The sequence below is a fragment of the Somniosus microcephalus genome, chromosome 5 (genome assembly GCF_052327205.1).
Source record: "Somniosus microcephalus isolate GS21.2 chromosome 5, FLI_Smic_1.0, whole genome shotgun sequence".
In the NCBI taxonomy this organism is placed as follows: Eukaryota; Metazoa; Chordata; class Chondrichthyes; order Squaliformes; family Somniosidae; genus Somniosus; species Somniosus microcephalus.
The window spans coordinates 3,664,819-3,733,712 of record NC_140991.1 but is presented as its reverse complement, the minus strand read 5'-3'; the positions used below and the strand labels follow the sequence as shown (position 1 = coordinate 3,733,712).

The following is a 68,894-nucleotide window of genomic DNA, read 5'->3' as shown; positions in this document are numbered from 1 at the left end:
TGTTAACCAATTCTCAATCCATGCTAGTATATTACCCCCAATTCCATGTGCCCTAATTTTGTTCACCAACCTCTTGTGTGGGACCTTTATCGAAGGCCTTCTGAAAATCCAGATACACCACATCTACCGGTTCCCCTTTGTCTGCTCCACTAGTTACATCCTCAAAGAACTCCAATAGGTTTGTCAAACAGGATTTCCCTTTCATAAATTCATGTTGACTCGGCCCAATCTTACTATTAGTTTCTAAGTGCCCAGTTATTGCATCCTTTATAATAGATTCCAGCATTTTCCCAACTACTGATGTGAGGCTAACAGGTCTGTAGTTCCCCGTTTTCTCTCTCCCTCCTTTCTTAAATAGCGGGGTTACATTTGCTATCCTCCAATCTGCAGGAACCGTTCCAGAATCTGTAGAATTTTGGAAGATGCCAATCAATGCGTCCACTATCCCAATGGCCACCTCTTTCAAAACCCTAGGATGTAGGTCATCCGGTCCTTGGGATTTATCAACTTTTAGTCCCATTAATTTGGCGAGTACTATTTTTTTACTAATAATTTCTTTAAGTTCCTCATTCTTGTCACACCCTTGGTTTTCTCGTATTTCTGGGAGATTTTTTGTGTCTTCCTCCGTGAAGACAGAAACAAAGGCCTAGAAATTCAGTTGCGTTCGCCAGCCGTTAACACCATAAGAGGGGTATATTTCCAGCGCTAGGCACTTAGCGCCCGGACGCAGGTCGATCTGTGCCTACGCCCAAATTCAGTAGACATTTAGCGCCGGCGCAAAGTGTTTGCGCCCGCTCAGCTGCGCGCGCAGCTTATGACGTCATTTCGTCGTGCAACGCTGTTTGTGCGCCCCAAACCGGAAATTCAGTGGTGCCCGCCCAATGTGGGTGTGGCGCTGTTAAGAACTGTGAAGTGGAACGCAACAGAGGCCCTGTGGGCCTCGGGGAGCGCTAATTAAAGGGCACTTACACTGACCTATAAAGCCCAGCCATTTTGCTGCAATGACTTTACTGCTTTGGATTTCTGGACAGAGACCAAGGAACAGAGCTTACTGATTTGGGACAACATAGGAGAGGTATTTTTGGCTTCTGGCCAGAGCTTTGACATTTGAATCATTGTGATTTCACTGTTTGCAAGTATATTATGGGGGCTGCATGGGGTTCCAACCCTCAGTTCCAGCATTATGTGCGAAGGGCTCGCAGACGCTGTGTGAGAGGGCCAGCCATGCCTAGACGCAGAGGGGCCATCAGGCGTCGGCAACGTAGGCCTTACCCACTCAGGCAATACCGGCAGCAGGTGTCCTATCTCACCATGACTGCGGCGCATTGTGTTAAGAGGCTGCGCTTCAGAAGGGAGGTGGTTGCAGAGATCTGCCAGCTGCTTCACAGAGATCTGCGTCCACAGCTGATGTGCAGGACGTCTCTGTTGGTGGAAGTGAAGGTCACGGTGGCTCTGAACTTTTATGCAAGCGGCTCCTTCCAAGCCGCTGCTGGGGACATAGCGAACATCTCCCAGTTCGCCGCGCATCGCTGCATCCGGCAGGTCACCGATGCACTTTTCACGAGGAGACACCAATTCATCTCCTTCCCCATGACCCTAGAGAGGCAGGAGCAGCGTGCAGTCGGATTTGGCAGGATCGTGGACTTCCCCATGGTGCAGGGCGCCATTGACTGCACGCATGTGGCTATGCGGGCACCTATCGACAATGCCGAGGACTACCGCAACCAGAAGGGCTACCATTCCCTCAATGTACAGCTGGTGTGTGACCACAGGCAGCGCATCCTAGCTGTCAATGCCCGCTTTCCAGGAAGCAGCCACGATGCATTTATCCTGCGCCAGACTACTGTGGCTGACATGTTCGAGGCACAGGCTCCACCAAGGGGATGGCTTATTGGGGACAAGGGCTACCCTTTGTGTACATGGCTCATGACCCCGCTCCGCGCGCCCAGGACCCCAGCGGAGGAGGCATACAACGAAAGCCATCAAGCCACAAGGAACATCATAGAGCAAACGATTGGCGTCCTCAAGCAACGGTTCCGCTGCCTGGATCGTTCCGGCGGATCTCTACAGTATTCGCCGGATAGAGTCTCCCAGTTCGTCGTCGTGTGCTGCATGCTGCACAACCTGGCTATCCACAGGACTCAGGCACTGCCACCTGACGTTGCACCACCACCTCAGGAGGACGAGCAGGAGGACCATGAGGAGGAGGAGGAGGAGGAGTACCAGCCCAGGAGGGAGCCACAAGGTCCAAGGGCCGTCCGCCGGCGGCTTATTGAACGACACTTCTAGGCCCCCTGTCAGGGAATGGCCTGTGGCAATGAACGCACCTGAATGCAGCCGCTCCGCAAGCCCTCAGCCGGTTAACGCAACAACCACTTGAAACATGACACCTGGACATGCTGAATAAATAAAAAGCTTTATTTTACAAACTCAGGGCCCTTCCCACATGAAACAGAAAAACAGACGAGACCCCCAAAAAAGCAGTCAAAAACATCTGTCACTCCCACAACCTGGGGAGGAATAACAAAACTTGCCCATCCAATTGGCCTTCATCATCGGCCTTACAAAAATAAGCCCCCCCCTCCACAACACAAACACCCCCATAAATACAAAAAATGCCTTCATCTTCGGCCTTACCAAAATAAGCCCCCCCCAGAACACAAACACCCCCATATTAAAAAAACCGCTATCACCACACTCTACTGGGTGTGCCGAGAGGGCGAGTCCTTATGCAGGCTTTTCTGGCCCCTGCCCGACCTGCTGCTCCGCCTCAACCTGGGCCCTGTGGGTGTGGCAAGGCTGGGGGAAGGCTCATGAGGGCCACAATGCGTGACGGCAGATGCCCTTGGGGGTCGGCCTAGACGAGGCCCGGCCCGGGAGGGGCCGGCTGCTGACTGCTGCAGCTGTGGCTGGCCAGTATCAGTCTCAGCAGCAGCTCGTCGCACCTTGGCTGGGGGAGTGGCAGTGTCGGCTGCACCAATGGGGGCAAGCTGGCTGGTGCCAGGCGCGCGCTGTTCGCCAGAGACACTGGCACTCGGCCGGGCTGGCAGTGCAGCAAGCGCAGCAATCTGGTGGAGGCCAGACCGCTGTGCTGCAGCAGGGCGGCGGGTGCCCTGGCGATGCTTCCGCGCCACAGCGAGTGTGGCAGAAGTGAGTGCCCGAACTGCCCTGGTATGTGCCCGCATCAGATCTGCCAGTGTCTGGACGGCACCACTCATGGACTCGCGACTCGCGTCCTGCGCTGCCGCGAGTTGCTGGACACCCCTGTCCTGCGCTGCCGCGAGTTGCTGGACACCCCTGTCCTGCGCTGCCGCGAGGTGGTGGACACCCCTGTCGTGTGCTGCCGCGAGTTGCTCGACCCCCCTGGCCTGTGATTCCCCAAAAGCGACCACACTATGAGCCAGGGACTCAATGGCCTGAGGCAACTGTCCCACAACCCCCATGAACTCCTTGTGGCGCCGCTCCGACGCCGCGGACATCTCATCAAGGAGGCGCACCTCCTGGGCGAGGACCGTCTCCGGACTGGAGGGCGGACTCTCCCTCTGGGGAGAAGGCCGCCGAGCTGCCCGACCCTTCCCGCGTGCCTCGACCCCACTGGGCCCAGGAACTGCCCTCCCCTGCAACACTTCCCCCCTCTGGGGAGAAGGCCGCCGTGCTGCCCGACCCTTCCCGCATGCCTCGACCCCACTGGGCCCAGGAGCTACAACCCCCTGCAACACTTTCCCCTGCCTCTCCTCCAGGCCAGACGTCTCCCCTCCATTGCCATCCCCTGGCGCGGAAGAGGGTTCCCCCGATGTTCCGCCTTCCTCCTGGTCCTCGTCGTCCTCCTCCTCCAAGGGCCTGGCACTCTGAGCTTCAGGGACCACCTCCTCCTCACCAGCTGAAAGCAGGAAGGCACAAGAGTAGCTTTAGAGTGAGGACAGGGCGTCAGCGAGGGAGGCATGAGTGGTGGCATTATGCGCATTGGTCGGACAGTGGGAAAGGATGTAGATCTGAAGCGCGAGGGCAACGAGAGAGGTCCACCGGTCATGTCCTTACCAGTGGGTCCCAGTACAGGGTCCGCATCTCCAATGGCAACAGGGCCAGTCACCCGGCCACGCATGAGTCGAGCCTCGCTCTCCTCCAGCTCACTGAGCACCTGGTACTGGGGACGGCCTCCCCCGGTGGCAGACTGGCTCCTCAAATTCCGCGCCAGCTTGGCCTGCAAGAGAAAGGACGGCCTCTAAGTACAGTGTGGTGCCCTGTTGCTGTGTGCACTGCCTCCCATGGTCGAATAGCTTGGCCAGTGTGGTGCCCTGTTGCTGTGTGCACTGCCTCCCATGGTCGAATAGCTTGGCCAGTGTGTTAAGTGCAGAAAGTGCTATTGATGATCATGCCAGTGCCATAGCTGCGGGAGGAGGGCTGGCCATTCGGCCTTTGAGGTCCCTTTGCCCATAATGTGAGGTGCACATGCAAGGATGAGGAGGACACTGGAAAGGGTACTCACCTTCACCATCCGAGTGAGGTCGTTGTACTTCTTGCGGCATTGGTCCGCACTCCTGGGGACATCGCTGGTGGATGACACCCTGTGGGCGATTTTCTTCCAGGCTCTCCTGTACTGCCTCCTGGGAGCCTTCTTGCCACTGTCTGGGCACAAGATCTCTCTTTTCTTTTCCACACCATTAACCAGCACCCTTGAAGCATGCTCTGAGAAGCGCTGCGCTTGTTCACGGGCCTTCTCCATGGCTTCAGGCGCTATTTGGGTCCACCAGCAGTGTTGAGGCCTAGCTGCAGGGCTCCACTATGCAGGGCGTGGCAGCAGTCAAAGTCGACCCTTCCCCCTTTAAGAGCTGGCCGGCGTCAGGGTGTCTGCTGTCAATCAAAACATGACCGCACCTGCGCTGCGCCCGGCCTCGGCATTATCAGTCCGCATCGCCGGCTTAGCGCCTGAAGATAGCAGTGCAACGCCAGTTTCAGCGCTCGCCCAAACTCTTGGCCAAGTCTACTGAATTTCGGCGACGTGGCCTACACTTTCCGGCGGGCGCTAACTTTAGCGCCCGCCCGACTTTACCGCCCCAAAAGTGGCCAGACTGAATTTCTAGGCCAAAGTATTTATTTAATTTCTCTGCCATTATCTCATTCCCCATTATAAATTCTCCTGTTTCTGACTGTAAAGGACCTACATTTACCTTCGCCAGTCTTTTCCTTTTCACATACCTATAGAAACTTTTACAATCTGTTTTTATATTTTTGCTCATATTCCATTTTCCCTTTCTTTATCAATTTCTTGGTCCCCCTTTGCTGATTTCTAAAAAGATCCCAATCCTCAGGCTGACCGCTTTTTCTGGCAACTTTATAAGCTTCCTCCTTTGACTTAATACTAGCTTTAATTTCTTTTGTTAGCCATGGTTGGATCACTTTTCCTTTTGGGTTTTTATGCCCTAGAGGAATATAAAACTGCCATGAAGTGTATATTGCCTCTCTCTATTCCTTCTGCCAAAATGCACCGCATCACCTCACACTTCTCTGTATTAAATTCCATCTGCCACCTGTCTGCCCATTCTGCTAGTCTTTCTATGTCCTGTTGCAGTCGATTTGTATCATCCTCACTGTCTGCCACACCCCCAAGTTTGGTGTCATCGGCAAATTTAGAAATTCTACTCTGTATTCCAATATCCAGGTCATTTATATATATCAAAAAAAGCGGTGTCCCAGCACTGACCCTTGGGGAACACCACTGTCTACCATCCTCCAGTCTGAAAAACAGCCATTTACCACAACTCGCTGTTTTCTGTCCTTAAGCCAATTATACAGCAATTAATCAGGAAGGCAAATGGAATGTTGGCCTCTATTGCAAAGGGAATGGAGTATAAAAGTAGGGAAGTCCTGTTACAACTGTACAGGGTGTTGGTAAGACCACACCTGGAGTACTGCGTACAGTTTTGGTCTCCTTATTTAAGGAAGGATATACTTGCATTGGAGGCAGTTCAGAGAAGGTTCACGAGGTTGATTCCAGAGATGAAGGGCTTGTCTTATGAAGAAAGGTTCAGCAGGTTGGGCCGATACTCATTAGAGTTTAGAAGAATGAGAGGGGATCTTATTGAAATATATAAGATTCTGAGGGGGCTCGACAGGGTAGATGCAGAGAGGATGTTCCCCCTCGTGGGGGAATCTAGAACTAGGGGGCATAATTTCAGAATAAGGGGGCATCCATTTAAAATGGAAATGAGGAGGAATTTCTTCTCTCAGGGGGTCGTGAATCTTTGGAATTCTCTTCCCCAGAGAGCTGTGGAGGCGGAGTCAGTGAATATATTTAAGGTGGAGATGGACAGATTTTTGAAAGATAAGGGAGTCAAGGGTTATGGAGAGCGGGCAGGGGAGTGGAGATGAGGCCAAGATCAGATCAGCCTTGATCTTATTGAATGGCGGAGCAGGCTCGAGGAGTCAAATGACCGACTCCTGCTCCCACGTCTTATGTTCTTAGACCAATTATAAATGGGAGAACGATCTTAGCTTCGTTTAGTGTCTTATCACGTCCCAAAGCGCTTCACAGTCAATAAAGTATGAAGTGGAGGCACTGTTGTAATGTAGGAAACGTGGCAGCCAATTTGTGCTCAGCAAGATCGCACAAGCAACGATGAGATAATGAGGAAATAAAGTTCTGGTGATGCTAACTGAGCCAAGCTGCCAATAGGAGACTCGTGTCAAAACGAAAAGAAATGGCAGAGTGAGGCCGAATGAATGAGGATCTGGGTGGTAATGTCAGAATGGCTGACAAATATGATCTATGGATAGGACAAAGGCGGGGGAGGGATGGAGCCTGGTGGGGGAGAGCCCGGGGGGTAGGGACGGAGCCTGGTGGGAGAGAGCCCGGGGGGTAGGGACGGAGCCTGGTGGGGGAGAGCCCGGGGGGGAGGGACGGAGCCTGGTGGGAGAGAGCCCGGGGGGTAGGGACGGAGCCTGGTGGGGGAGAGCCCGGGGGGGAGGGACGGAGCCTGGTGGGGGAGAGAGGCCGGGGGGGGGGATGGAGCCTGGTGGGGGAGAGAGCCCCGGGGGGAGGGGCGGAGCCTGGTGGGGGAAAGAGCCCGGGGGGAGGGACGGAGCCTGGTGGGGGAGAGAGCCCCGGGGGGAGGGACGGAGCCTGGTGGGGGAGAGAGCCCGGGGGGGGGAGGGACGGAGCCTGGTGGGAGAGAGCCCGGGGGGAGGGGCGGAGCCTGGTGGGGGAAAGAGCCCGGGGGGAGGGGCGGAGCCTGGTGGGAGAGAGCCCGGGGGGAGGGATGGAGCCTGGTGGGGGAGAGAGCCCGGGGGGGAGGGACGGAGCCTGGTGGGAGAGAGCCCGGGGGGGGGGATGGAGCCTGGTGGGGGAGAGAGGCCGGGGGGGAGGGACGGAGCCTGGTGGGGGAGAGAGCCCGGGGGGAGGGGCGGAGCCTGGTGGGGGAGAGAGCCCGGGGGGGAGGGACGGAGCCTGGTGGGAGAGAGCCCGGGGGGGGGGATGGAGCCTGGTGGGGGAGAGAGCCCGGGGGGGAGGGACGGAGCCTGGTGGGGGAGAGAGCCCCGGGGGGAGGGGCGGAGCCTGGTGGGGGAGAGAGCCCGGGGGGGGAGGGATGGAACCTGGTGGGGGAAAGAGCCCGGGGGGGAGGGGGGGAGCCTGGTGGGGGAGAGAGCCCGGGGGGGAGGGACGGAGCCTGGTGGGGGAGAGAGCCCGGGGGGAGGGGCGGAGCCTGGTGGGGGAGAGAGCCCGGGGGGGGAGGGATGGAACCTGGTGGGAGAGAGCCCGGGGGGGGGGACGGAGCCTGGTGGGGGAGAGAGCCCCGGGGGGGAGGGATGGAACCTGGTGGGGGAAAGAGCCCGGGGGGAGGGACGGAGCCTGGTGGGGGAGAGAGCCCCGGGGGGAGGGACGGAGCCTGGTGGGGGAGAGAGCCCGGGGGGAGGGATGGAGCCTGGTGGGGGAGAGAGCCCGGGGGGGGGACGGAGCCTGGTGGGGGAGAGAGGCCGGGGGGGGGAGGGACGGAGCCTGGTGGGGGAGAGAGCCCCGGGGGGAGGGGCGGAGCCTGGTGGGGGAGAGAGCCCGGGGGGGGGAGGGATGGAACCTGGTGGGGGAGAGAGCCCGGGGGGGGGACAGAGCCTGGTGGGGGAGAGAGCCCCGGGGGGAGGGGCGGAGCCTGGTGGGGGAGAGAGCCCGGGGGGGGAGGGATGGAACCTGGTGGGGGAGAGAGCCCGGGGGGGGGGGACGGAGCCTGGTGGGGGAGAGAGCCCCGGGGGGGAGGGATGGAACCTGGTGGGGGAGAGAGCCCGGGGGGGAGGGACGGAGCCTGGTGGGGGAGAGAGCCCGGGGGGAGGGACGGAGCCTGGTGGGGGAGAGAGCCCGGGGGGGGAGGGACGGAACCTGGTGGGGGAGAGAGCCCGGGGGGGAGGGACGGAGCCTGGTGGGGGAGAGATCCCGGGGGGAGGGACGGAGCCTGGTGGGGGAGAGAGCCCGGGGGGGGGGGGATGGAACCTGGTGGGGGAGAGAGCCCGGGGGGGAGGGGCGGAGCTGGGGGGAGGGGCAGATCCCGGGGGGAGGGGCAGATCCCGGGGGAGATGGTTTCTGTGTACAATGGGGAAATGGGAATGTGAAAAGGTGAGAAATATTCCTTCAAGGGGAGGGAGATTGTGTGGAACGAGTCTCTGAGCATCCAGTGGGTCTCTGTTTTAGTGAACAGAATGGACACAGCAACAAGGACCTGCAGTCAGCTATTTTATTGATTTATTCAGACAGAAATGGCAGGAAGGTTACAGATCACACGCACATCCTCACAGAACAGTAACTCTCCAGTGCAGACAGTGAATGGGGAGTAAGTACAGGGCCCTTATCAGACAGACACTGATGGGGATAAACTGCACGGACTCCAGGATTAATCCTGGCTCTGTTCAGAACAGCAGATGTTACATTAGAGCAGGAATTCCTGTTTCAAGGTGTGGGACAGTCAGTGGGACGGGGCTGGGTCTGATGCGGTCACTCTGTACCCTTTGTCCTGGGCGCAGTGTTCCACAGACTCTTTCCCTGGTGACTGGTTCCCTTTCACTGATCACTGCCCTGGTGCCTGTGATTTCTCTGCAGGAATTTTACTGATAGTCCATCGACTGTTTCTTCTCGGATGTGTTGCAGAAACCCTTAAAGGGAGTCTCATTGTGATAAATCATTGCTTAAAGCTGGGTTGGCCTGAGCTGGGCCCAGGAGAAGAAGCTGGGAATGATCTGGATTGGTTGCAGAAGCTCGAATCACGAAGCGGATGTTCCCAAACAAGCGGCCATTGCAGTTTGGATCATTCCGGAATTCTGGAAAAAAAATCACAGTGTCAGGGAATAATATTTTATTTTTCCATTCTCGGGCTGTGGGCGTCGCTGGCAAGGCCGGCGTTTATTTGCCGTCCCTTGTGCTGAGAAGGTGGTGGTGGGCCGCCTTCTTCTTGAACCATTGCTGTGCAGTTTGATCCAAACTGAGGGCTCGCTGGGTTACTTCAGAGGGCAGTTAAGAGTCAACCATGTTGGTGTGGGACTGGAGTCACGTGTAGGCCCAGAGCGGGTAAGGACGGCAGATTTCCTTCCCTAAAGGCCAAGAATAAATTGGAAATTCCCACTCCCATTATGGGAATCTTTTCATTGGGTACACTTCTAGCTCAGTGTATTGGGGGATCGTGCTGAGTGAGGAAGGATATACTTTCCTTGGAGGCGGTGAAATGAAGGTTCACTCGATTGATTCCTGGGCTGAGAGGGCTGTCCTATGAGGAGAGATTGTGTAGAATGGGCCGATACTCTCTGGAGTTTAGAAGAATGAGAGGTGATCTCATTGAAACATACAAGATTCTGAAGGGGATGGACAGGGTAAATGCTGAGAGGCTGTTTCCCCCTGGCTGGAGTGTCTAGAACTAGGGGTCACAGTCTCAGGATAAGGGGTCGGCCATTTATACTGAGATGAGGAGGAATTTCTTCACTCAGAGGGTTGTGAATCTTTGGAATTCTCTGCCCCAGAGGGCTGTGGATGCTGAGTCTTTGAGTATCTTCAAGGCTGAGATCGATAGATTTTTGGACTCACGGGGAATCAAGTGATATGGAGATCGGGCGGGAAAGTGGAGTTGAGGTCGATGATCAGCCATGATCTTATTGAATGGCGGAGCAGGCTCGAGGGGCCGTATGGCCGACTCCTGCTCCTATTTCTAATGTTCTTATGTGAATGGCCCAGAGATTTCTCGACTGACGGATGCTGCAGTTCGTGGGGATCGCAGACAGCTGCTCACTCCAGGATATTAAGCAGCTTCGTGTCAGCGCAGCATTGGGCAGGGCCTCGGTAACAAGGGAACTGTGACCTGAGTGTTGGGGGCCCGTCTAGAAACAGGTTGAAGGGTCTTTGTGAGTCGGTGCTGAGAGTGCGAGCCTCGGCCAGTCCAATGTGAGTCGGACATTTGAGCGCTCAGGCTCGTAGAATGGCCGTCAGCTTGGCTCATTCAGTGGCATGCACACCCACGGGTCAGGGGGCTGGGGGTTCAAGCCCCACTGCAGGACCGGAGCATACAAGCTAGGCTGACACTAGTGCAGGGACTGTTACACAGTAAATGTGACTCACAGTGTGAGGAAATTGGACATCTTTCAAAGTGATGAGCTGCAATATGTCAGTGTCAGGACCATGTACTGCAAACCTTTTTATAACCTTAAACCCTATTAGGACTAAGAAGCCCATCCCTCTTTCAGAGATTCCTCCCTTCTCACCCTATCTCAGGGTTGATACCATCTCTGCCCCAGGCATGCTGATACACAGAGAATTCCATAAAGAAACGTTGTAATCTCACAGGACCTGGGAGTTGGTGGTGATGGGCAGCTCTCAGTCATTTGGCCTCAGATCCCTGAGCCTTGAGCGCTGCACCCGGGGAGGGATCTCAGGGGCTGAGAGAATGAATGGATCGAGGTGAAAGAGTGAGCTGGCATCAAGAATTAGGACAGAGCCTCAGGACTAATACTCACAGTGGGAGATTGAAATCTGCTTTGTCGTGAGGGTCGTGACTTCCATATACTTCCACCTCGCACAGCGTCAGTTCTGACGTGCGGCCTGGGATGAGGATGTTCACATAACGACCGTGCACTCCGAGTCCTTCACAAGTATAGGTGTTAGTCTGTTCCGCGGGAATGGTTAATATTGTTGCACAGCTGTAAGAGACAGAGTGAGAATAAGGAGAGGATCTCAGGCCACAGGGAGCAGCAGAACCAATCTGTGACACGCTCTACATTGTCCACTACGGGGGTGGGGTGTCCACTTCGGGGGGTGTACATTACGGGGGGTGTACATTACGGGGGGATTCGGCGATAGTAAGGCCGTTGAATGTCAAGAGGCGGTGGTTAGACACTCACTTGTTGGAGATATAGTCATTGCCTGGCACATGTGTGGCGTGAATGTTACCTGCCACTTATCAGCCCAAGCCTGAATGTTGTCCAGAACTTGTTGCATGTGGGCATGGACTGCTTCATTATCTGAGGAGTTGTGAATGGCGCTGAACACTGTGCAGTCATCAGTGAACATCCTCACTTCCGACCTTATGTTGGAGGGAAGGTCATTGATGAAGCAGCTGAGGATGGCTGGGCCTAGGACACTGCCCTGAGGAACTCCTGCAGTGATGTCCTGGGGCTGTGATGGTTGACCTTTAACCACCACAACCATCTTCCTTCGTGCTAGGTATGACTCCAGCCAGTGGAGAATTTTCCCCCTGATTCCCATTGACTTCAGTTTAACTAGGGCTCCTTGATGCCAGACTCGGTCAAATGCTGCCATGATGTCAAGGGCAGTCACTCTCAGCTCACCTCTGGAATTCAGCTCCTGTGTCCATATTTGGACCAAGGCTGTAATGAGGTCTGGAACCGAGTGAGTGTACATTACAGGGGGATGTATATTACAGGAGGGGACATATATAACAACATAAGAAATAGGAGCAGGAGTAGGCCTTTCGGCCCCTCGAGCCTGCTCCACCATTCAATAAGATCATGGCTGATCTTCAACCTCATCTCCACTTCCCTGCACTATCCCCATATCCCTTGATTCCCTTAATATTCAAAAATCTATCGATCTCCGTCTTGAATATACTCAACGACTGAGGTTCCACAGCCCTCTGGGGTAGAGAATTCCAAAGATTCACCACCCTCTGAGTGAAGACATTTCTCCTCATCTCAGTCCTAAATGGCCGACCCCTTATTCTGAGACTGTGACCTTTGGTTCTAGACTTCCCAGCCAGGGGAAACATCCTCCCTGCATCTACCCTGTCAAGCCCTGTAAGATTTTTGTATGTTTCAATGAGATCACCTCTCATTTTTCTAAACTCTAGAGAATATAGGCCTAGTCTACTCAATCTCTCCTCACAGGACAATCCCCCCATCCCAGGAACCAGTCTGGTGAACCTTTGTTGCACTCCCTCTATGGCAAGTTTATCCTTCCTTAGGTAAGGAGACCAAAACTGTACACAATACTCCAGGTGTGGTCTCACCAGGGCCCTATATAATTGCAGTAAGACGTCTTTACTCTTATACTCAAATCCCCTTGTAATAAAGGCCAACATACCATTTGCTTTCCTAATTGCTTGCTGTACCTGCATGTTAACTTTGTGATTCATGTACAAGGACACCCAGGTCCCTCTGAACAACAACATTTCCCAATCCCTCACCATTTAAAAAACTCTGCTTTTCTATTTTTCCTACCAAAGTGGATAATTTCACATTTCTCCACATTATATTCCATTTGCCATGTTCTTGCCCACTCACTGAGCCTGTCTATATCCCCTTGAAGCCTCCTTGCATCCTCCTCACAACTTACATTCCCACCTAGCTTTGTATCATCAGCAAATTTGGATATATTACATTTGGTCCCCTCATCCAAATCATTGATGTAGATTGTGAATAGCTGAGGCCCAAGCACTGATCCTTGTGGTACCCCACTAGTTCCAGCCTGCCAACCCGAAAATGACCCGTTTATTCCTACTTTCTGTTTACTTTCCGTTAACCAATCCTCAATCCATGCTAGTATATTACCCCCAATCCCATGAGCCCTAATTTTGTTTAATAATCTCTTGTGTGGCACCTTATCGAATGCCTTCTGAAAATCCAAATACACCACATCCACTGGTTCCCCCCTTATCTATTCTGCTAGTTACAACCTCAGAAAACTCTAACAGATTTGTCAAACACGATTTCCCTTTCATAAATCCATGATGACTCTGCCCAATCCTATTATTATTTTCTAAGTGCCCTGTTACCACTTCCTTAAGAATAGATTCTAGCATTTCCCTACTACTGATGTCAGGCTAACTGGTCTGTAGTTCCCCGTTTTCTCTCTCCCTCCTTTCTTAAATAGCGGGGTTACATTTGCCACCTTCCAATCCATGGGAACCGTTCCAGAATCTATGGAATTTTGGAAAATGACAACCAATGCATCCACCATCTCTATAGCCACCTCTTCCAAAACCCTAGGATACAGGCCATCAAGTCCAGGAGATTTATTGGCTTTCAGTCCCATTAATTTCTCCAGTACTATTTTTTACTACTATTAATTTCTTTCACTTCCTCATTCTCGCTAGAGCCTTGGTTGTCCACTATTTCCAGGAAGTTTTTTGTGCCTTCTTCCGTGAAGACAGACACAAAGTATTTGTTTAATTTCTCTGCCATTTCCTTATTCCCCATTATAATTTCTCCTGTCTCAGCCTGTAAGGAACCCACATTTACTTTTGCTAATCTTTTCCTTTTTACATACCTATAGAAGCTTTTACAGTCTGTTTTTATGTCTCTCGCTAGTTTACTCTCATCCTATTTCCCCTTTCTTTATCAATTTCTTGGTCCTCCTTTGCTGAATTCTAAAATCCTCCCAATCCTCAGGCTTACTATGCTTTTTGGCAACATTATAAGCCTCTTCCTTTGATCTTATTCTATCTTTAACTTCTCTTGTTAGCCACATTTGGACCACTTTTCCTGTGGGGTTTTTCTGCTTTAAAGGAATGTATATTTGTTGTAAATTTTGTATTAATTCTTTAAATGCTAGCCATTGCTTCTCTACTGTCATACCTTTTAATGTAGTTTCCCAATCTACCTTAGCCAACTCGCCCCTCATACCTACGTAGTTTGCTTTGTTTAGATTTAAGACCCTAGTTTCGGATTGAACAAATCACTTTCAAACTCAATATAAAATTCTATCATATTATGGTCACTCTTCCCTAAAGGCCCCTTTACTACAAGGTTATTAATTAACCCTTTCTCATTGCACAATACTAGATCTAAAATAGCCTGTTCCCTAGTTGGTTCCTCAACATACTGACCTAGAAAACTATTTTGCCTACATTCTATGATTTCGTCCTCCACACTATTACTGCAAATTTGGTTTGCCCAGTCTATATGCAGATTAAAGTCCCCCATGATTACTGTATTACCCTTGTTACATGCGCCTCTAATTTCCTGATTTATACCCTGCCCTACATTACAACTACTGTTTGGGGGCCTATAAACAACTCTCACCAATGTTTTCTGCCCCTTGCTGTTTCTTAGCTCCGCCCAAACTGATTCTACCTGATTTTCAGACCTAAGATCCTTTCTCTCTACTGTCTTTATCCCATTTCTTCTAAAAGTTAGGTATCCTGGAATATTTAGTTCCCAACCTTGGCCACTTTGCAACCACGTCTCCGTCACGGCTATTAGATCAAAACTGTTCATTTCTATCTGCGCTATTAATTCATCTATTTTGTTGCAAATGCTTTGTGCATTCAGATGTAGTGCCTTTTTGGCATCTTTGTGACTGTGACAAAGGTAAACTATCCCTCCTTGTCCTTCTTGACCTGTCTGCAGCCTTTGGCATGGTTGACTGCTCCATCCTTCTCCAACGTCTCTCCACCATTGTCCAGCTGGGTGGGACTGCACTCGCCTGGTTCCATTTTTATCTATCTAATCATAGCCAGAGAATCACCTGCAACGGCTTCTCTTCCTGCTCCCGCATCGTTACCTGTGGTGTCCCCCAAAGATCTATTCTTGGCCCCCTCCTATTTCTCATCTACATGTTGCTCCTTGGTGACATCATCCGGAAACACGGTGTCAGTTTCCACATGTACACTGACGACACCCAGCTCTAACTCACTACCTCTTCACTTGAATGGCCTCCTGTACTATGCTGCCATGGTCAGCTTGCTCATCCATCCTGCAGGCTTTTCCCTCATCCACACAGGCAGCAAGAACCTCATACCTTTTGGACAGGGGAAAAGGCTGAGGCTCCTCCAGCACTACACCTGGGGTCTCCTTACCTGCCTGAGTTGTAGTCACACCCTCCTGCCCCTGACCACTAACCAGACCTGTACCACTACCTAACCTAAGGGGTGTGACTGCCTCCTGGATCAAAGTGTCCAGGTAACTCTGCCCATCCCTGATGCCCGCAATGTCTGCACCTCAGACTCCAGCTCAAAAACTCTTGAGCTGAACGTCCTCAAGATACAGGGACTTACTGCAAACGTGGTTGTCCGGGATCACAATGCTCTCCACAAACTCCCACATGCTGCAGTTGGGGGTGTATATTACGGGGTGTATATTACGGGGGTGTATATTACGGGGGTGTATATTACGGGGTGTATATTACGGGGGTGTATATTACGGGGGGTGTATATTACGGGGTGTATATTACGGGGTGTATATTACGGGGTGTGTATATTATGGGGGTTTATATTATGGGGGTGTATATTACGGGGTGTATATTACGGGGTGTATATTACGGGGGTGTATATTACAGGGTGTATATTACGGGGTGTGTATATTATGGGGGTTTATATTACGGGGGTGTATATTACGGGGGTGTATATTACGGGGTGTATATTTCGGGTGGTGTATATTACGGGGGTGTATATTACGGGGGTGTATATTACGGGGTGTATATTACGGGGTGTATATTACGGGGTGTATATTTCGGGTGGTGTATATTACGGGGGTGTATATTACGGGGGTGTATATTACGGGGTGTATATTATGGGGTGTATATTACGGGGGGTGTATATTACGGGGTGTATATTACGGGGGTGTATATTACGGGGTGTATATTACGGGGGTGTATATTACGGGGTGTATATTACGGGGGTTTATATTATGGGGGTGTATATTACGGGGCGTATATTACGGGGTGTATATTACGGGGGTGTATATTACGGGGGTTTATATTATGGTGTGTATATTACGGGGGTGTATATTACGGGGTGTATATTACGGGGGTGTATATTACGGGGGTGTATATTACGGGGTGTATATTACGGGAGTGTATATTTCGGGGGTGTATATTACGGGGGTTTATATTACGATGTGTATATTACGGGGGTTTATATTACGGGGGTGTATATTACGGGGTGTATATTACGGGGGTTTATATTTTGGGGGTTTATATTACGGGGTGTATATTACGGGGGTGTATATTACGGGGTGTATATTACGGGGTGTATATTACGGGGGTGTATATTACAGGGTGTATATTACGGGGTGTGTATATTATGGGGGTTTATATTATGGGGGTGTATATTACGGGGGTGTATATTACGGGGTGTATATTTCGGGTGGTGTATATTACGGGGGTGTATATTACGGGGTGTATATTACGGGGTGTATATTACGGGGTGTATATTTCGGGTGGTGTATATTACGGGGGTGTATATTACGGGGGTGTATATTACGGGGTGTATATTATGGGGTGTATATTACGGGGGGTGTATATTACGGGGTGTATATTACGGGGGTGTATATTACGGGGTGTATATTACGGGGGTGTATATTACGGGGTGTATATTACGGGGGTTTATATTATGGGGGTGTATATTACGGGGCGTATATTACGGGGTGTATATTACGGGGGTGTATATTACGGGGGTTTATATTATGGTGTGTATATTACGGGGGTGTATATTACGGGGTGTATATTACGGGGGTGTATATTACGGGGTGTATATTACGGGAGTGTATATTTCGGGGGTGTATATTACGGGGGTTTATATTACGATGTGTATATTACGGGGGTTTATATTACGGGGGTGTATATTACGGGGTGTATATTACGGGGGTTTATATTTTGGGGGTTTATATTACGGGGTGTATATTACGGGGGTGTATATTACGGGGTGTATATTACGGGGGTGTATATTACGGGGGTGTATATTTCGGGGGTTGTATATTACGGGGGTGTATATTACGGGGGTGTACATTTCGGGGGGGTGTATATTACGGGGGTTTATATTACGAGGTGTATATTTCGGGGGTGTATATTACGGTGGGTGTATATTACGGGGGTGTATATTTCGGGGGTGTATATTACGGTGGGTGTATATTACGATGGGTGTATATTTCGGGGGTGTATATTACGGGGGTGTATATTACGGGGGTGTATATTACGGGGGTTTATATTACAAGGTGTATATTTCGGGGGTTTATATTATGGGGGTGTATATTACGGGGGTGTATATTTCGGTGGGTGTATATTATGGGGGTGTATATTACGGGGGTTTATATTACGAGGTGTATATTTCGGTGGGTGTATATTATGGGGGGTGTATATTACGGGGGTGTATATTACGGGGGTGTATATTACAAGGTGTATATTTTGGTGGGTGTATATTATGGGGGGTGTATATTACGGGGGTGTATATTATGGGGGGTGTATATTACGGGGGTGTATATTACAAGGTGTATATTACAAGGTGTATATTTCGGTGGGTGTATATTACGGGGGTGTATATTACGGGGGTGTATATTACAGCGTGTTGTTGTTGCCATTGTTGTCCAGCGAGTCTCCGATGCGGATTTCCACTCCAAAGAAGTCGTTTCCATTGATGCTGGTGGTGATTTCCACGCGATTGACTTGGTAGTGGTACAATAAATCAACTCTCCACCAAGGGGATGGTTCCCTTGTTGTGCTGCTGCACGATCCGAACTTGGAGTCTTTGTTGTCATTTCCATCAATTGCATTCTGTGCATTTCCGAGATAATCTGCGAGGCTAGACTGGGTCGCCCGAATGCTCGCAGCCAGATTGCCTGAAATCAGGAGGATGAAAGTTGTTTAAAGCTTTATCTTTTACTTAACTTTGACAAAAGGTCTGTATAAGATTAAAGATGATTGAAAAAGGAACCAGTGGGGAGATGAGGAAACTTTTTTTCACGCAGCGAGTTGCTGTGATCTGGAATGCGCTGCCTGAAAGGGCGGTGGAAGCAGATTCAATAGTGACTTTCAAAAGGGAATTGGATAAATACTTGAAGTGAAAAAAATTGCTGGGCTGTGGGGCAAGAGCAGCGGGAATGGGATAATTGAAGAGCTCTTTCAAAGAGCCGGCACAGGCACGATGGGCCGAATGGCCTCCTGTTGTGCAGTACGAGTCTATGATTGTATGATCAGTGTCCCATCACACAGACACCCACACACAGACACACACACACAGGCAGAAACAGACAGACACATACACAGGCAGAAACAGACAGACACACACAGGCAGAAACACACAGACACACACACACAGGCAGAAAAACACAGACACACAGGCAGAAAAACACAGACACACACACACAGGCAGAAACACACACACACACACAGACACACACAGACACACACACACAGGCAGAAAAACACAGACACACACACAAAGGCAGAAACACACAGACACACACAGACACACACAGACACACACACACAGGCAGAAAAACACAGACACACACAGACACACACTCACACACACACACAGAGGCAGAAACACACACACACACACACAGACACACACACACTCACACACAGGCAGAAACACACAGGCAGAAACACACAGAGCCACACACAGACACACACACAGGCAGAAACACACAGACACACACAGACAGTCACAAACCCTGGCTGGGCCCATTATCCGCTGGTCTCTATCAGAGCTGTGAATGTTCTCAGGTAGCTGCCAGTCAGGGCCAGTCTAATCCAACACGGGCTGCTCCTGCTCTCAGTCACTAAGCACTGACCCAGTCTGACCAGCCCCAGAATCATAGAATGGTTACAGCACAGAAGGAGGCCATTCGGCCTGTCGAGCCCGTGCCAGCTCTCTGCAAGACCACTTCAGCCAGTCTCACTCCCCTGCCTTTCCCTGTAGCCCTGTAAATTTATTTTCTTCAGAAACTCATCCAACTCCCTTTTGAAAGCCGTGATTGAATTTGCCTCCATCAGCCTTTCAGGCAGTGCATTCCAGATCCTACCACTCACTGCATAAAGAAGTTTTTTCTTAAGAACATAAGAACATAAGAAATAGGAGCAGGAGTCGGCCATTTGGCCCTTCGAGCCTGCTCCGCCATTCAATAAGATCATGGCTGATCTTCTACCTCATCTCCACTTTCCTGCACTATCCCCATATCACTTGATTCCCTTAATATTCAAAAATCTATCGATCTCTGTCTTGAATATACTCAATGACTGAGCCTCCACAGCCCTCTGGGGTAGAGAATTCCAAAGATTCACCACCCTCTGAGTGAAGAAATTTCTCCTCATCTCAGTCCTAAATGGCCGACTTATTCTCAGACTGTGACACCTGGTTCTAGATTCCCCAGTCAGGGGAAACATCCTCCCTGCATCTACCCTGTCAAGCCCTGTAAGAATTTTGTACGTTTCAATTAGATCTGTGGTGTATGTGCCTTTAAGAGCCCCTTGTGTACTGTAATGCCGGTAATGGCCACTCGGGCTATATAAGCCTGTATAGTGTCTTGTATCTGTTAGTTCACCTCCAGACTTTGTTCAGTAAACACCTGTGAAACCAACTCCTGCATTCCGTGTCTCCATTAACACACGGATAAAACAGTGGCGACGAATTGGAAACGGACTTACCTGCAATTCGGCAGCACCTCAAGGAGATCGATTCCTCAGACGAAAGTCGAAGAAAAAAAAAAGAAAGAAAAAAAAAACCTGTGGTTTCACCAGCTAGCCGAGCTGGTGACAGGTACTGCAATAATCCTTCATGGGCGGCGGGCTGGGGCTCCATCGGCTGGCTCTGCAGCGGTGCAGAGCACCGAAGGCGGAGGCAAACAGAGACAGAGGGTGGAGCACTCGGGAGACGGCCGGCGCTGCAAAGCAGGTCGGCGTTCGGACCAAGCAGAGGGAGGGAAAAGTCCCAGAGAGTCCGGTGAGAACGAGTCTCCACCTATTGAAAATACCTGTGTAAATAAAAACCGCGGAGAACAGCGTTGTCAGCAGTGGCAGCGGCGGGAAAGCGCGGGAGGTGACATTTTTTTTCTGCGGGGAAGAAAGGAAAGCGTGGGAGGCGCCATTTTTTTTTCAGGATGCCTAAGACTGGCAATATTACTGCTTTCGATAGTGATATAGAGGATTGGACCACATATGTGGAAAGAGTGGAGGTATATTGCACAGCAAATGAAATAGAGAATGCTAAAAAGGCATCAATAATTCTAAATCTAATGGGCACAAGGACATACGGGCTGTTACGAAACTTAGTCACTCCAGCCAAACGGAGGGACAAGGATTTTAAGGAGATTGTTGATACCCTACAGGAGCACTTAAACCCAACACCGCTGTTGATAGCAGAACGATTCAAATTCTTCAGGAGGAATCAGCACAAGAATGAAAGTAACGCTGATTACCTTACCGAATTAAGGAAGCTGTCAAAGCACTGCCAATTCGGGGCAGGACTGGCAGATTCTCTTCGAGACAAATTCGTCTGCGGTCTCCTAAGTGAAGGAACACAGAAAAGGCTACTTTCTGAGAAAGACTTGACACTGGACAAGGCTTTCAGTGTGGCTGTATCATACGAAGCAGCCGCAAGAGGAGCTGCAGAGATACAGCAAAGGCCACAGGACTTCGGCACCCATGAAATGACACAGGGTTTCGAGAGATGTTATCGCTGTGGCAGATCCACCCATGACCAGAGGAACTGCTGGTTCAAGGACAAAGCATGCAGGCAATGCGGAAAGATTGGACACATTGCACGTGTATGCCGATCTGGAAACAAAAAATCCACAGACAGGAAAAAAATCAATAAGGAAAAGTACAGAAAGGTACAAATGATGATGGACAGTAGCTCCGAAGACCAGAAGAGCGATAGCGACTCCGGAAACAAGAGACTAAGATGTCTCAAATTACATAATGTAATTGCCAAAGTAGATTACCAGACCATTTGGGTTACCCTCACGATAGCAGGGTCCCCAGTTAAAATGGAGCTAGATACAGGATCAGCTCTGACCGTCATAAGTCGACGGGATTACGAGCGGCTATTTCCGCATATACCTTTGAAAGACACATCCATTATCTTGAAAACATATACGGGGCAGAAAGTATACCCCAAAGGGAAAATAAGGGTGCCTGTTGTATACAACGGCAAGGAAATACAGAAGTTGTATTTATACGTTCTGCAAGATGGTGGTCCACCGCTGTTGGGCCATGAATGGATCAGGAAGATACGTTTAGACTAGCACTCCATTCAGGCACTGACGGTGACCAGTAAGAAAAAAAATGATGATGACGTCATACCTGAACGATTAAAAGACATCTTGGCCAACGCCAAGGAAGTGTTTCAACAGGAACTAGGAACCTTGAAAGGCATCACCGCCTCAATAAAAGTGGAAGATGCGGCAATTCCCAAGTTTTTTAAGGCAAGGTCGGTGCCATACGCAATTCGTCCAGCAGTCGAGGCAGAGCTGGAGAATTTGGAAAAGGCAGGCGTATTATCCAAGATAGATTGGAGCGAGTGGGCAACACCCATCGTCCCGGTCATGAAGAAAACGTTGAATAATGATAAATCTGAAGAACAGAGAAAAATTCGCATCTGTGGGGACTTCAAGGTGACTGTAAACCTGGTCCTTCACACGGTACAGTATCCTCTTCCGAGGATAGAAGATATTTTCGCCTCACTATCCGGAGGGAAACGTTTCACCAAAATTGACTTGGCATAAGCATATCTACAGATGGAGGTTGAAGAGGCCTCTAAAAAGTATCTCACGATAAATACACACAAAGGCCTGTACCAGTACAATCGACTGGTTTTCGGAGTAGCATCAGCTCCAGCTATCTGGCAAAGAGCTATGGAGCAAGTCCTCCAAGGGATTCCGGGGACTCAGTGCTACCGAGACGACATCCTTGTAACAGGAGAAAACGACAACGAGCACCTTGCCAATTTGGAGCAGGTGCTCACTAGGCTGAAAGAACGGGGCCTACGAGCAAATCGCCCCAAGTGCGAATTTTTCCAGAAACAAATATCATATTGTGGCCACATAATTAACGAGGAAGGGTTGCATAAGTCACCTGAAAAAATTGAAGCGGTCATAAAAGCCCCAGCACCTGAAAATGTCTCACAATTAAGGTCGTTCCTGGGATTGATAAATTACTATCATAAATTTTTACCGAACTTGTCAACTGTTCTGCACCCTCTTAATGAACTGCTACAAACAGGAGTAATTTGGAAATGGAGCGAAGACTGTAAACGTGCCTTCCATAAATGCAAAGACTTGATCACGTCCAAGGAAGTTTTGGCTCATTACAACCCATCACTGCCAATCAGACTGGCATGCGATGCATCCCCTTACGGCATAGGAGCAGTATTATCGCATAGATTCCCTGATGGCTCGGAGCGGCCGATAGCTTTTGCGTCACGCTCATTGAACTCAGCTGAGCGTAACTATGCCCAGATCGACAGGGAAGCACTCAGCCTGGTATGGGGAGTGAAGAAATTCAACCATTGCCTACACGGACAAAAATTTACCTTATTGACTGACCATCAACCCCTCGTCTCCATATTCAACCCTAAAAAGGGTGTTCCCATTATGACAGCGCAAAGGCTACAGAGGTGGTCCCTTTTCCTAGGGGCACACCAATATGACATAGAATACAAAGGATCAAAACAGCATGGGAATGCTGACGGTTTATCGCGCCTACCGTTGCCAATGGTAGAAGAGGCACATACAGTGGACCCAGTGGAGATGTTCCACTCAACCATAGTGGAATGTCTACCAGTAACAAATTCTGCCATTGAAAAGGAAACGAGAAATGACCCGACTCTCTCACGAGTCTACGATTTAACAGTGAAGGGATGGCCAGCACATGGCGAAGCACTGTTGCCAGCATTTTCGCAAAGAAGAGAACAGCTGTCAGTGTGCCGAGGAACCTTGATGTGTGGATCCAGAGTGGTGATTCCACCCAAATTCCAGGATAAAGTGCTAAAAGAGCTTCACGAGGGGCATCTGGGTGGAGTGAAAATGAAGAACCTAGCCAGAGCGTTTGTGTGGTGGCCAGGTATCGATGGAGACATCGAAGAAATGACCAAGAGCTGCCTAGGATGCCAGAAGGTCCAAAACGCCCCACCACAAGCCCCTCTACATCCATGGGAGTGGCCCTCATCTCCATGGCAAAGGGTACACATCGACTTTGCTGGTCCATTTATGGACTCAATGTTCTTAATCGCGGTTGATGCACACTCCAAGTGGCCGGAGGTAATAAAGATGTCCTCCACCACCACGGAAAAAACCATCACAGTATTAAGGACCATATTTGCCAGGAATGGGCTGCCTGAACAGATCTGTTCTGATAATGGACTGCAATTTGTGTCCGAAGAATTCAGGAAGTTCTTAAAAAACAATGGGGTTAAGCACTACACGTCCGCCCCATACCATCCCGCCACCAATGGATTGGCTGAAAGGTTTGTCCAGACCTTCAAGAAGGCCATAAAGGCCATGGGTAATGAAGACATAAATCTACAACATAAGGTAGATAACTTCTTGTTCACGTACAGGAATGCAACCCATGTGGTTACAAACCAAACTCCCGCCATGATGTTCTTCAATAGAAGCCTAAGATGCCGGCTGTATTTGATCAAGCCAAACATCAGAAGGGACGTGGAGAACCGGCAATTTCAAGGCATGAATGAAAGGCCAACAAGAACCTTCCAGATAGGTCAACAAGTTTTGGCCCGGGACTACCGTACCGAGAAATGGCAGCCTGGAACTATTTGCACACGACTAGGACCGTTGATGTATACCGTGGACATTGGAGAAAGCATAATAAGGTGCCATGCTGACCAGATCATAGAGTCATCCGAAAATGGACAACCTACACCACAACTCTATATGCCTAATGAAGAAGCAGAGATACCCATAGTATCTACCTCCGATCCGGTGATACTGGAACCAGATGAACCCGACACTGGCATTCAAGCCGAATCGACATTGCCAAAAGAACCACCAGAAACTACTACATCACCGAGGCATTATCCAGACCGAGTCAGGAAGCCTCCAGAGAGACTGACTTATAATTGATTAACTGCAGCAAATGTGTAGATTATTGTTCTTGTAATATGTTAATTAATGATTACTTAAAATGTTATGTACTGGTTGTCTAAAAGGGGAGGAATTGTGGTGTATGTGCCTTTAAGAGCCCCCTGTGTACTGTAATGCCGGTAATGGCCACTCGGGCTATATAAGCCTGTATAGTGTCTTGTATCTGTTAGTTCACCTCCACACTTTGTTCAGTAAACACCTGTGAAACCAACTCCTGCATTCCGTGTCTCCATTAACACACGGATACAACAAGATCATCTCTCATTCTTCTAAACTCTAGAGAATATAGGCCCAGTCTACTCAATCTCTCCTCATTGGACAATCCCCCCATCCCAGGAATCAGTCTGGTGAACCTTCGTTGCACTCCCTCTATGGCAAGTATAACCTTCCTTAGGTAAGGAGACCAAAACTGTCCACAATACTCCAGGTGTGGTCTCACCAGGGCCCTATATAATTGCAGTAAGACGTCTTTACTCTTATACTCAAATCCTCTTGTAATAAAGGCCAACATATCATTTGCTTTCCTAATTGCTTGCTGTACCTGCATGTTAACTTTCAGTGATTCATGTACAAGGACACCCAGGTCCCTCTGAACACAAACATTTCCCAATCTCTCACCATTTAAAAAATACTCTGCTTTACTAATTTTCCGACCAAATTGGATAACTTCACAATTCTCCACGTTATATTCCATTTCCCATGTTCTTGCCCACTCACTTAGCCTGTCTATATCCCCTTGAAGCCTCTTTGCATCCTCCTCACAACTTACATTCCCACCTAGCTTTGTATCATCAGCAAACTTGGATATATTACATTTGGTCCCCTCATAGAAACATAGAAGATAGGAGCAGGAGTAGGCCATTCGGCCCCTCAAGCCTGCTATGCCATTCAATGAGATCATGGCTGATCATCCAAATTCAGTAACCTGTCCCTGCCTTCTCCCCATATCCCTTGATCCCTTTAGCCTTAAGAAATATATCTAATTCCTTCTTGAATATATTTAATGAATTGGCCTCTACTGCCTTCTGTGGTAGAGAATTCCGCAGGTTCACCACTCTCTGGGTGAAGAAATTCCTCCTCATCTCTGTCCGAAATGGCTTACCCCATATCCTTAGACTGTAACCCCTGGTTCTGGACTCCCCGGCCATCGGGAACATCCTTCCTGCATCTAGTCTGTCTAGTCCTGTTAGAATTTTATAAGTTTCAATGAGATCCCCTCTCATTCTTCTAAACTCCAGCGAGTATAAGCCCAATCGACCCAATCTCTCCTCATACGTCATTCCTGCCATCCCAGGTATCAGCCTGGTGAATCTTCGCTGCACTCCCTCCATGGCAAGAACATCCTTCCTCAGATAAGGCGACCAAAACTGCACATAATACTCAAGATGTGATCTCACCAAGGCCCTGTACAACTGCACCAAGACATCCTTGTTCCTGTACTCGAACCCTCTCGCTACGAAGGCCAACATACCATTTGCCTTCTTAACCGCCTGTTGCACCTACATGCTTAGCTTCAGCGACTGGTGCACAAGGACACCCAGGTCTCGTTGCACTTCCCCTTCTCCCAATCTATTGCCATTCAGATAATAATCCAGTAGATTTGACAAGCACGATTTACCTTTTGTAAATCCATGTTGACTTTGTCCGATCCTGTCACTGTTTTCCAAGTGCGCTGCTATTACATCTTTTATAATGGACTCTAGCATTTTCCCCACTACCGATGTCAGGCTTACCAGTCTATAATTCCCCGTTTTCTCTCTACCACCTTTTTTGAATAGTGGGGTAACATTAGCTACCCTCCAATCCATGGGTACTGTTCCAGAGTCTATCGAGTTCTGGAAGATGACCAGCAATGCATCTATTATTTCTAGGGCCACTTCCTTAAGTACCCTGGGATGTAGATTATCAGGCCCTGGGGATTTATCGGCCTTCACTCCCATCAATTTCCCTAACACCATTTCCCTACAAATACTGATTTCATCCAAATCATTGATATAGCTGAGGCGCAAGCTGAGGCTCGCAGTTCATGCGCCCCCTTCAGGATTGTACCACTTTAGTTCATATGTCCGCTCCTCATTCTTTCTAACAAAATGTATCACTTCACACTTTTCTGCGTTAAATTTCATCTGCCACATGTCCGCCTATTTCACCAGCCTGTCTATGTCTTCCTGAAGTCTATCGCTCTCCTCATCGCTGTTCACTGTACATCCAAGTTTTGTGTCATCTACAAATTTTTTAATTGTGCCCTGTACACCCACATCCAAGTAATTAATGTCAATATTTAGGCAAATCGCAGAGAGGTATAGAAATAATAGGGTAATAATAGTGGGGGATTTCAACTTCCCTAATATTAACTGGGATAGTCAGAGTGTGAAAGGCTTAGAGGGTGCGGAATTCTTAAAGTGCATCCAAGAGAGCTTTTTGAGCCAGCATGTAGAAAGTCCTACCAGAGAGGGGGTGGTACTGGACCTAATTCTAGGGAATGTAGCCGGGCAAGTGGTAGAACTGTCAGTAGGAGAGCATTTTGGTGACCGTGACCATAATTCGGTGAAATTTAAGGTAGTCATGGAAAAGGACAAAGATGGACCGGAAATAAAGGTTCTAAATTGGGGGAAGGCCGATTTTAATATGATAAGACAGGATCTGGCCAAAGTGGACTGGGATCATCTACTTGTAGGAAAATCCACATCAGAGCAGTGGGAGTCTTTCAGAAAGGAAATAGAGAGAGTACAACGCCAACATGTTCCTGTAAAGGTCAAGCATGGGACCCACAAGCCCAGGGAACCCTGAATGTCAAGGGATATGCAAGAATGGATTAGGAAAAAAAGGGAGGCTTTTAGCAGATACAAAGGACTAAAAACAGTGGAAGCCCTAGAGGAGTATAGAAAGTGCAGGGGGGTACTTAAAAAATAAATTAGGAGAGCGAAGAGGGGGCATGAAAAAACACTGGTGGGCAAAATAAAGAAAATCCCAAGGTGTTTTATAAGTATATTAAGGGCAAGAGGGTAACCAGGGAAAGAGTAGGGCCCATTAGGGACCAAAGTGGCAATCTGAGTGTAGAGCCGGAAGATGTAGGTGAGGTTTTAAATTAATATTTTGCATCTGTGTTTCCTATGGAGAAGGACAATATAGGCATAGAAATCAGGCATGGGGATTGTGATATCCTTGAACAAATTATTATTGAGAGGGAGGAGGTACTAGCGGTTTTAGTAGGATTAAAAGTGGATAAATCCCCAGGCCCAGACGAGATGTATCCCAGGCTGCTGTGTGAGGCAAGGGAGGAGATTGCAGGGGCTCTGACACAAATTTTCAGAACCTCTCTGGCCACAGGGGAGATGCCAGAGGACTGGAGGACAGCTAACGTAGTACCATTATTCAAGAAGGGTAGAAGGGATAAGCCAGGGAATTACAGGCCAGTGAGCCTAACATCAGTGGTAGGGAAATTACTGGAAAAAATTCTGAGGGACAGAATTAGTCTCCACTTGGAGAGGCAAGGATTAATCAAGGATAGTCAGCGTGGCTTTGTCAGGGGGAGATCATGTCTAACCAATTTGATTGAATTTTTCGAGGGGGTGACTAGGTGTGTGGATGAGGGTAGTGCAGTTGATGTAGTCTACATGGACTTCAGTAAGGCTTTTGACAAAGTCCTGCATGGGATCCAGGGCAATTTGGCACATTGGATCCAAAATTGGCTTAGTGGCAGGGGGCAGAAGGTGATGGTCGAAGATTGATTTTGTGACTGGAAGCCTGTGTCCAGTGGTGTACCGCAGGGATCGGTGCTGGGTCCTTTGCAATTTGTAGTGTACATTAATGATTTAGATATGAATGTAGGAGGTATGATCAGTAAGTTCGCAGATGACACAAAAATTGGTGGAGTGGTAAATAGCGAGGAGGAAAGCCTCAGGCTACAGCACGATATTGATGGGTTGGTCAGATGGGCAGAACAGTGGCAAATGGAATTTAACCCTGAAAAGTGTGAGGTGATGCATTTTCGGAGGATTAACAAGGCAAGGGAATACACAATAAATGGTTGGACCCTAGGAAGGACAGAGGATCAGAGGGACCTTGGTATGCATGTACATAGATCCCTGAAGGCAGCAGGACAGGTAGATAAGGTGGTTAAAAAGGCATATGGGATACTTGCCTTCATTAGCCGAGGCATAGAATATAAGAGCAGGGAGGTTATGATGGAGCTGTACAAAACGCTAGTTAGGCCACAGCTGGAATACTGTGTACAGTTCTGGTCGCCACACTATAGGAAGGATGTGATTGCATTAGAGAGGGTGCAGAGGAGATTCACCAGGATGTTACCTGGGCTGGAGCGCTTCAGCTATGAAGAAAGACTGGACAGGCTGGGGTTGTTTTCATTAGAGCAGAGAAGCCTGAGGGGGGACCTGATTGAGGTGTACAAAATTATGAGGGGCATAGAGAGGGTAGATAGAAAGGAACTTTTCCCCTTAGTAGAGGGATCAATAACCAGGGGGCATAGTTTCAAGGTAAGGGGCAGGAGGTTTAGAGGGGGTTTGAGGAAAAACTTTTTCACCCAGAGGGTGGTTGGAATCTGGAACTCACTGCCTGAAAGGCTGGTAGAGGCAGGAACCCTCAACATTCAAGAAGTATTTAGATGAGCACTTGAAACGCTATAGCATACAAGGCTATGGACCAAGTGCTGGAAAATGGGATTAGAATAGACAGGGCTTGATGGCTGGCGCGGACACGAAGGGCCGAAGGGCCTCTTTCTGTGCTGTATAACTCTATGGGGGAGAAATTGGGTATGTAGCGCCACCTATTAGTGCCTTAAGAGGATGCTAATGGGGCGCAAAGCAGCTAGCGCCCGGGCGCGGCGATGTTTGTGCCGCTTGTGAAATTAACTAGACATTTTGCGGCGCCTGCTGATTGTGACGTCAGTCAAGTGTGCAACGCCCCAGTAGCGCCCTGAAGCAGATATTGAGTGGCGCCCCCTGCCTTACCGCCTGCCGCTTGCAACAACAGGTTGAGGGGAGCGTTTTGCAGTCAGGAAGGGACTGGGGGAGCACTATTTAAAGGCGACCACTTCCTGCCTTTTTTTGTTGGTGACATTTTTGCACCACACATTCTGAAAGAGGGAGCGAGAGAGACTTCTGAAGAGATTCAACGCTGTGTGATGGAGTTTTGGGTACTGAGCAGCACTTTGCAGGTTCATTTTGATTTGACCTTCCTTGTATTGATTTAGAAGAGACTGTGGGGGCTGCACTCTGAGCTCTTTCCCTGGGCCTCTCCATTGTTCTTTCCAGCAGATTTGATGTACAGGTCTCTTCAGGCCGAGATTCAAGGCTGCAATGAGCAGGATGTGGATGGAGAGCAAAATCAACCCTCCCCTTTAAGCTAAAAACAGAAAATGCTGGAGAAACTCAGCAGGTCAAGCAGCATCCGTGAAGAGAGAAACAGAGTTAACGGGCTCGATTTTGTCATTGGGGCGGGCTGGGGGCGTGTCAGCCGCTTTTCGTGTTATCCACCCGACTCCACTTTGATGTGGGGGAAAAATGCGATTTTCACCTAATTGGCCAATTGATTCCCAGCGTGTGGGATCCCCTGGCCCAATGAATCTTTCCTTCCTGAAAGTCGCCTCTGATGATGTCATCAATGCTGCTGGATTTAAGGCCTGCAAGCAGCCTTGCTTCTTCTGGAGACTGCAAACTTTATGCCCATTGCTGTGATCGCTTCATTCAGCAACTATGTCCAGCAGTAGGCCAAAGTGTGCTCCACGGTTCGACGACGCCGCCCTGCAAGCTCTGGTGGAGTGAGCCAGATCCAATAAGGAGGTGCTCTTCCCTTCCTCGGGAAGGAAAAAGCCTCCTCAGCAGACTAAAGCTGTGTGGATGCAAGTGGTCCAGGAGGTCAACTCTTTGTCTATGTGCCTCAGAACCTGGCTGCAGTGCAGGAAGAGGTTTCATGACCTACTGCGCACTGGAAAAGTGAGTATTACTTTCACATCACCCTCAATCTGATCCCCATCGCCTCTCCTCACCAGCACTCAGCTTTGACAACCTCTTCCTCCACATCCCACTTGACACTGACATCCCTGCACCCTTACCCATTCCCTCCCTCTCTATACGATAGCAAAATACTGCAGTTGCTGGAAATCCGAAATAACAACAGAAAATGCTGGAAAAACTCAGCAGGCCAGGCAACATCCGTGGAGAGAAATTAGAGAAATCTCTCTCTGGTCACATTCACCTAACTATTCGACTATGCAACCCTCACGCTCCCTATCGTGTGATGCTATGAAAACAACTTACAACACACAGGGAGGGTCATTGGTCTTGCCACCTCATTCCATCTTTGTCTCCTTCTAACCATCAATGATATGGATTCTCTACATTCACTCCTTCATTCTCACTCAAACTCCTCTTGTCTCCCTCATTGCAGGAAAAGAGAGCCCACAATAAGAGGGAAAGAGCGAGGACAGGAGGAGGGCCACCCTCAGTAGCCCAGCTCACCCCCTGGGAGGAGGCGGCCCTGGAAATCGCCGGGATCGAGGAGGGTTCCCAAGTGGGGGACGGACAGACGGGCTCATCACAGCAAGCTGGTGACAGAATAGTTTGGCATCTCTCTCATTGACATTGCATGAGTCACTGATAATGATTCTGATGCTCTAACAGATTGTTTTATGATCATCTGCACTATTCAATGTGCAAGTAACCTTGGCCTCAAATCTCTAACTCTTTCCTTTATTCCCCCACAGGACCATCGAGAGCTCCTGTCCCCACTGTCCAGGAGGAAGAGCCTGAGCTTCCAGACTCCTCAGAGGAAGCTCCAACCTCAGAGGGCACAGCGTCAGCAGAATTCAGAGCACCCAGCACCAGCGCAGACACTGACACCTTGGTGGGACCCTCGCAAGATAGTGCAGTGTTGTCAGCTGGTGTATCACAGCTCACAAGTGAGCATCAGCAGATGGTGGAGACAGGGACAGCAGTGGAGAGTCCTCATCAGAGGGCGCAGGACTCTGCCAGCTCGGCTCAGCTGCATGTCGACCCTCTGCCTACGGGTCCATCCAGAGGAAGAGCGGGGCTGGAACTCCAGGAACAAGTGCCGGAGTCTTTAGCAGGTTTTGTCTCCAGGGTCGCTGCGAATGTGGAGCGAATGGAGGAGTCCCTCGCTAACATGAGCAGAGCCTTTGTGGAGGCATTGGCGCATGAAGGCAGCACCATGGAAAGGATGGCAACCTCCATGGAAAGGCTGGCTACAGCCATGGCGGCAGTAAGTGGCCAGAGTGAGGAAAACATGGTGAGTGTTCAGAATAGACTGACATCTCTGGAGGAGCGATGGTCAGCTATTGAACAGGGAAACCAGAGCTTCATGGAAGTCCTTCTGCGTAGGACTGCCAGTGCAGATACGGGTCCCCATGGCCCCGCTGATGTGCATCAAGGTGCTCTCAAGCCACTTGCAGGCGCTGAGGGGGACCTGACCCATGAGAGGGAAGTTGGTGGCAGACATCAAGGAAGTGGGGGCTCCTCTCCAAGCACTCACACTTCCATGCCATTGCAGGTCAGAGCCCCACCAGAGACCCCACCCAACTGAGATTAGCGTCTCAACCCCTGCACAGACGCAGGAGCAGACTGTTGAGGACCCCAGAGGACGCCCGCCAAAGGTGTCTGTAGTGTATGTACCTTGAAGAAGGAACTATATTCTGCAGCCCCTGTATACTGCAGTACCAGTAGTGACCACCCCTGTATATAAGCCTGTGCAGTAACTTTGTATAGTAGTTCCAGTTTTGTCTCCATTCAGTAAACACCTGTTATAACCAACTTCTGCAGTCTGTGTCTCAATTACACACGGACATTACATTGGCGACGAACAGATCCGAACTTACCTACAGTTCTGCACCACCTCACGGGGATTCATCCCTGAAGCGAATTTATTAGCGGTCGAAGCCAGAAGGAAGAAATCCAAAAAAAAACAAACAAACAGACGTAACGGGCGTCGACCGTGGGCAACCGCCCTTTGATTCATCGAATTCGAAGATTTGCAGGAGAGGCTGTCGAGAGCTGGGCTTGGTTATCCAGTCCATGGTGTTCCAGCTAATCGGGCTGGTGGCAGGTAGTACACTGATCCTTCCTGGGCTGCGGCGGGCTGGAGCTCGATCGGGTGGCTACGAAGCCGGGCAGCGTACAGACCCGAGAAGAGGGAGGGAAGTGTCCCATAGGGTCTGCTCTGATGACGGGAACAGTAATTAAAATAAAAGAAAAAGAAATTAGAAGTGCAGAAAGCCGCGAGGAGCTGCAGTTTGCCACGGGGACCGCGGAGAGTGGCGTTGGCAGCAGCGTGGGGGGAAGTGCGCGAAGACCATAGGGCGTCGCCATCAAGGCATAAAAACGTCAGCAACAGCGCTGGCAGCAGCGGAAAAGACAGAAAGCGCGGGAGGTGCCATCTTAATCCAGCGGGGAAGAAGGCAAAGCGCGGGAGGCGCCATCTTAAATCTCCAAGATGCCGAAGACTGGCAATATCACTGCCTTCGATAATGCAATAGAAGACTGGACCACGTATGTGGAAAGAGTCGAAGTATATTGCAAGGCAAATGAAGTAGCCGATGAGAAAAAGGCATCAGTACTACTAAACTTAATGGGCACAAGAACGTACGGCCTATTGCGGAACCTGATCACTCCAGTCAAACCGATGGAGAAGAGTTTTAATGAAATTGTTCATATCCTACAGGAACACCTAAATCCTACACCGCTGCTGATAGCAGAAAGATTTAAATTCCACAAGAGAAATCAGCATAAAGATGAGAGCAATGCTGATTACCTTACGGAACTACGCAAGCTATCAAAGCACTGCCAGTTCGGAGCAGGACTGGCAGATACCCTACGGGACAAATTTGTCTGTGGACTCCTGAGTGAAGGAACCCAGAAGATGTTACTCTCAGAGAAAGAGCTGACGCTAGATAAGGCTTTCAGCGTGGCAGTATCGTATGAAGCAGCAGCAAGGGGAGCTGCAGAAATACAGCAAAAGCCATAGGAATACGGCACCCATGAAATGACACGGGGATTTGAAAAATGTTATCGCTGCGGCAGAAGAACCCATGACTAGAAGGACTGCTGGTCTAAGGACAAAACATGCAGGCAATGCGGAAAGATGGGACACATTGCACGAGTTTGCAGGTCCGGGAAGAAGACTAACGACAACAAAAAGACTACTAAGGAAAAGTACAGGAAAGTACAAAAGATGACGGACAGTAGTTCTGAAGAGCGATAGTGAATCCGGGAACAAGAGACTAAGCTGTCTCAAACTACACAACGTAATCACAAAAGAGGATCACCGAACCATTTGGGTCACCCTCACGATAGCAGGGTCCCAAGTCAAAATGGAATTGGATACAGGATCAGCCCTGACCGTCATGAATCGACGAGACTACGAGCGGCTATTCTCACACATACCCTTGAAAGACACATCCATTGTCTTGAAGACATATACGGGGCAGAAAGTATACCCCAGAGGGAAAATAAGGGTGCCTGTCGAATACAACGGCAAGGAAATACAGAAATTGTATCTGTACATACTGCAAGATGGTGGACCACCGTTATTGGGACGTGAATGGATCAGAAAGATAAGTTTAGACTGGCACTCCATTCAGGCACTGACTGTGGCTGGTAAAAAGGATGACGACGTCACACCTGGACGATTGTCAAAAATCTTGGCTAACGCTAAAGAGGTATTTCAACAAGAACTGGGAACTCTTAAAGGCATAACCGCCTCGATAAAAATAGAAGAGAATGCAATTCCCAAGTTTTTCAAAGCAAGACCGGTACAGTATGCAATTCGCCCAGCCGTCGAGGCAGAGCTGGAGAATCTGAAGAATGCAGGCGTGTTAACTAAGGTAGACTGGAGCGAGTGGGCGACACCCATCATTCCTGTCATGAAGAAAACGTTAAACAATAAGTCTGAGGAGCCAAGGAAGGTTCGCATCTGTGGGGACTTCAAAGTGACTGTGAACCCAGTCCTTCACACAGTACAGTATCCTCTTCCGAGGATAGAAGATATTTTCGCCTCACTATCTGGAGGGAAACGTTTTACAAAAATTGACCTAGCGCAAGCATATTTGCAGATGGAGGTTAAAGAATCCTCTAGGAAATATCTCACGATAAACACTCACAAAGGTCTTTACCAGTATAATCGACTGGTATTCGGAGTTGCATCAGCTCCGGCTTTATGGCAAAGAGCAATGGAACAAGTCCTGCAAGGGATTCCGGGGACTCAGTGTTACTTGGACGACATCCTAGTGACAGGTGAAGATGACAGTGAACACCTTGCCAACCTAGAGCAGGTGCTCACGAGACTAAGAGAACATGGGCTACGAGCCAATCGCCCCAAGTGCGAGTTTTTAAGAAACAAATATCGTATTGTGGCCACGTGATTGATGAAGAGGGGTTACATAAGTCCCCTGACAAAATTGAAGCGGTAATTAAGGCTCCAGCGCCTGAAAATGTGTCGCAACTGAGGTCATTCCTCGGATTGGTGAATTACTACCATAAGTTTTTGCCGAATTTGTCCATAATTCTGCACCCACTGAACGCCCTGCTACAAACTGGAGTAGCATGGAAATGGAGCGATGAAGGTAAGCGGGCCTTTCAGAAGTGTAAAGGCCTGATCACTTCAAGAGAAGTATTGGCTCACTACAACCCATCACTACCGATAAGACTGGCGTGTGATGCGTTTCCCTACGGCGTTGGAGCGGTACTGTCACATAAATCCCTTGATGGTTCAGAGAGGCCGATAGCTTTTGCGTCACGCTCGTTAACTGCAGCCGAGCGTAACTATGCCCAGATTGACAGAGAGGCCCTCAGCCTGGTGTGGGGGGTGAAGAAGTTCAATCACTGCCTGCACGGACAGAAATTTACTCTACTAACTGATCATCAACCTCTTGTCTCCATTTTCAACCCTAAGAAGGGCGTCCCGATAATGACAGCACAACGGCTACAGAGGTGGTCCCTTTTCCTAGGGGCACACCAATATGACATCGAGTACAAAGGAACTAAACAGCATGGGAATGCTGATGGATTGTCGCGCCTACCGTTGCCGACGGTGGAAGAAGCACCTGCAGTGGATCCTGTGGAGATATTCCACTCGACCATAGTCGAATGTCTACCTGTGACGAATACAAACATAGAAAAGGAAACACGAAATGACCCGACACTCTCCAGGGTCTATGATTTAACGGTGAAGGGATGGCCAGCACATGGCGAACCACTGTTGCCAGCATTCTCGCCGAGAAGAGAACAGCTGTCAGTGTGCCGAGGAACCTTGATGTGTGGATCCAGAGTAGTAATTCCACCCAAATTGAAGGATAGAGTGCTCAATGAGCTTCATGAGGGTCATCTGGGAGGGGTAAAAATGAAGAACTTAGCCAGAGCGTTTGTGTGGTGGCCGGAAATCGATAGAGAAATCGAAGAGATGACCAAGAGCTGTACAGGATGCCAGAAGGTCCAAAACGCCCCACCACAAGCCCCTCTACATCCATGGGAGTGGCCCTCATCTCCATGGCAAAGGGTACACATTGATTTTGCTGGTCCATTTATGGACTCGATGTTTTTAATTGCGGTGGATGCACATTCAAAGTGGCCAGAGGTAATAAAAATGTCCTCAACCACCACAGAAAAAACTATCACAGTCTTACGAACCATATTCGCCAGAAATGGGCTGCCTGAACAGATTTGCTCCGACAATGGACCACAGTTTGTGTCTGAAGAGTTCCGGAGGTTCTTAAAGAACAATGGTGTTAAGCATTACACATCCGCCCCATATCATCCAGCCACCAATGGATTGGCTGAGAGGTTTGTTCAAACATTCAAGAAGGCTATCAAGGCAATGTGTAATGAAGACATACCCCTACAACACAAGGTGGATAACTTCTTGTTTGCCTACCGGAATGCGACACATGCGGTTACCAACCAAACTCCAGCCATGATGTTCTTCAATCGAAGACTAAGATGCCGCTTGGATTTGGTTAAGCCAAACATCAGAAGAGATGTGGAGAACAGGCAGTTTCCGAATATGAATGAAAGGCCAACCAGGAGTTTCAAGATAGGTCAACCAGTTTTGGCCCGGGACTACCGCACAGAGAAATGGCAGCCAGGAACGATCTGCACACGGCAAGGACCTCTAATGTATACCGTGGACGTTGGAGAGAGCATTGTAAGACGCCATGCTGACCAGATTCTAGAGTCACTGGAAAACGTCAAATCTACACCACGATCCTATACACCTGGTGATGAAACCGAAGTACCAATTGCATCTACCTCAGAATCGGTGATATTGGAAGCAGACGAACCAAACAATGACGTTGATCCCGAATCAACTTTGCCAGAAGAACCTGATACCCCAAAGAGGCGTTATCCGGACAGAATCAGGAAGCCTCCTCAAAGACTGAATTTATAATTGATTAACTTCAGCTAATGTATATAGCAACTGTAATTGTAAATATGTTATTTAATTATTAATCGAATGTTATGTACTGTTTAGCTAAAAGGGGAGGAATTGTAGTGTATGTACCTTGAAGAAGGAACTATATTCTGCAGCCCCTGTATACTGCAGTACCAGTAGTGACCACCCCTGTATATAAGCCTGTGCAGTAACTTTGTATAGTAGTTCCAGTTTTGTCTCCATTCAGTAAACACCTGTTATAACCAACTTCTGCAGTCCGTGTCTCAATTACACACGGACATTACAGTGTCGAGGCAGGAGCAGCAACAAAGTGAGCAAGGGGCCTCCACATCTGCTGAAGCCACAGGGGAAGCACCACATAGGAGCACGCGTAAAAGAAAAATAATGCACAAGTAGTCACAAGGGTGGTCACTTGGGTGTAATTTTGTGTTTATTTTTAACATGCCATCAGTTGCATATTGTCATAAAAAATACTGATGGGAAACTGTTGCAATTGTGGCATCTGTCATTTCGCTAATGGGACTTCCACATTGAGGGCTTAGGGTGACTTGCAATTGTCAGTATGGTAGTCAGAGTGATAGGAATCCGTAGGCTCTTGGCCATTGTCGAAGAAGCTACAAGGCAAAAGTGTTTGATTGTGCAGGCTAAGCAAATCTGGCCAAGTGCCTCCCTTGCATCCTGGGCAGCAATGTGGTCGCGTGCTGGTGCCTTTTGGCCTGTGCAGCTTCAGGTGGGTTAGCAGCAGCTTGGCACTCCTGTTGATGCTGCTGCTGTTGGTGGTGCTGTTGTTCAGGGTTCTGCTGCTGCTGCGGCTGGTCTTCATCCGAATCTGATGTCCAGGAGGAAAGGAAATAAATGGTTCCCATGCTTCTGGTAGCTGAGGAAGTGCTCATTCAAGGCGGGGAGAGGGGTTTCCCAGGAGGTCACACTGGAGATGGGTGTCAGGCTCCAAACTTCCACAACAATGAGTAGGCCTGTTAAAAGTTCCCCCAGACCTGAGACAACAAATTTCTGACACCAGCAAATGAAGATTGCTGAAAACTCCTTTTTAATGGTGGAGCTGCAGCTGTTAGTAAGCAATCCACTTGTGCTGCCGCCAGGTTTCACTGGCGTGTTCCAGAGGAGGCGTGCAGCATATGGGAAAATCAGAAAGACCTCTCAAAATGGGATTATGGAGGCACTTAACTGGTTGTTAAGGGCCTTAAGGGCCTATCCCGCCTCTTGGAGGCGGGATGGAGATGGGGTCAGAAAACTCGCATGTGGGAAAATTGCTCGGAGGCGGGATGGAAGTGGGATCGGGCCCACACACCAGTTTTTGCGATTTTAACAGCTCACACACCTCCATTCCCGCCTCCTCGGGCCTGGTAAAATCGAGCCCATGGTTTCAGGTCGATGACCTTTCGTCAGAACTCCCCTTTAAGAACTGGCCGGCGCCAGTGTGTCTGTGTTCCATTGCTGACTGACATCACATGAGCTTCACCAATGCTCTGAGTTAGCGCCTCGCTCCTCAGCCTTTGCACCTTAAGACAGGTGTGTAGCGCCTGATTTAGCGCTCCAATCACCTCCAGGGACGATAAAAGCCAAGTTTGCCCGATATGAGACTCCCAAAACAAGCGCTCTACTTGGAGCTCCGACACGGCAAGCGAGCCCCAGGTGGGCAGAGGAAATGCTTCAAGGACACCCTCAAAGCCTCCTTGAAGAAGTGCAACATCCCCACCGACGCCTGGGAATCCCTGGCCCAAGACCGCACAAAGTGGAGGAGAAGCGTCCAGGAAGGCACCAAACACCTCGAGTCTCTTCGCCGGGAGCAAGCGGAAGCCAAACGCAGGCAGCGCAAGGAGCGCAAGGAGCGCACGTCAGCCCAAGCACCCCTCCCACCCGCCCCTTCAACCACCGTCTGCCCCACCTGTGACAGAGACTGTAGGTCCCGCATTGGACTCATCAGTCACCTGAGAACTCATTTTTAATGTGGAAGCAAGTCCTCCTCGGTTCCCAGGGACTGCCTGAGAAGAAGAGTAAAGGAGGAGGTAGTGGAGATGCTGGATAGGATCAAAATTGAAAAATAAATTGATAAAGAGGTGTTATTAGAAAGACTGGCTGTACTTAAAGTAGATAAATCACCAGGAGCGGATGGGATGCATCCTAGGATGCTGAGGGAATTGAGGGAGGAAATCGCGGCGGTACTGGCCATAATATTCCAATCCTCCTTAGATACGGGGGTGGTGCCAGAGGACTGGAGAATTGCAAATGTTACACCATTGTTCAAAATAGAGTGTAAAGATAAACCCAGCAACTACAGACCAGTCAGTTTTACCTCGATAGTGGGGAAGTTTTTAGAAACAGTAATCAGGGACCAAATTAGCAGTGGATAATTGTGGAATAATTAAGGCAAGCCAGCACGGATTTGTTAAAGGCAAATTGTGTTTAACTAACTTGATTGAGTTCTTTGATGAGGCAACAGGGAGGGTTGATGAGGCTAATGCAGTTGACATAGTGAACATGGATTTCCAAAAGGCGTTCAACAAAGTGCCAAATAAAAGGCTTGCCAGCAAAGTTGAAGCCCATGAAATAAAAGGGACAGTGGCAGCATGGATACGACATTGGCTAAGTGACAGGAAACAGAGAGTAGTGGTGAACAGTTGTTTTTCGGACTGGAGGAAGGTATACAGTGGTGTTCCCCAGGGGTCGGGTCGAAGACCACAGCTTTTCCTGATATATATTAATAGAGTCATAGGGGAAAAATTCAGTGCCGCCCCGTTTGGGATGCCATTATCGGCCATCCCCAATGTAGAGGAGACCAAACGCAGATTGGGTGACCGCTTTGCGGAATACCTCCATTCAGTCTGTAAGGGCGACCCCGAGCTTCCGGTCACCTGTCACTTTAATTCACCGCCCCACTCCCACTCAGACCTCGCTGTCCTCAGCCTCTTGCATTGTTCCACGGAAGCTCAGCGTAAGCTCGAGGAACAGCACCTCACCGTTCGATTAGACACTTTACAGCCTTCCAGACTCAACATAGAGTTCAACAATTTCAGATCATAACCCCGGCCCCTATCATATATATATTTATTGTTCACACTTTTTGTTTGTGCCTCCTGTTCTTCTCTCCCACATGGCAGCTGTCTTTCATTCTACCAGCGCAATTTATACTTCATCTCGAGCCATCCTTTGTTTCTTAACCTGCCCCATTACCATCTCCTCTTGCCTTGAATATCTCTTAATGTCTCTTAACCTCTCCGGCCTTCTATCCTATCACAGACCTTCCCTTTTGTTCTTTCATCCCCTCCCCCATTTCCCAGCCCCTACACCTGCTTAAAGATCTGTTCCATTTCCTGCTTTTTTCCAGTTCTGGCGAAAGGTCATCGACCTGAAACGTTAACTCGGTTTCTCTCTTCACAGACGCTGCCTGACCTGCTGAGTAGCTCCAGCATTGTCTGTTTTTATTCCTGTGTATAACTATTTGCTGCCAGTGCTTTAACCAGACTGTTCGTTCTTATGACTTTAAATTATAAAACACCTCTATTCACATTCTATCCTGCAGTGATCAGGCAATTAAAAGGCACGTCGTTGCCATGGAAAAGTGCCTTGCAAAACACTTTGCCATAGTTGCCTTCAGAGAAATGAGTAATTATGACATCATTGCATACTTTAAAATGCAAAAGCGAGTCAAAAACTTGCCCTGCTGTATAGTGTATACAGGTAGACTATGCTTTATCTGCGCTTCTGAAAACCGAAAACCTCTGAAAACCAAAAGTTTTTTTGTGGAGCGTAAGTTGTGCGCACGACATAACCCGAGTGGCGCCAAACATGACCCGATGCGGCCGATGCTTTTCTGACCTGATTTGCAAGCCAGCTTAGCGTAGGAGTCAGTCGATATCCGGCTTTCCCACAACTGGCGGTGGCTGTCGAGCCCCAGACCCCCGCTAAGTCAAGGAATTCAGATACGGAGCAGGGGGGGCTGTAAACAGACTGGGAGTGGCAGCACAGAGAAGCAGGAAGGGGAATGAGACACGGAACAGTCGCAAGAGGTAGCCTGAACTTCTAAAATTTATATTAAATACAAATACTAATTACCAAATTAGTTTAATGTTCAGAGTTTCCCAGTCTGAAATAATACCTTCTGAAATCCGAAAATTTCGGAAAACCGAAACACAGCTGGTCCCAAGGTTTTCGGATAAGGGATAGTCAACCTGTACTGCAATGCAAATCTTTCCTGTAGCCACTAGTTTTAGTCAGAGAACATAAGGATGACTAGTGTGGCAAATGAAAATATTGAACTGATGCAGTATGTGTTGCTCTTCAGAGGCTCAAGTTAAGGCACATTCTTGAACAATGTAGAAGCACTTTGTTTACTCCGCATCTAGTCAAACCAGACCTAAACTGGAAGACTTTGAGACTGTGGACATCCCCCTCTCAAACAGATACACCACTTTGAGTACTGTTGGGGGGGGATGGCTTATCAGAGGAAGGCAGCAGCAACCAACTTCCTGGCACCAGGGGTGGCTCTGCTGCACAGAATGGGAGGAAAAAGAGTGGGAGAGCTATAGTAATAGGGGATTCTATTGTAAGGGGAATAGAAAGGCGTTCCTGCGGCCGCAAACGAGACTCCAGAATGGTGGATTGCCTCCCTGGTGCAAGGGTCAAGGACGTCTCAGATTGGCTGCAGAATATTTTGGAAGGGGAGGGTGAACAGCCAGTTGTTGTGGTGCATATAGGTACCAACGATATAGGTAAAAACCGGGATGAGGTCCTAAAAGCTGAATATAGGGAGTTAGGAGGTAAATTAAAAAATAGGACCTCAAAGGTAGTAATCTCAGGATTGCTACCAGTGCCACATGCTAGTCAGAGTAGAAATAGAAGGATATTTCAGATGATTACGTGGCTAGAGGAATGGTGCAAGGGGGAGGGATTCAAGTTTCTGGGACATTGGAACCGGTTCTGGGGGAGGTGGGACCAGTTCAAACCGGACAGTTTGCACCTGGGCAGGGCTGGAACCAATGTCCTAGGGGAGGGTTTAAACTAAAATGGCAGGGGTTTGGGAACCTGAGCAGGGGGTCGGAGGAAAGGGAAACAAGGATAAAAGCAAAAGAAAGGAAGGAGAAAAACAAAGGTGGCAGTCAGAGAAATCAACGGTTTAAATCAAACGTGGCCACAGTAAATAATAATTCTAATAGGTCTAAGAGCATTAAAAAAATAAGCCTGAAGGCTTTGTGTCTTAATGTGAGGAGCATTCGTAATAAGGTGGATGAACTGGCTGCGTAAATAGAGGTAAACGAATATGATTTGGTTGGGATTACAGGAAAGTGGCTCAAGGATGGCCAGGGCTAGGAACTCCACATCCAGGGGTATTCGATATTCAGGAAAGATAGGCAAAAAGGAAAGGGAGGTGGGGTAGCATTACTGGTTAAAGAAGGGATTAACACAATTGTAAGGAAGGATATTAGCTCTGATGATGTGGAATCTGTATGGGTAGAATTGAGAAATACCAAGGGGCAGAAAACGTTAGTGGGAGTGGTATATAGACCTCCAAACAGTAAGGCGGAGGTTGGGGATGGCATTAAAAGGGAAATTAAAGAAGCGTGCAATAAGGGCACAGCAGTCATCATGGGTGACTTTAATCTACATATAGATTGGGCTAACCAAATTAGTAACAATACAGTGGAGGAGGAATTCCTGGAGTGTTTACGGGATGGTTTCCTGGACCAATATATCGAGGAACCAACCAGAGATCAGGCCATCTTAGACTGGGTATTATGTAATGAGAAAGGATTAATTAGCAATCTTGTTGTACGAGCAATCATAATATGATTGAACTCTTCATTAAGATGGAGAATGAAGTAGTTGACTCAGAGACTAGGGTCCTCAATTTAAATAAAGGAAACTACGATGGTCTGAGGTGCGAGTTGGGTAGGATTGATTGGGGAATGTCACTCAAAGGGTTGACGGTGGATAGGCAATGGCAAACATTCAAAGACCGCATGGATGAACTACAGAATTTGTTCATCCCAGTTTGGCATAAAATTAAAACAAAAAAGGTGACTCAACCGTGGCTAACAAAGGAAATTAGGGATAGCATAAGATCCGAGGAGAGGAAATATAAATTGGCCAGAAAAAGCAATAATCCTGAGGATTGGGAGCAGTTTAGGATTCAACAAAGGAGGACAAAGGGATTAATTAAGAAGGGGAAAATAGAATATGAGAGTAAGCTTGCAGGGAACATAAAAACTGACTGTAAAAGTTTTATAGATATGTGAAGAGAAAAAGATTGGTGAAGTCAAGCGTAGGTCCCTTGCTGTCAGAATCAGGGGAATTTATAATGGGGAACAAAGAAATGGCAGACCAACTAAATACATATTTTGGTTCTGTCTTCACAAAGGAGGACACAAATAACCTCCCAGAGATGCCGGGGAACATAGGGTTTGATGAAAGGGAGGAACTGAAAGAAATCAGTATTTGTAGGGAAATGGTGTTAGGGAAATTGATGGGATTGAAGGCCGATAAATCCCCAGGGCCTGATAATCTACATCCTAGGGTACTTAAGGAAGTGGCCCTAGAAATAGTAGATGCATTGCTGATCATCTTCCAACATTCGATGGAATCTGGAACAGTACCCATAGATTGGAGGGTAGCTAATGTTACCCCATTATTCAAAAAAGGTGGTAGAGAGAAAATGGGGAATTACAGACTGGTAAGCCTGACATCGGTAGTGGGGAAAATGCTAGAGTCCATTATAAAAGATGTAATAGCAGAGCACTTGGAAAACAGTGACAGGATCGGACAAAGTCAACATGGATTCACAAAAGGTAAATCGTGCTTGACTAATCTACTGGAATTTTTTGAGGATGTAGCTGGTAAAATAGATAAGGGAGAACCAGTGGATGTGGTGTATCTTGGACTTTCAGAACGCCTTCGATAAGGTCCCGCATAAGAGATTAGCGTGTAAAGTTAAGGCACATGGGATTGGGGGTAAGGTACTGACTTGGATAGAGAACTGGTTGGCAGACAGAAAGCAAAGAGTTGGAATAAACGGGTCTTTTTCCGAGTGGCAGGCAGTGACTAGTGGGGTACCGCAGGGATCGGTCCTTGGACCCCAGATATTCACAATATATATTAATGATCTAGACAAGGGAACTAGGTGTAATATCTCCAAATTTGCAGACAACACAAAGCTGGGTGGGCGTGTGTGCTCTGAGGAGGATGTCGAGAAACTCCAGGATGATTTCGACATGTTGGGTGATTGGGCAGAAACATGGCAGATGCAATATAACGTGGATAAATGTGAGGTTATCCACTTTGGTGGCAAAAACAGGAAGGCAGATTATTATCTAAATGGCAATAGATTGGGAGAAGGGGAAGTGCAACGAGGTAAGCCTGCAGGTGCAGCAGGCGGTTAAGAAGGCATATGGTATGTTGGCCTTCATAGCGAGAAGGTTTGAGTACAGGAACAAGGATGTCTTGCTGCAGTTGTACAGGGCCTTGGTGAGGCCACACCTTGAGTATTGTGTGCAGTTTTGGTCGCCTTATCTGAGGAAGGATGTTCTTGCCATGGAGGGAATGCAGCGAAGATTCACCAGGCTGCTACCTGGGATGGCAGAAATGACATATGAGGAGAGATTGGGTCAATTGGACTTGTACTCGCTGGAGTTTAGAAGAATGTGAGGTGATCTCATTGAAACTTATAAAATTCTGACAGGACTGGACAGACTAGATGCAGGAAGGATGTTCCCGATGGTCGGGGAGTCCAGAGCCAGGGGACACAGTCTAAAGATAAGGGGTAAGCCGTTTAGAACAGAAATGAGGAGGAATTTCTTCACCCAGAGAGTGGTGAAACTGTGGAATTCTCTACCACAGAAGGCAGGAGAGGCCAATTCATTAAATATATTCAAGAAGGAGTTAGATATATTTCTTAAGGCTAAAGGGATCAAGGGGTATGGGGAGAAAGCAGGGACAGGGTACTGACTTTGGATGATCAGCCATGATCTCATTGAATGGCGGAGCAGGCTCGAAGGGCCAAATGGCCTACTCCTGCTCCTATCTTCTATGTTTCTATGTTTCTATATTTCTATGCTGGGGATGTTGGCCTGAGCAAGAACACTGACGTTGGTGCGCCTATCCTGCCAATGGATTCTATGGCAGCATCCTCTTCCTTGGTGTAGACAAGTGCCGATACTCGTTTAGCACCTCAGCCATACCCTCTGCCGCTATGCATAGGTCTTCTTTTTGGTACCTAACCCAAATCCCTCCTATTTATATGCCTATAGAAGACTTTTGGATTACCTGCATCAATAACCAGTGTAAATGCGAATCAAACGCTGACTGAATCTTCCTGCCGGTGTTTGTAACTGGTGGTAACTGCCACACGTTAATTTCTTACCTGTTAAGGGATGAGATTGAGCAAGCCCCCAGAGACAGGCAAACACCAGCATGTAATGGGACTTCATTCTGTAGAAATAACACAAAGACGAGGAAATGTTAACCACACTGAAAGAGCAGATGCCAGTTGTTGAGCGGAAATTTCCGTGTCCCTGACAGACATTAATAAGAATTTGATTAATATTTATTGGGCGGTTTAGCTCCTTTCATCATCCAGCCATGTTAGGAAGACTTTTGTCTATTTTCTTGGCGACAGTTGACTATTACTGGGACATGAGTAAAGCTCCCTCAACACTGTCCCATCAAACATCCCCAGGGCAGGTACAGCACGGGTTAGATACAGAGTAAAGCTCCCTCTACACTGTCCCATCAAACGCTCCAAGGGCAGGTACAGCACGGGTTAGATACAGATTAAAGCTCCCTCTACACTGTCCCATCAAACACTCCCACAGCAGGTACAGCACGGGGTTAGATACAGAGTAAAGCTCCGTCAACACTGTCCCATCAAACACTCCCAGGGCAGGTACACCACGGGTTAGATACAGATTAAAGCTCCCTCTACACTGTCCCATCAAACACTCCCAGGGCAGGTACACCACGGGTTCGATACAGAGTAAAGCTCCCTCTACACTGTCCCATCAAACACTCCCAGGGCAGGTACAGCACGGGTTCGATACAGAGTAAAGTTCCCTCTACACTGTCCCATCAAACACTCCCACGGCAGGTACAGCACGGGGTAAGATAAAGAGTAAAGCTCCCTCAACAATGTCCCATCAAACACTCCCAGGGCAGGTACACCATGGGTTAGATACAGATTAAAGCTCCCTCTACACTGTCCCATCAATCACTCCCAGGGCAGGTACACCACGGTTTAGATACACATTAAAGCTCCCTCTACACTATCCCATCAAACACTCCCAGGGCAGGTACAGCACGGGTTAGATACAGAGCAAAGCTCCCTCTACACTGTCCCATCAAACACTCCCAGGGCAGGTACAGCACGGGTTAGATACAGAGTAAAGCTCCCTCTACACTGTCCCATCAAACACTCCCAGGGCAGGTACAGCACGGGTTAGATACAGAGTAAAGCTCCCTCTACACTGTCCCATCAAACACTCCCAGGGCAGGTACACCACGGGTTCGATACAGAGTAAAGCTCCCTCTACACTGTCCCATCAAACACTCCCAGGGCAGGTACAGCACGGGTTTGATACAGAGTAAAGTTCCCTCTACACTGTCCCATCAAACACTCCCACGGCAGGTACAGCACGGGGTAAGATACAGAGTAAAGCTCCCTCAACACTGTCCCATCAAACACTCCCAGGGCAGGTACACCATGGGTTAGATACAGATTAAAGCTCCCTCTACACTGTCCCATCAATCACTCCCAGGGCAGGTACACCACGGGTTAGATACACATTAAAGCTCCCTCTACACTATCCCATCAAACACTCCCAGGGCAGGTACAGCACGGTTTAGATACAGAGCAAAGCTACCTCTACACTGTCCCATCAAACACTCCCAGGGCAGATACAGCACGGTTTAGATACAGAGTAAAGCTCCCTCTACACTGTCCCATCAAACACTCCCAGGGCAGGTACAGCACGGGTTAGATACAGAGTAAAGCTGCCTCTACACTGTCCCATCAAACACTCCCAGGGCAGGCATAGCACGGGTTAGATACAGAGTAAAGCTCCCTCTACACTGTCCCATCAAACACTCCCAGGGCAGGTATAGCACGGGTTAGATACAGTGTAAAGCTCCCTTTACGCTGTCCCATCAAACACTCCCAGGGTAGGTATAGCACAGCTTAGATACACAGTAAATTTCCCTCAACACTGTCCCATCAAACACTCCCAAGGCAGGTACAGCACGGGGTAGATACAGAGTAAAGCTCCCTCTACACTATCCCATCAAACACTCCCAGGGCAGGTAGAGCACGGGTTAGATACAGAATAAAGCTCCCTCTAAACTATCCTATTAAACACTCCCAGGGCAGGTACAGCACAGGTTAGATACAGAGTTAAGCTCCCTCTACACTGTCCCATCAAACACTCCCAGGGCAGGTACAGCACGGGTTAGATACAGAGTAAAGCTCCCTCTACACTGTCCCATCAAACACTCCCAGGGCAGGTACAGCACGGGTTAGATACAGAGTAAAGCTCCCTCTACACTGTCCCATCAAACACTCCCAGGGCAGGTACAGCACGGGTTAGATACAGAGTAAAGCTCCCTCTACACTGTCCCATCAAACACTCCCAGGGCAGGTACAGCACGGGTTAGATACAGAGTAAAGCTCCCTCTACACTGTCCATCAAACACTCTCAGGGCAGGTACACCACGGGTTAGATACAGATTAAAGCTCCCTCTACACTGTCCCATCAAACACTCCCAGGGCAGGTACAGCACGGTTTAGATACAGAGTAAAGCTCCCTCTACACTGTCCCATCAAACACTCCCAGGGCAGGTACAGCACGGTTTAGATACAGAGTAAAGCTCCCTCTACACTGTCCCATCAAACACTCCCAGGGCAGGTGCAGCACGGGTTAGATATAGAGTATAGCTCCCTCTACACTGTCCCCATCAAACACTCCCAGGGCAGGTATAGCACGGGTTAGATACAGAGTAAAGCTCCCTTTACACTGTCCCATCAAACACTCCCAGGTTAGGTATAGCACAGCTTAGATACACAGTAAATTTCCCTCAACACTGTCCCATCAAACACTCCCAGGGCAGGTACAGCACGGGGTAGATACAGAGTAAAGCTCCCTCTACACTGTCCCATCAAACACTCCCAGGGCAGGTACAGCACGGGTTAGATACAGAGTAAAGCTCCCTCTACACTGTCCCATCAAACACTCCCAGGGCAGGTACAGCACGGGTTAGATACAGAGTAAAGGTCCCTCTACACTGTCCCATCAAACACTCCCAGGGCAGGTACAGCATGGGTTAGATAAAGAGTAAAGCTCCCTCTACACTGTCCCATCAAACACTCCCAGGGCAGGTACAGCACGGGTTAGATACAGAGTAAAGCTCCCTCTACACTGTCCCATCAAACACTCCCAGGGCAGGTACAGCATGGGTTAGATACAGAGTAAAGCTCCCTCTACACTGTCCCATCAAACACTCCCAGGGCAGGTACAGCACGGGTTAGATACAGAGTAAAGCTCCCTCTACACTGTCCCATCAAACACTCCCAGGGCAGGTACAGCACGGGTTAGATACAGAGTAAAGCTCCCTCTACACTGTCCCATCAAATGCTCCTCGGGCAGGTAGAGCTCGGGTTAGATACAGAGTAAAGCTCCCTCTACACTATCCCATCAAACACTCCCAGGGCAGGTACAGCACGGCTTAGATACAAAGTAAAGCTCCCTCTACACTGCCCCATCAAACACTCCCAGGGCAGGTACAGCATGGGTTAGATACACAGTAAAGCTCCCTCTACACTGTCCCATCAAATGCTCCTCGGGCAGGTACAGCTCGGGTTAGATACAGAGTAAAGCTCCCTCTACACTGTCCCATCAAACACTCCCAGGGCAGGTACAGCACGGGTTAGATACAGAGTAAAGCTCCCTCTACACTGTCCCATCAAACACTCCCAGGGCAGGTACAGCTCGGGTTAGATACAGAGTAAAGCTCCCTCTACACTGTCCCATCAAACACTCCCAGGGCAGGTACAGCACGGGTTAGATACAGAGTAAAGCTCCCTCTACACTGTCCCATCAAACACTCCCAGGGCAGGTACAGCACGGGCTAGATACAGAGTAAAGCTCCCTCTACATTGTCCCATCAAACACTTCCAGGGCAGGTACAGCACGGGTTAGATAGAGAGTAAAGCTCGCTCTACACTGTCCCATCAAACACTCCCAGGGCAGGTACAGCATGAGTTAGATACAGAGTAAAGCTCCCTCTACACTGTCCCATCAAACACTCCCAGGGCAGGTGCAGCACGGGTTAGATACAGAGTAAAGCTCCCTCTACACTGTCCCATCAAACACTCCTGGGGCAGGTACAGCACGGGTTAGATACAGAGTAAAGCTCCCTCTACACTGTCCCATCAAACACTCCCAGGGCAGGTACAGCACGGGTTAGATACAGAGTAAAGCTCCCTCTACACTGTCCCATCAAACACTCCCAGGGCAGGTGCAGCACGGGTTAGATACAGAGTAAAGCTCCCTCTACACTGTCCCATCAAACACTCCCAGGGCAGGTACAGCACGGGTTAGATACAGAGTAAAGCTCCCTCTACACTGTCCCATCAAACACTCCCAGGGCAGGTGCAGCACGGGTTAGATACAGAGTAAAGCTCCCTCTACACTGTCCCATCAAACACTCCCAGGGCAGGTACAGCACAGGTTAGATACAAAGTAAAACTCCCTCTCACCTTGCACAGGACTTCACCGGAGCAGAGTGTCCGTATGATCAGAGCTTATATATGCCGAAGTTTGTACCCAGGTCAGTGAGCAATCGGTCACGCACTATTTGAGCTGTGCTTCTATTGGTCTCTGGTCGGAAGGATTTCTAGACTTTTACTGAATATTTTATTCGCTGATCTCGGGGTTATTTGGGGGCTTGCTGTTAGAGTTGATGTTCCTGCGATTAACACCCGGTGATGTACAGGATCCGTGCAGCACGGAGCTTTGAAGCTGACTATTTCGTATGAACCTGGCCTGTGACACTTGGCATTGTGCCAACTACTAAACTTGTTTCGTGCTCCATCAGTAAGTGAGCCAAGTGTTCTCGGTGCAAACTGCACGACAGCAATGCTCCCACCTTGGCTCACCGGATTGCTTCTGCCGTTGTGTTGCCATGCCAGGGTTGCTGGAGGTGGCACTCATGCCAACCTTACATCTTTCCACTGAAGCCTGCTACAAATCATAGAATCATAGAAAGTTACAGCACAGAAGGAGGCCATTCGGCCCATCGTGTCCGTGCCGGCCGACAAAGAGCTCTCCAGCCTAATCCCACTCTCCAGCTCTTGGTCCGTAGCCCTGTAGGTTACAGCACGTCAAGTGCATATCCAAGTACTTTTTAAATGTGATGAGGGTCTCTACCTCTCCCACCCTTTCAGGCAGTGAGTTCCAGATTCCCACCACCCTCTGGGTGAAAAAAAGATTTTCCTCAAATCCCCTTTAATTCTTCTTCCAATTACTTTAAATCTCTGCCCCCTGGTTATTGACCTCTGCTAAGGGAAATCGGTCCTTCCTATCCACTCTATCCAGGCCCCTCAGAATTTTATACACCTCAATTAAATCTCCCCTCAGCCTCCTCTGTTCCAAAGAAAACAATCCCAGCCTAACCAATCTTTCCTCATAACTAGAATTCCCCAGCCCAGGCAACATCCTCGTAAATCTCCTCTGCACCCTCTCTAGTGCAATCACATCCTTCCTGTAATGTGGTGACCAGAACTGCACGCAGTACTCTAGCTGAGGCCTAACTAGTGTTTTATACAGTTGAAGCATAACCCCCCTGCTCTTAAGTTCTATGCCTTGGCTAATAAAGGCAAGCATTCCGTATGTCTTCTTAACCACCTTATCTACCTGTCCTGCTACCTTCAGGGATCTGTGGACATGCACTCCAAGGTCCCTCTGTTCCTCTACACTACTCAGTGTCCTACCATTTAATGTGTATTCTGTTGCCTTGTTAGCCCTCCCCAAATGCATTACCTCACTTTTCTCCAGATTGAATTCCATTTGCCACTGTTCTGCCCACCAGACAGTCCATTGATATCATCCACATCACGGAAGACCTCTCCTGGTCCCTCAATACCTCCTCTCTGGTGAAGAAGGCCCAGCAGCGCCTATATTTCCTAAGGAGGCTGAAGGGATGTAACCTGTCACCCCTGATCCTCTCTAACTTTTACCGCTGCACAATAGAGAGCATCCTGACGAACTGTATCACAGTATGGCATGGCAGCTGTAGCTACTACGACCGGAAAGCCCTGCAGCGGGTAGTCAAAACTGCCCAATGCATTACCGGCACCCGGCTACCGACCATAGAGCACATATACCAGAAACGCTGTCTACGGAGGTCACGGTCCATCATCAAAGACCCTACCCACCCCAGCCACAGTCTGTTCACCCTCCTGCCATCTGGGAGACGCTACAGATGCATTCGCACCCGTACGACCAGATTTAGGAACAGCTTCTTTCCCAGGGCTGTCATCCTACTGAACTCCACAAATAAACTCTAAAGCCTGCACATCTGCCAATGCACTTTATTATGGTTATGTTTATGATAATGTATTACAAGCCAAAAGTATGTTGAATGTTTAAATATCTTAATCTAAATGTACACTCTCGGGAGCCGCAAGCCTATGTTTCGTTGTACTGCACTTGTGCACTAACAATGACATTAAAAGTTGATTTGATTTGATACAGCTTCCTTCTTCATTATCAACCACACGGCCAATTTTTGTATCATCTGCCCGGGGTCCCCGGGGGTCGGTGCTCCTGTCTCACGCTGCGTTGCTGCGATTCCCCGGGGTCAGTGCTCCTCTCACGCTGCATTGCTGCGATTCCCCGGGGGTCGGTGCTCCTCTCACGCTGCATTGCTGCGATTCCCCGGGGTCGGTGCTCCTCTCACGCTGCATTGCTGTGATTCCCTGGGGTCAGTGCTCCTCTCATGCTGCATTGCTGCGATTCCCTGGGGTCGGTGCTCCTGTCTCCCGCTGCACTGCTGCGATTCCCCGGGGTCGGTGCTCCTCTCACGCTGCATTGCTGCGATTCCCCGGGGTCGGTGCTCCTGTCTCACGCTGCATTGCTGCGATTCCCTGGGGTCGGTGCTCCTGTCTCACGCTGCATTGCTGTGATTCCCCGGGGTCAGTGCTTCTGTCTCACGCTGCATTGCTGCGATTCCCTGGGGTCGGTGCTCCTCTCACGCTGCATTGCTGTGATTCCCTGGGGTCGGTGTTCCTGTCTCACGCTGCATTGCTGCGATTCCCTGGGGTCGGTGCTTCTGTCTCACGCTGCATTGCTGTGATTCCCCGGGGTCGGTGCTTCTGTCTCACGCTGCATTGCTGCGATTCCCCAGGGTCGGTGCTCCTCTCACGCTGCATTGCTGTGATTCCCCGGGGTTGGTGCTCCTGTCTCACGCTGCATTGCTGCGATTCCCCGGGGTCAGTGCTTCTGTCTCACGCTGCATTGCTGCGATTCCCCAGGGTCGGTGTTCCTGTCTCACGCTGCATTGCTGCGATTCCCTGGGGTCGGTGCTTCTGTCTCACGCTGCATTGCTGCGATTCCCCGGGGTCAGTGCTCCTCTCACGCTGCATTGCTGCGATTCCCTGGGGTCAGTGCTCCTCTCACGCTGCATTGCTGCGATTCCCCGGGGTCGGTGCTCCCGTCTCACGCAGCATTGCTGCGATTCCCCAGGGTCGGTGCTCCTGTCTCACGCTGTATTGCTGCGATTCCCCGGGGTCGGTGCTCCTCTCACGCTGCATTGCTGCGATTCCCTGGGGTCAGTGCTCCTCTCACGCTGCATTGCTGCGATTCCCTGGGGTCAGTGCTCCTCTCACGCTGCATTGCTGCGATTCCCCGGGGTCGGTGCTCCCGTCTCACGCAGCATTGCTGCGATTCCCCAGGGTCGGTGCTCCTGTCTCACGCTGTATTGCTGCGATTCCCCGGGGTCGGTGCTCCTCTCACGCTGCATTGCTGCGATTCCCCGGGGTCGGTGCTCCTCTCTCACTGCATTGCTGCGATTCCCCTGGGTCAGTGCTCCTCTCACGCTGCGTTGCTGCGATTCCCTGGGGTCAGTGCTCCTCTCACGCTGCATTGCTGTGATTCCCCGGGGTTGGTGCTCCTGTCACACTGCATTGCTGCGATTCCCCGGGGCCGGTGCTCCTGTCTCACGCTGCATTGCTGCGATTCCCTGGGGTCAGTGCTCCTCTCACGCTGCATTGCTGCGATTCCCCGGGGTCAGTGCTCCTCTCACGCTGCATTGCTGTGATTCCCCGGGGTTGGTGCTCCTGTCACACTGCATTGCTGCGATTCCCCGGGGTCGGTGCTCCTCTCACGCTGCATTGCAGTGATTCCCCGGGGGTCGGTGCTCCTCTCACGCTGCATTGCTGCAATTCCCCGGGGTCAGTGCTCCTCTCACGCTGTGTTGCTGTGATTCCCTGGGGCCGGTGCTCCTCTCACGCTGCATTGCTGCGATTCCCTGGGGTCGGTGCTTCTGTCTCACGCTGCATTGCTGCAATTCCCCGGGGTCAGTGCTCCTCTCACGCTGCATTGCTGCGATTCCCCGGGGTCGGTGCTCCTCTCACACTGCATTGCTGCGATTCCCCGGGGTCAGTGCTCCTCTCACGCTGCATTGCTGCGATTCCCCAGGGTCAGTGCTCCTCTCACGCTGCATTGCTGCGATTCCCCGGGGTCGGTGCTCCTGTCTCACGCTGCATTGCTGCGATTCCCCGGGGGTCGGTGCTCCTCGCACGCTGAATTGCTGCGATTCCCCGGGGTCGGTGCTCCTCTCACGCTGCATTGCTGCGATTCCCTGGGGTCGGTGCTCCTGTCTCACGCTGCATTGCTGCGATTCCCTGGGGCCGGCGCTCCTCTCACGCTGCATTGCAGTGATTCCCCGGGGGTCGGTGCTCCTGTCATGCTGCATTGCAGTGATTCCCCGGGGGCAGTGCTCCTCTCACGCTGCGTTGCTGCGATTCCCTGGGGGTCGGTGCTCCTGTCTCACGCTGCATTGCTGCGATTCCCCGGGGGTCGGTGCTCCTCGCACGCTGAATTGCTGCGAATCCCCGGGGTCGGTGCTCCTCTCACGCTGCTTTGCTGCGATTCCCCGGGGGCAGTGCTCCTCTCACGCTGCGTTGCTGCGATTCCCTGGGGGTCGGTGCTCCTGTCTCACGCTGCATTGCTGCGATTCCCCGGGGTCGGTGCTCCTCTCACGCTGCATTGCTGCGATTCCCCGGGGATCGGTGCTCCTCTCACGCTGCATTGCAGTGATTCCCCGGGGGTCGGTGCTCCTGTCTCACGCTGCATTGCTGCAATTCCCTGGGGTCGGTGCTCCTGTCATGCTGCATTGCTGCGATTCCCCGGGGTCGGTGCTCCTGTCTCACGCTGCATTGCAGTGATTCCCCGGGGGTCGGTGCTCCTCTCACGCTGCATTGCAGTGATTCCCCGGGGTCGGTGCTCCTCTCACACTGCATTGCTGCGATTCCCCGGGGTCGGTGCTCCTCTCACGCTGCATTGCTGCGATTCCCCGGGGTCGGTGCTCCTCTCACGCTGCATTGCTGCGATTCCCCGGGGTCGGTGCTCCTCTCACGCTGCATTGCAGTGATTCCCCGGGGTCGGTGCTCCTCTCACGCTGCATTGCTGCGATTCCCCGGGGTCGGTGCTCCTCTCACGCTGCATTGCTGCGATTCCCCGGGGTCAGTGCTCCTCTCACGCTGCGTTGCTGCGATTCCTTGGGGGTCAGTGCTCCTCTCACACTGCATTGCTGCGATTCCCCTGGGTCGGTGCTCCTGTCTCACGCTGCATTGCAGTGATTCCCCGGGGTCGGTGCTCCTGTCTCACGCTGCATTGCTGCGATTCCCCGGGGGTCGGTGCTCCTGTCTCACGCTGCATTACTGCGATTCCCCGGGGTCGGTGCTCCTGTCTCACGCTGCATTGCTGCGATTCCCCGGGGGTCGGTGCTCCTGTCTCATGCTGCATTGCTGCAATTCCCTGGGGTCGGTGCTCCTGTCTCACGGTGCATTGCTGCGATTCCCCGGGGTCGGTGCTCCTGTCTCATGCTGCGTTGCTGCGATTCCCCGGGGGCCGGTGCTCCTGTCTCACGCTGCATTGCTGCGATTCCCCGGGGGTCGGTGCTCCTGTCACACTGCGTTGCTGCGATTCCCCGGGGTCGGTGCTCCTCTCACGCTGCATTGCTGCGATTCCCCGGGGGTCGGTGCTCCTGTCTCACGCTGCATTGCTGCGATTCCCCGGGGTCGGTGCTCCTCTCACGCTGCATTGCTGTGATTCCCCGGGGTCGGTGCTCCTGTCTCACGCTGCGTTGCTGCGATTCCCCGGGGTCGGTGCTGCTGTCTCACGCTGCATTGCTGCGATTCCCCGGGGTCAGTGCTCCTCTCACACTGCATTGCTGCGATTCCCCGGGGTCAGTGCTCCTCTCACGCTGCATTGCCGCGATTCCCCGGGGTCGGTGCTCCTGTCATGCTGCATTGCTGCGATTCCCCTGGGTCAGTGCTCCTCTCACGCTGCATTGCTGCGATTCCCCGGGGTCAGTGCTCCTGTCATGCTGCATTGCTGCGATTCCCCGGGGTCAGTGCTCCTCTCACGCTGCATTGCTGCGATTCCCCGGGGTCGGTGCTCCTCTCACGCTGCATTGCTGTGATTCGTTGGGGTCGGTGCTGCTGTCTCACGCTGCATTGCTGCGATTCCCCGGGGTCAGTGCTCCTCTCACGCTGCATTGCTGCGATTCCCCAGGGTCGGTGCTCCTCTCACACTGCATTGCTGCGATTCCCCGGGGTCGGTGCTCCTCTCACGCTGCATTGCTGCGATTCCCCGGGGTCGGTGCTCCTCTCACGCTGCATTGCTGTGATTCGTTGGGGTCGGTGCTGCTGTCTCACGCTGCATTGCTGCGATTCCCCGGGGTCAGTGCTCCTCTCACGCTGCATTGCTGCGATTCCCCAGGGTCGGTGCTCCTCTCACACTGCATTGCTGCGATTCCCCGGGGTCGGTGCTCCTCTCACGCTGCATTGCTGCGATTCCCCGGGGTCGGTGCTGCTGTCTCACGCTGCGTTGCTGCGATTCCCCAGGGTCGGTGCTCCTCTCACACTGCATTGCTGCGATTCCCCGGGGTCGGTGCTGCTGTCTCACGCTGCGTTGCTGCGATTCCCCAGGGTCGGTGCTCCTCTCACACTGCATTGCTGCGATTCCCCGGGGTCAGTGCTCCTCTCACGCTGCATTGCTGCGATTCCCCAGGGTCGGTGCTCCTCTCACACTGCATTGCTGCGATTCCCCGGGGTCAGTGCTCCTCTCACGCTGCATTGCTGCGATTCCCCGGGGTCAGTGCTCCTCTCACGCTGCATTGCTGCGATTCCCCGGGGTCAGTGCTCCTCTCACGCTGCATTGCTGCGATTCCCCGGGGTCGGTGCTGCTGTCTCACGCTGCGTTGCTGCGATTCCCTGGGGTTGGTGCTCCTCTCACGCTGCATTGCTGCGATTCCCCGGGGTCGGTGCTCCTCTCACGCTGCGTTGCTGCGATTCCCCGGGGGTCGGTGCTCCTCTCACGCTGTATTGCTGCGATTCCCCGGGGTCGGTGCTCCTGTCATGCTGCATTGCTGCGATTCCCCTGGGTCGGTGCTCCTGTCTCACGCTGCATTGCTGCGATTCCCCGGGGTCGGTGCTCCTGTCTCACGCTGCATTGCTGCGATTCCCCGGGGTCGGTGCTCCTGTCTCACGCTGCATTGCTGCGATTCCCCGGGGTCGGTGCTCCTCTCACGCTGCATTGCTGCGATTCCCCAGGGTCGGTGCTCCTCTCACACTGCATTGCTGCGATTCCCCGGGGTCGGTGCTCCTCTCACGCTGCGTTGCTGCGATTCCCCGGGGTCGGTGCTCCTCTCACACTGCATTGCTACGATTCCCCGGGGTCGGTGCTCCTCTCACGCTGCATTGCTGCGATTCCCCAGGGTCGGTGCTCCTCTCACACTGCATTGCTGCGATTCCCCGGGGTCGGTGCTCCTCTCACGCTGCATTGCTGCGATTCCCTGGGGTCGGTGCTCCTGTCTCACGCTGCATTGCTGCGATTCCCCGGGGTCGGTGCTCCTCTCACGCTGCATTGCTGCGATTCCCCAGGGTCGGTGCTCCTCTCACACTGCATTGCTGCGATTCCCCGGGGTCGGTGCTCCTCTCACGCTGCATTGCTGCGATTCCCCAGGGTCGGTGCTCCTCTCACACTGCATTGCTGCGATTCCCCGGGGTCGGTGCTCCTGTCTCACGCTGCATTGCTGCGATTCCCCGGGGGTCGGTGCTCCTGTCACGCTGCGTTGCTGCAATTCCCTGGGGTCGGTGCTCCTGTCTCACGGTGCATTGCTGCGATTCCCCGGGGTCGGTGCTCCTGTCTCATGCTGCGTTGTTGCGATTCCCCGGGGGTCGGTGCTCCTGTCTCATGCTGCATTGCAGTGATTCCCCGAGGGCCGGTGCTCCTGTCACACGCTGCATTGCTGCGATTCCCCGGGGGTCGGTGCTCCTGTCACACTGCGTTGCTGCGATTCCCCGGGGTCGGTGCTCCTCTCACGCTGCATTGCTGCGATTCCCCGGGGGTCGGTGCTCCTGTCTCACGCTGCATTGCTGCGATTCCCCGGGGTCGGTGCTCCTCTCACTCTGCATTGCTGTGATTCCCCGGGGTCGGTGCTCCTGTCTCACGCTGCATTGCTGCGATTCCCCAGGGTCGGTGCTCCTCTCACGCTGCATTGCTGCGATTCCCCGGGGTCGGTGCTCCTGTCTCACGCTGCGTTGCTGCGATTCCCCGGGGTCGGTGCTGCTGTCTCACGCTGCATTGCTGCGATTCCCCGGGGTCAGTGCTCCTCTCACGCTGCATTGCTGCGATTCCCCGGGGTCAGTGCTCCTCTCATGCTGCATTGCTGCGATTCCCCGGGGTCAGTGCTCCTCTCACGCTGCGTTGCTGCGATTCCCCGGGGTCAGTGCTCCTCTCATGCTGCATTGCTGCGATTCCCCGGGGTCAGTGCTCCTCTCACGCTGCGTTGCTGCGATTCCCCGGGGTCAGTGCTCCTCTCACGCTGCGTTGCTGCGATTCCCCTGGGTCGGTGCTCCTGTCTCACGCTGCATTGCCGCGATTCCCCGGGGTCGGTGCTCCTGTCATGCTGCATTGCTGCGATTCCCCGGGGTCAGTGCTCCTCTCACGCTGCATTGCTGCGATTCCCCGGGGTCGGTGCTCCTCTCACGCTGCATTGCTGTGATTCCCTGGGGTCGGTGCTGCTGTCTCACGCTGCATTACTGCGATTCCCCGGGGTCGGTGCTCCTCTCACGCTGCATTGCTGCGATTCCCCAGGGTCGGTGCTCCTCTCACACTGCATTGCTGCGATTCCCCAGGGTCGGTGCTCCTCTCACACTGCATTGCTGCGATTCCCCAGGGTCGGTGCTCCTCTCACACTGCATTGCTGCGATTCCCCGGGGTCGGTGCTCCTCTCACACTGCATTGCTGCGATTCCCCGGGGTCGGTGCTCCTCTCACGCTGCATTGCTGCGATTCCCCGGGGTCGGTGCTCCTCTCACACTGCATTGCTGCGATTCCCCGGGGTCGGTGCTGCTGTCTCATGCTGCGTTGCTGCGATTCCCCGGGGTCGGTGCTGCTGTCTCACGCTGCATTGCTGCGATTCCCCAGGGTCGGTGCTCCTCTCACACTGCATTGCTGCGATTCCCCAGGGTCGGTGCTCCTCTCACACTGCATTGCTGCGATTCCCCAGGGTCGGTGCTCCTCTCACACTGCATTGCTGCGATTCCCCGGGGTCGGTGCTCCTCTCACACTGCATTGCTGCGATTCCCCGGGGTCGGTGCTCCTCTCACGCTGCATTGCTGCGATTCCCCGGGGTCGGTGCTCCTCTCACACTGCATTGCTGCGATTCCCCAGGGTCGGTGCTGCTGTCTCATGCTGCGTTGCTGCGATTCCCCAGGGTCGGTGCTCCTCTCACACTGCATTGCTGCGATTCCCCGGGGTCAGTGCTCCTCTCACGCTGCATTGCTGCGATTCCCCAGGGTCGGTGCTCCTCTCACGCTGCATTGCTGCGATTCCCCGGGGTCGGTGCTGTTGTCTCACGCTGCGTTGCTGCGATTCCCCAGGGTCGGTGCTCCTCTCACACTGCATTGCTGCGATTCACCGGGGTCGGTGCTCCTCTCACGCTGCATTGCTGCGATTCCCCGGGGTCGGTGCTCCTCTCACGCTGCGTTGCTGCGATTCCCCAGGGTCGGTGCTCCTCTCACGCTGCATTGCTGCGATTCCCCGGGGTCGGTGCTCCTCTCACGCTGCATTGCTGCGATTCCCCGGGGTCGGTGCTCCTGTCTCACGCTGCGTTGCTGCGATTCCCCAGGGTCGGTGCTCCTCTCACACTGCATTGCTGCGATTCCCCGGGGTCGGTGCTCCTCTCACGCTGCATTGCTGCGATTCCCCAGGGTCGGTGCTCCTCTCACGCTGCATTGCTGCGATTCCCCGGGGTCAGTGCTCCTCTCACGCTGCATTGCTGCGATTCCCCAGGGTCGGTGCTCCTCTCACGCTGCGTTGCTGCGATTCCCCGGGGTCGGTGCTCCTCTCACGCTGCATTGCTGCGATTCCCCGGGGTCGGTGCTCCTCTCACTCTGCATTGCTGCGAATCCCCGGGGTCGGAGTTCCTGTCTCACGCTGCGTTGCTGCGATTCCCCGGGGTCGGTGTTCCTGTCTCACGCTGCGTTGCTGCGATTCCCCGGGGTCGGTGCTGCTGTCTCACGCTGCATTGCTGCGAATCCCCGGGATCAGTGCTCCTCTCACGCTGCATTGCTGCGATTCCCTGGGGTCGGTGCTCCTCTCACGCTGCATTGCTGCGATTCCCCGGGGTCGGTGCTCCTCTCACGCTGCATTGCTGTGATTCCCCGGGGTCGGTGCTCCTGTCTCACGCTGCATTGCTGCGATTCCCCGGGGTTGGTGCTCCTCTCACGCTGCATTGCTGCGATTCCCTGGGGTCGGTGCTCCTCTCACGCTGTATTGCTGCGATTCCCCGGGGTTGGTGCTCCTCTCACGCTGCATTGCTGCGATTCCCCGGGGTTGGTGCTCCTCTCACGCTGTATTGCTGCGATTCCCCGGGGTTGGTGCTCCTCTCACGCTGCTTTGCTGCGATTCCCCGGGGTCAGTGCTCCTCTCACGCTGCATTGCTGCGATTCCCCAGGGTCGGTGCTCCTGTCTCACACTGCATTGCTGCGATTCCCCGGGGTCGGTGCTCCTCTCACGCTGCATTGCTGCGATTCCCCGGGGTCAGTGCTCCTCTCACACTGCATTGCTGCGATTCCCCGGGGTTGGTGCTCCTCTCACGCTGCATTGCTGCGATTCCCTGGGGTCGGTGCTCCTCTCACGCTGTATTGCTGCGATTCCCCGGGGTTGGTGCTCCTCTCACGCTGCATTGCTGCGATTCCCCGGGGTCGGTGCTCCTCTCACGCTGCGTTGCTGCGATTCCCCTGGGTCGGTGCTCCTCTCACGCTGCATTGCTGCGATTCCCCGGGGTCAGTGCTCCTCTCACGCTGCATTGCTGCGATTCCCCGGGGTCGGTGCTCCTCTCACGCTGCATTGCTGCGATTCCCCAGGGTCGGTGCTCCTCTCACACTGCATTGCTGCGATTCCCCGGGGTCGGTGCTCCTCTCACGCTGCATTGCTGCGATTCCCCGGGGTCGGTGCTCCTCTCACGCTGCATTGCTGCGATTCCCCAGGGTCGGTGCTCCTCTCACACTGCATTGCTGCGATTCCCCGGGGTCGGTGCTCCTCTCACGCTGCGTTGCTGCGATTCCCCAGGGTCGATGCTCCTGTCTCACGCTGCATTGCTGCGATTCCCCGGGTCGGTGCTCCTCTCACGCTGCATTGCTGCGATTCCCCGGGGTCGGTGCTCCTGTCTCACGCTGCGTTGCTGCGATTCCCTGGGGTCGGTGCTCCTCTCACGCTGCATTGCTGCGATTCCCTGGGGTCGGTGCTCCTCTCACGCTGCATTGCTGCGATTCCCTGGGGTCGGTGCTCCTCTCACGCTGCGTTGCTGCGATTCCCCGGGGTCAGTGCTCCTCTCATGCTGCATTGCTGCGATTCCCCAGGGTCGGTGCTCCTCTCACGCTGCGTTGCTGCGATTCCCCAGGGTCGGTGCTCCTCTCACGCTGCATTGCTGCGATTCCCCGGGGTCGGTGCTCCTGTCATGCTGCGTTGCTGCGATTCCCCGGGGTCGGTGCTCCTGTCATGCTACATTGCTGCGATTCCCCGGGGTCAGTGCTCCTCTCACGCTGCATTGCTGCGATTCCCCAGGGTCGGTGCTCCTGTCTCACGCTGCATTGCTGCAATCTCCCACTCACGGATCTGCAAAATGACACAATGAGTGTTTTAAAAATCTTTTACAAGATTACTCAGTCCGTCTGTTAAACTGGTTCTTGTTCCTGGTGACTGATTTTATTTCCCTGGGAATTTTTTCCCTACAACTATGTGGCAGGTGAGCACTCAATAGCTGCGGCAGATGGAACAAGGCACAGCGTAACAGGGCTTGAGGTTCAATTCTTCTCCGTATAACAGTGTGTGTGTGTGAGAGAGTGAAACGCCGAGTGTGTGTGCGTGTGTTTGTGACTGTGTGTGTGTGTTTCTTTTACAGTGTGAGTGTGTGTTTCTGTTTGTGAATGTTTGTGTTTGAGTGTGTGTGAGTGAGTGAATGTGTGTGTCATAAATCGCAACTTCTACAAGAAGTAACTCAGGAAGTATTACTGGACGGCCAGCTGAGGGCGCCGTCCGAGGAGTACAAATACTCGGGCGTGGGCCCAACTTGGCCAGAGACAATCTGGAAACAGGAAGCTAGTGACTACTAACTAGACCTCCATGTTTTGTTACAAGTCGATTAAAGCCTTGCTTTATGTTCAACCAAGTGCGTAGTGTCCAAAGATGTGCGGGTTAGGTTGATTGGCTATGATAAATTGACCCTTAGTGTTAGGGGGATTACATACGTGGGGTTACGGGGATAGGGTGGGATATGTGTTGGTGTAGGGGTTACGGGGATCGGGTGGGATATGTGTCGGTGCAGGCTCGATGGGCCGAAATGGCCTCTATCTGCACTGTGGGGTTTCTGTGATTCTGTGATTGTGTGAGTCTTTATTACGTCAGTGTGTCTATGTGAGTGTGTTTGTGTGAGTACTTCTGTGTGTTTGTGTGTGAGTGAGTGAATGTATTTCTGTGTGTGTTTTGTGTGTGTGTGTCCCTGTATGAGTGTGTGTGTGCATGTGAGGGCCTGTGGATGTGTGAATGTTTGTTTATGTGACTGTGTGAGTGATGATATGAGTGAGTGTGAGTGATTGAGTGTGTGAGTATGTGTGTGTGTGTGTGTGAGTCTTTATGTATGTGCATGCTTCTGCGTGTTTACGTGACTGTGTATGAGTGTGTGAGTGTGAATGTGAGTGTGAATGTGTGAGTGTGAGTGTGAATGTGTGAGTGTGAGTGTGTTAGGGTTGCAAAGGGGTGGAAAGTTTCCAGTAAATTTCTGGAAATTTTCCATGGGAAGTTTTGCTTGGGAATTTTGGGAATTTTGCTTTTGTTTTGTTTGTATTTGTATTTCTTTCTTTCTTTTCCCACAGGTCCTCTCTTAAAATTACTAACAGAGATGGAATCTTAATTATTAAGGAATTTCTTAATCAATATATGTTTATCTTCTTACTTGGCTTGTTTTAATAATTACAAGTTTTGTGTGTGACTGTGAACAAATGTGTCCTGATTGGTTGGATGAGTGGATGAGCGATTAGCTCCCTCTATTTGTAATATTTCCATATCGAATTGTGATTGGCCTGCAGGCATCTGTAAGACTGCTATAGTTTTTTTGGGCGAGAGTGGTTAGCAGCCTTAAACTACTCTCACCAGTAGCATCTGCAATTGCTCAGATTGAAGGAGATGACGCTGTCTTGTCAGATGTTCTCAGGCTTTTTACTGATTTAAAAGAACAAATCAGCATTGCCCTACCCACATCCCTGCTGCTCAAAGCAGAGGAGAAGGCAATTGTTCAATTCATACAGACGCGTCAAGAATTTTGTGTCAAGCCGATTCATGCTGCAGCATACATGCTGGACCCAAAGCATGTTGGGAGACCAATACTTTCTGGAGAACAGATCAACAGCGCTTACAGTGTGATTTCTACCCTCTCACACCATCTCAATCTGGATGTGGGCAAAGTTCTGGGAAGTCTGGCAAAGTTCTCTACCAAGCAAGGTCTTTGGAATGGGGATGGGATATGGGAATCATGCAAGCATATCAGTGCACATACCCGGTGGAAGGGACTTTGTGCATCTGAGGCCCTGTCACCTATTGCATCGGTGATACTCCAAATCCCACCTTCATCAGCAGCCTCTGAACGAAACTGGTCACTTTTTGGGAATACACATACAAAGGTGCGCAACAGGCTGACTAACAAGAGAGTGGAGAAACTGGTGGCTATCCGGGCGAACCTACAACTTATTGAGCCAGATACAGAAGTGTCCACCACACAGCTAGACACTGACACAGAGGAGGAAATGGACACGTCAGAGCCAGAGTCAGAGAATCAGGAGGAGCAATGAGGAGTAGAAGACTCGGAAGACTCATGAGTAGAAGACTCAAAGGGACAAAATAAGGACAAATTACAGGCTAAATAAGCTGACGCACTTTTTATTTTATTTTAGATGGGTCTTTTTTGTGGGGGTTCAATAAAGTTCAAAATTATAACCTAAATAAAGTTTTGAAAGCCTGTTTTTATTTGTATGGAACAGTATGTCTATTTTGACGACAAAGATAATATAAGGGTCAGAGACAAAAACCATCAGTGTGCAAAAAAACTCAAAATTCCCATAAATTCCCATAAATTCCCCAAATTCCCATAAATTCCTGAAAATTCCCATGGAAAGTTTCCTCTTTTAAAAATTCCCAGAATTTTGCAACCCTAGTGTGTGTGTGTGATTGTGAGTGAGTGTGAATGTGAGTGAGCATGTGTGTGTGTGAATGTCTGAGTGTGAGTATGAGTGTAAGTGTGCATGAGTGTGTGTGCATGTGAGTGTGAGTGTGTGTGGGTTTGTGAACATCTGTGAGTGAGCATGCATGTGTTAGTGTGCACGTGAGTGCATGCATGGGTGTGCAGGTGAATGTGCATGTGCATGTTAGTGTGTGTGAGTGTGAGTGAGCGTGTGAGTGTGCATCTGTGTGTCACTGTGCATGTGAGTGTGAGTGTGTGTGTGACCATGTGTGTGAGTGTGCATGTGAGTGTGTAAGTATGCATGCAAGTGTGTGTGTGAATGTGAGTGTGAGTGTGTGTGTGAGTATGCAAGTGCGTGAGTGTTTGTGTGTGAGTGTGCGTGTGCGTGCATGTGCGTGAGTGTGCGTGTGCGTGAGTGTGCGTGTGCGTGAGTGTGTGTGCGTGAGTGTGTGTGCATGTGAGTGCATGTGAGTGTGTGTGCGTGAGTGTGTGTGCGTGAGTGTGCATATGTGAGTGAGTATGAGTGTGTGCATGTGAGTGAGAGTGTGTGTGAGTGTGCATGTGAGTGTGTGTGTGAGTGTGCGTGTGAGTGTGAATGTGCATGTGAGCGTGTGTGTGTGTGAGTGAGTGTGCATGTGAGTGTGCATATGAGTGTGTGTGCGTGTGATTGTGCATGTGAGAGTGCATGTGACTGAATGTGAGTGTGAATGTGTGAGTGTGAGTGTGCATGTGAGTGTGAAATTGTGAGTGTGCGTGTGTGTGAGTGTGTGTGTGTGTGTTTCTTTTACAGTGTGAGTGTGTGTTTCTGTTTGTGAATGTTTGTGTTTGAGTGTGTGTGAGTGAGTGAATGTGTGTGTCATAAATCGCAACTTCTACAAGAAGTAACTCAGGAAGTACTACTGGACGGCCAGCTGAGGGCGCCGTCCGAGGAGTACAAATACTCGGGCGTGGGCCCAACTTGGCCAGAGTCAATCTGGAAACAGGAAGCTAGTGACTACTAACTAGACCTCCATGTTTTGTTACAAGTCGATTAAAGCCTTGCTTTATGTTCAACCAAGTCTTCAGTGTGTCTATGTGAGTGTGTTTGTGTGAGTACTTCTGCGTGTTTGTGTGTGAGTGAGTGAATGTATTTCTGTGTGTGTGTTTTGTGTGTGTGTATCCCTGTACGAGTGTGTGTGTGCATGTGAGGGCCTGTGGATGTGTGAATGTTTGTTTATGTGACTGTGTGAGTGATGATATGAGTGAGTGAGTGATTGAGTGTGTGAATATGTGTGCGTGCGTGAGTCTTTATGTATGTGCATGCTTCTGCGTGTTTACGCGACTGTGTATGAGTATGTGAGTGTGAATGTGAGTGAGCATGTGTGTGTGTGAATGTGTGAGTGTGAGTATGAGTGTAAGTGTGCATGTGAGTGTGAGTGTGTGTGTGTGTGTTTGTGAACATCTGTGAGTGAGCATGCATGTGTGAGTGTGCGTCTGTGTGTCACTGTGCATGTGAGTGTGAGTGTGTGTGTGACCATGTGTGTGAGTGTGCATGTGAGTTTGTGTGTGAGTGTACGTGTGAAACATATAGAAACATAGAAGATAGGAGCAGGAGTAGGCCATTTGGCCCTTCGAGCCTGCTCCGCCATTCAATGAGATCATGGCTGATCTTCCAAATTCAGTACCCTGTCCCTGCCTTCTCCCCATATCCCTTGATCCCTTTAGCCTTAAGAAATATATCCAACTCTTTCTTGAATATATTTAATGAACTGGCGTCCACCGCCCTCTGTGGCAGAGAATTCCACAGGTTCACCACTCTCTGGGTGAAGAAATTCCTCCTCATTGCAGTCCTAAATGTCCTACCCCTTATCCTTAGACTATGACCCCTGGTTCTGGACTCCCCAACCATCGGGAACATCCTTCCAGCATCTAGTCTGTCTAGGCCTGACAGAATTTTATAGGTTTCGATGAGATCCCCTCTCAATCTTCTAAACTCCAGTGAGTACAAGCCCAATCGACACAATCTCTCTTCATACGTCATTCCTTCCATCCCAGGTATCAGCCTGGTGAATCTTCGCTGCACTCCTTCCATGGTAAGAACGTCCTTCCTCAGATAAGGCGACCAAAACTGCACACAGTACTCAAGGTGCGGTCTCACCAAGGCCCTGTACAACTGTAGCAAGACATCCTTGTTCCTGTACTTGAACCCTCTTGCTACGAAGGCCAACATACCATTTGCCTTCTTAACCGCCTGCTTCACCTGCATGCTTCCCTTCAGCGGCTGGTGCACAAGAACACCCAGGTCTCTTTGCACTTCCCCTTCTCCCAATCTATTGCCATTCAAATAATAATGTGCCTTCCTGTTTTTGCCACCAAAGTGGATAACCTCACATTTATCCACATTATAGTGCATTTGCCATGTTTCTGCCCAATCACCTAAGCTGTCCAAATCGTACTGGAGTTTCATGACATCCTCCTCGCAGCATACCCTCCCACCCAGCTTTGTGTCATCTGCAAATTTGGAGATATTACATCCAATTCCCTCATCCAGATCATTAATATATATTGTGAACAGCTGGGGTCCTAGGACCAATCCTTGCGGTACCCCACTAGTCACTGCCTGACACTTGGAAAATGACCCGTTTATTCCAACTCTTTGCTTTCTGTCCGCCAACCAGTTCTCTATCCAAGTCAATACCTTGCCCCCAATCCCATGTGCCTTAATTTTGCACGCTAATCTCTTATGCGGGACCTTATCGAAAGCCTTCTGAAAGTCCAAATACACCACATCCACTGGTTCTCCCTTATCTATTTAACCAGTTACATCCTCAAAAAATTCCAGTAGATTAGTCAAGCACGATTTACCTTTTGTAAATCCATGTTGACTTTGTCCGATCCTGTAGTGTATGTAACGTTCCACCTTTAAGAGAACTATTTTAAGGGTTGCACTACTTTATCTTGGCTACTGTATACTGTAATACCGGTGGTGACCACACCGGTATATAAGTGCTGTGTAATGATTTATTGGGCAGATTCGCCCTGACCTTCGAATAGTAAAGTCCTGTTAAAGTTACTCTTGTAGTCTGTGTATTAATTCACCATATACCCACAGACTTTACAGTGGCGACGAGTTCGATCTTACCCTGCGGCAGCGATACATCCGAAGCAGTTAACGAGCGTCGAGAGGAGGCACCCGCCCTCGTCATTCTGCTGAGAGAAGACTCGAGTCTGCAGAGCAAGGAAGAAGGAAGAATTCAGACACGAAGCCTTCCATCAGCAACAGGCAGTGATCATCCCTTCTGCCACGGTGGTGAGTGAGCCGATCAGCCACGAGAAGCAAGTCGGCCACGTTGACTGTGAGTAGGGGGAAAATAAAAAAAAAAAGAACGGAGGAAGGGCGGTGAACTCGACCACGGTCGGGGGGAAAGGAGCCGGACAGAAGTCGGGCCCAGAGGCGCTGAGACTGGGGCAGCGTGGGGCACGGAAACCGCGGTGCAAGCGGGAACGCAGCCGGTGTGAGAGACCGGGCTACCAGCGGGAACGCAGCCGGTGTGAGAGACCGGGCTACAAGCGGGCTGGAGACGCAACAGCGTCATGAGACAGCTCAACCGCGACCGGCGAAAGGCCGGGCAGCTACCGAGGCCGCGAGGCGCTGCGACCGGGATCGTAAGGCGCGGGAAGAAATAAAAATAAGAAACCGCGGAGAACTCAGCCGCAGCCGGGGGAGGAAAGGACCGGACTGCGAGAGGGCTGGGAGGCGCGATTGGAAGCCGCTGAGGGAGAGACAGAGCCCGAGCGAGCAGGAGAGACAGAGCTGAGCGAGGGAGACCGAGGAGATTCAGCCAGCAGCTGGAACTGTTCGCCGTCAACGGGTTGTCCCCAGCGCCGGTTGCCCTGCCGAGAAAAGGGAACAAAGAACGCACTGAAGCCGGCGCGCAGGCTGCGAACCCCGAAAGCCAGCGGTCGTCGCCCGAGGGAAAAGCTTACCCCTCCCGCCAGTAGGCGGAGAAGAAGACAGGAGCGGGAAACCGCCATTTTGAAAGTGGGCGGGGACGAAGACAAGCGCGGGAAACCGCCATTTTTGGGAAAAAAAAGAAAGAAAAAAAAAAGTTAAAGAAAAATTTCGTTGTTGTTTCTCAGGAAGATTGTGAAGATGCCTAAGCGTGGCAACATCAATGAATTCGATTCTGATGTGGAAGATTGGACCACGTATGTAGAACGCATCGAGATATATTGTAAGGTCAATAAGATAGCAAATTATGATAAAGCTCTAACCTTACTAAACTCAATGGGTGCGAAGACATACGGGTTATTGAAGCATCTTCTATCACCAGCTAAACCGGCGGATCAGTCTTTCGTTAATATTGTTGCTGTCCTGAAGGATCATGTGAACCCCACACCGCTGATGTTAGCGGAACGAGCTACATTTTACGGGAGAACGCAACTAAAGGAGGAAAGCAACGCGGAGTACCTGGTTGAACTGCGTAGGCTAGCAAAATACTGTCAGTTTAGGGTAAATCTGACAGAGGCACTGAGAGACAAGTTCGTGTGCGGGATGTCGAAGGAAGGAACACAAAAGCGACTGCTCAAAGAGAACGATCTTACACTTGATAAGGCTGTCCTTATTGCAGCATCGCACGAAGCCGCAGCGAGAGGCACGGCGGAAATGCAGCTGAAGACAGCGGTACTCAGTGTGGATCAAATGACTTCGGGTACAACGAAATGTTACCGTTGTGGGAAGACAACACACGACCAGAACCAATGCTGGTTTAAAAACCAGGAATGTAGAAAATGTGGCAATCTTGGTCACATAGCTAAAGTATGCCGGTCAGGAAAGAAGACCAGCAACAATAGGTCACCACAGAAGAAGTACAGAAAGGTACATAAGGTGACTGTGAAGAGTCCAGATGAACTGAATTCGGATTCAGACCCCAACAGCAAGGAACTGAGTAGTCTGAGGATTCACAATGTGAGTAAAGAAGCTGACCGACAAACTATCTGGGTCACACTGCAGATTGCAAAAGTCCAAGTGAAGATGGAAGTGGACACCGGATCGGCGTTGACGGTCATGAATAAACAAGATTACAAAAAGTTATTCAAACATATTCCCCTACGGGATACGGAGATAGTATTGCAGACATACACGGGGCATAAAGTATACCCCATCGGAAA

At 50.7% G+C, this 68,894-nt stretch overlaps 1 protein-coding gene across 1 annotated transcript; it reads right to left on the bottom strand.

The window, feature by feature from the left end:
- Positions 1-8,703: 8,703 nt before the first annotated feature.
- Positions 8,704-49,528, bottom strand: LOC147116808 (fucolectin-5-like). Its single transcript, XM_085987229.1, has 5 exons — positions 49,475-49,528; positions 45,092-45,159; positions 17,754-18,030; positions 10,978-11,160; positions 8,704-9,297 (listed from the first exon to the last, which is right to left on the bottom strand). The coding sequence occupies exons 2-5, from the start codon at positions 45,156-45,158 to the stop codon at positions 9,285-9,287; spliced, it is 540 nt and encodes a 179-aa protein (XP_085843355.1). The 5' UTR covers position 45,159; positions 49,475-49,528; the 3' UTR covers positions 8,704-9,284.
- Between the last annotated feature and the right edge of the window lie 19,366 nt (positions 49,529-68,894).

What these genes read in the sequence shown, in the direction of transcription:
- LOC147116808 (XM_085987229.1), bottom strand. Translation starts at nt 45,158, where the DNA reads ATGAAGTCCCATTACATGCTGGTGTTTGCCTGTCTCTGGGGGCTTGCT. An exon ending in TCAATCTCATCCCTTAACAG is followed by an intron (nt 18,031 to 45,091) that starts GTAAGAAATTAA and finishes TCCTGATTTCAG; the next exon opens with GCAATCTGGCTGCGAGCATT. An exon ending in AATGGCAACAACAACACGCT is followed by an intron (nt 11,161 to 17,753) that starts GTAATATACACC and finishes TGTCTCTTACAG; the next exon opens with CTGTGCAACAATATTAACCA.